This window comes from Ambystoma mexicanum (genome assembly GCF_040938575.1).
Source record: "Ambystoma mexicanum isolate Mex_15411 chromosome 12 unlocalized genomic scaffold, UKY_AmexF1_1 Mex_chr12_unloc.2, whole genome shotgun sequence".
Taxonomy (NCBI): Eukaryota; Metazoa; Chordata; class Amphibia; order Caudata; family Ambystomatidae; genus Ambystoma; species Ambystoma mexicanum.
The window spans coordinates 8,261,010-8,333,098 of NW_027182323.1; the positions used below are offsets into that span (position 1 = coordinate 8,261,010).

Here is a 72,089-nt window from a genome sequence, read left to right on the forward strand (position 1 = left end):
ATGCCATCTTAAAATCCTGGGCAGATCCCTGCATGTGTGCATGCTGCCGTCTTCAGCCTTAGGCATATAGGGCAAAAATGCCAGCACGTGCCTCACAATTGTTTATACAAACTAGAGGGGTGTTAATAGACTACATGGGAAGCTTGTTAAGATCCCTTATTTATTCAAATACCATGTCAGCTACAGCAGTTATGCAAACCATAAACTGAGAAGCTTGTTACACAGAAACAAAAGTGTCTACAACAGTATTTATGTGGGACAACCCCGTAACAAGACTAGAAGAGAGCTTGCATCTGTGAACACGGGTTATGTGATGCAGGCATGGTATCAAGAGAGATGACACAGACCACAAAATATAGTTCAAACGAACATTATTAATAATCAGGATGGTGTAACACCTTACTAACCCTATGCAATGGCGGGATTTCCCTGCCTAAAGAAATCTAAAGGAAGTCTATGTGCCTCATTACGACCCAGGCGGTCGTTTTTTCCCAGCACCTGGCAATGGGGAATTACTGAGGTATTACAGCCCCTGTGGTCCCGGTAATTCCCCATAGCCATGCGCCGGAAAAAATGACTCCCCATTCCCATTTGAGTCCCATAGGACAACAACAGTGCCGGTGCATCCGTCAAGGTCTGCGAACGGGTCCAGTTCCACCCGCCAGGTGACAACTGGCGGGCGGAAAGGCACCGCTCGCAGAACTCGGAATATGCCACTCTGGTAGCAACGGTGCCCTACCGGACCGGCATACTCATAATGAAGCCCAAGTTCAAAAGCAAAATGTCTGACTGTGTCAAAACCTATGCATGTCTTCACAACCACAACAAAACTAGTGGGGAAATGCTCTTAACCAAAAAGTCAGTGTTTGAAAACAAATGTTCAAAGAATGGCAATTGGAGTTCCTCTTAAGTTCTCTGGTTTAAGTTCAACACAGTTCCAATGTAACTTCCTTTCAGCAAGTACTGAGCAAGCTCTGAAGTTACCTTCTGTAGCTTTGCAAGTATCGCAGTTCACATCAGAGGGGTCTCCCTTCCCCCTTCCCCAAGTTCAAATGCAACACTCACAACACTGTGGTCTTGGTGCTCCCTTCCCCAAGACCAAGGCCAAGACCAAGGTTCTCCAATTTTAACTCTCAGGGTTCCCTTCCCCAAGGGTCACTCCCAACAGTTGAGATTCACAAATTCCCAGGCCATTAAATTCACGAGTTCATGAGAGAACACAGGGTCTGCTTGACCCCTCCCTTGGTTAACTTCACCAATGGTGCACACCTCTTAGTTGCTTGTCAACTCTTTCATGGCTTATGGTCTAGGCGCAGTTGTCAGACTACACAGTCCAGCCATCACATGCCACGCCAACAGCAACCACATATCTTGCTTGTGATTGGAGTCTTGATGTTAGCAAAGTTGACCCTAGGAAACTTAATGGTCTATGCGCAGTTGTCAGACCACATGGTCCACCCCTCAGAGGTCACACAACCAAAAGTTTCCCATAGCTGATATTCAATGGTTCACAGGTTGAAGTCTTTCACTTTACTCTGGAGGTGTAGCTTTAGCAATTATAGTCCTATACAATTTCTGCTGTGCAGGCTCAGGCAGCCACTCTTGCCAAAGTCTGCAACCTATACCAGTGTTCACTGTATGGGCTCAGTAGCCCCTTTCATCTCGTCTGCAATCAATATTAGCAAGCTGGTTGTACTGCAGGCTCATCAGCCCCTTTCATTATATTCAATCTTCAAAATATTTACACATCAGGATTTTCGTTATGTTCAGCATTCAAGATTGCAAGTGTCCATCTTTTCATTACGATCAGTATTCAATATTGCAAGCATCCAGCTTTTCAGTACGTTCGACATTCAAGATTGCGAGCATCAGGCTCAACAGCCCCTTCAAAAGTACCCTGGCGTCCGGAGTGTCCACTGACACTTAGCGGACTGCAACTCCACTTCGCCGGGTTCTTCCCTCTGCGCGTCCCAGTCTTTGTGCTGGGCTCCGCCTCCGCTCATCGTAGGGGTCGCTCTCTGCCTTCCTGACAAGGCCTCCAGTCCGGCACTGCACTCCCGGCGGGACTCCCAGGAACCCTGTCAGAATTTGGCGCTTCGGCTTCTCATCCCCTCTGCATTGCACTTTTCAGGTTCTCCAGTCCTCCTGCACCTTCTGCTGCACTCGTACTTCTCAAACCTCTTTCTCCTCCTCCTTTTGTACACCACCTTTTATATGTTCCAAGGCTGCCTGACTTTGTGTAAACCTATTAGTGTGACATGCCTAATCTTCATGGCTATATGAATCTAAACCTCTCTTCCTCGTCACAGTACCATAGTGGTTTTTACAATGGGAAATCTGTATTGCTCCTAGTTGCCTCTTCTTCTTCCCAGTACTCGGGGAATTTACAGGGGATGATGGAATGAGACTGGCAATAGCCCATAAAAACTATGTAAGGGTAGGGTAGGTCAATGTCCTGAATGGGGGATAGCATGTCTCGCCATCAGGTACCCTCTCTCCAATCCCAAGGACCCTCCACTCAGGTGATGCTCCCTCGCTTGTTCACACCCAGGGTCAGGATCCAACAGCGATGGCCCTTCCCTGGCCACATGAACAGAGGATCCTAGGGGAGTAGTTGTGAGACTGCCTTCAGGTTTCTCACAGTATGCCCTAACCGAACTACCCCAGCGATGTTGTGGTATCGGCCATAGTCACACAACTTGTAGTCATGCAGCAGTCCTCCACACATTTTGGAATAATCCTTTCTTATGACTCAGTTACCCAGCACATAACCTTATATGCTCAAACACAAATACAGATAGCGACCTTGAATTTAGAAACCTGTGGGCAGCAACAAATTCCACATTTAGCCTTGGTCACTGCGACCAATAGTAGAATGGTGTTGAAATGGAATTGCAAACTGATGGACACATTTAAAAGGATCTTGAAGGGCTTGCTTAAAGAAGGTTTGGAGTCCTGAGGCCATGCAGGGTTTACGATTTATGGATACGTGAATCTGATTAATCGATCCCTTGCATTAATTACAGTAAAGGGAAGAATAAATCCACATACTCATCCCAGACATACATTTAATCCGTGGATTGTTTCTGCCAAGAGAGCGAAGCGAGTACTAATAATATTGTTAGGTAAACAACACAACTTGATCTTAGAGGCCTTTTTCGGGGGAAAGAGGTTAATTTTACAGTCTTCCAAGAACTATATAAAGCGCATGAATCAGAGATGTATCATCTTGGACAGCCAAATGTTACAAGCTATTGGATGGATAGATAATCAAACGTTTTGGACCTGACTACCTCCGATCGCACTGCCCAGGTTGATCTAGTGAACGTGATACCGGAGGATACTTGGGTATTTTACTATTCTGAAATATTTAAACAACCGTCAATTAGGACACAAGAGTTCATTCATGGTAGGGTCCTCCCGCTTAACTGGAAAGAATTGCATTCTATTACTAACATTCAGAAGGCTATTTTAACGAAATCCCTCTATGGCTTCTGGACCAGACCACTTGGCTTTGCTTATCTTGAAATATAATCTCCCGTTTTGGGGACCTCTCTTATACAAACTGTTCATGGAGGTAGTTTCGAAGGAAATTATTCCCTTGACATGGCAAGAAGCATACATCAGTCCGATCTTTAAAAAATGATGTCTTACAGCTCCTGAAAATTACTGTCCGATAGTGATTTTGGAAGCTCCAAGTAAAGTCTTTACAGCCATTTTACTAAAAGAACTCAATGTATGGGTTAGTCAATTAAACATTCTATCTAAATTCTAAGTGGGAATGCGGAGGGCGTGGGAACCTCTATTAATGGTTTGATTCTCCCTTGTTTGAAAACTCAGGCCAAGAAAACAGATGCTTTGCCAATTTATATTGCTACTATTGATCTCTCAAGTGCCTTCGATAGAGTGGACAGGGACCGGTTCTGGAGGAAAAAGCTAAGTTAGAGTGTCCTAGAGAGTTTTGTTCCCTTGATAGTCTTTCTTCACTCTCACACCAAAATAAGGGTGCGCCTGACAGCGGAAACAGTGGAGGGACATGTTAAAAGAGAAACAGATACTTTTGTGGGAGTAAGACAGGGTTGTTTACTTGCCCCCCTTCTATTCAACATATATGTCTCTAATATGGAAACATTGTGGAATGACTCCTTAGCTCTCAGACTCAGGTGATATGAAATGAGGCTACACGGGCTAGCATACGCCAATGACATTCTTCTCTTTGACCCCACCCCGCTTGGCTTTCAAAGAAAACTGTCTCTCTTTTTTAACTACACCCACGATAATAATCTAGTAGGGAATGGTTTGAAAAATAAAGTCTTGGTTTATAACAACAAAAGATGATCTATATGCTTTTCTTGGACAGGAGATCATGGCTTGGAGTCGGTTAAATCTCTTAAATATTTGGGCTTTGAGTTGCATTTGTCAGCCGTAATTGATGATGTCAAAGCCATCGCTAGATCCACGGCCAGGGCATTGCTTCTCCAAATGAAGAGGATCCTGAGACTGTTTTGCAAGTTCACAATCATTCCACTAAGGACATTCTATACTATGAAGGTCATACCTAGCTTAACCTATGGGTTTGAGATACATTTATATGCCCTAGATAATTTTTTAAACAGTATTGAAGGTACTATGTGGAAGAGGGTTCTTGGCCTGCCTATGGGCGTACCCAATGTGATTGTGCACCATGATTTTGGCCTCTCATCTTTAGACAGTATAGTATTATGGAAGAAGCTGGGCCTTTTAGCTAAAATGTTGGATGCGGACAGTCAATCATTATACTTAGATATCAAACAATATTTGTGTACTGGTCATACTTCTTCCTCACTCCATGTGGAGATTGTAAATCTTTTAGAGGTGCAAGCACAAATTGGCAGTGATGTGGTGGAACTAGCTATGAACACACAGCAAGTGAAGTTAGAGCTCTAACAGCATGATTGGTGTAGGAAAGTGGATGCTCTCTATTGTTATCCTATATATAAGGATTATGCAAATATTCTTAGACAAAGGAGTTCATTACCAAAATATGTAATGCAATTTCCCAGCCAAGCTAGCCGGTACCTTTTTATTAACTTTAAACTCAATCTTCTTCCTACGTTGGAAATCATTGGAACAATGGCGGGTATGCCACGATCTAACGGATTGTGTAGAGAATGTAAGAATAAGACCAACCTAGAGTCTGGTAATGTACTGTCCTGCTTTTTATATGGTTCACATCGGGCACTTTAATGATATTATTATGAATATGAACTTCATAAATGGAGATGAAAGTCTTTGTGCTAGATTTTTAGAGGGGAATAATGTCTAAGTAATTGTAAAATTGTGTAGATTTTTAAATTAAATGTGTTCAGCATTAATTGACTGATGTAATTTTTAGGTCACCTTAGTTATAACTCTTTATTGATTTATTTTAACGCAATTGAGATTTATTCCTAAGCGTTTCCTTAAGGATTTGATAGCATTACCTGAATAGGGGTTTACAAAGTTTATATTTTTCTTTTTTTGTGTTCCTTTTGTTAAGTGTGATTTTAGATCATTAATCTGTTTAATACGATGGATTGATCTAGTGATTGTATGTGCTACAATTGTTGATGTCCATTGTGATAAAAAGATTTGTGAAAGGATTTTATAAACCAATACACAATAATCATTTAAAAAATATATATGGTCAAACGTTTGCACTCCTTATTCAAATACTAGTACTCTCAGTAAGAGCTCAAGCAGGGCTCTGCAACCCCCGGTTCTTCAGATGTTGTTTAGTAAGAACAGGTCATACCTACTTCTGTGTTGTAATTTCAATGTAAAGTGTTGTAATCCATACACCATAACAACAGTAATGCACACATACGGATAGAAAGGAAATATACATCGCTGTGAGAAACCTGAGAGTATCCTCACTCCTACTCCCCCGGATCCTTTTCTGAGGTGGCCAAGGAAAGGCCATCCCTCTTGGATTGTGACAATGAGTGTGGAGAAGCGAGGGAGGATCAACTGGGTGGAGGCTCCTTGGGGACTGGGAGTGGGGTACTGTGGCACTTCACTTATTGCAGCATAAATAAAACACTTAGGCAAATGAGTAGTTTGTATGAGTTTCAACGAGAACCCATTTCTTTTATTAACAGATGCTCTTTTCTTTCAAAATACTTGGAAAAAGGATATGGCCTTCTTGTAGTCTTCTCCGGTCTGTTCAGGGAGCGTTCCCTGAAGAAACTTTCAGGTAAGGACTTTCTTTATTTTTATTTATTTATTTTGCCCTCTGTTTCTTTCAGTTTCTTCTTCTTTTCCTTCTTTACGTTTCTCCTCATTCGTTCTTTTCCCTCTTGTACAGTTTCTTTAGTGGCATGCACTTTGACCAGCTTTACACTTCCTTGTGAGAAAGTTCTTCTAGGTAATAAGACTCTGGGTTTGTCTGTTATTTTCCTTCACCTCTTTTGCAGACAAGCCTTTCACTGTCCGTTCTTCTTTACAAATGTTTTTTTTTCCAGTAGCGACAGAAAAGTCAATGCGGCGGCACATTCATTCCCAGCAGCCCTCTGTACGACGCTCGCTTCTCATTGGGCAAGGTTTTTCCTTATATAGTGCATCGGCACCGGACACTTCCTATCAGTCCTCCACTATGCGGCGCCTGCTTAAATATGTTTTCACTGATACGTGCAACGATGCAAACTGCTAAACACCGCTGGTGATCAGGTTCACTAGTTTCATATAAAATAATGTTGCCTCGGATCGTAACGGTGCCTGACTTCACAGAGTTCGTGAGGCGACATGTTCGTGGCTTCTTTTCTTTTCGTTAGGACTCTGCCTTCAAACGTGAGCCCACAATCATTCCGTCATTCAGCATGAAGACGCTCGCTCCCTCTCTTAAATCTCGATTGCAATTTCAGTAGGGTACTCACTTTCATTACATCTTCGGGACAACGGTCCCCACGTAGCTGATATGTTCACCTCAATATGCGCAACGGTGCACTGTAACACGGACTTCACTTGGCGACAACGATCGCTTTGCTTAATAGATTAAGTTATCTTCTTGTCATGAATTAAACAGCCCAAAACTTCGGAAAACAGCTTCTCTTCAGCGTTGCGTAACACCGCCTCAGTAAGCCCAGCTGAAACTGTCATCTCCTCGCTCCTGCTCACGAGCCCCCGTCTCCTAGGCAACAAACAGCACAGCAAAACGCATTAGAGGAAAGTCCATACAGGCAGGACTTCCTGGATTATGCCTGTCTAATGATTATTACGATGATAAGATCTACCAGGTAGGATCCACAACGTCACACCCCCTCTACTAAACCCTTATGCTCGGGAAGGGTTTCTCTCTGGACAAATAATCAGCTTGTGATAGCAGCTTCCCAGGTCTATGAACAGTTTTAAATGAGAAGGGCTGGAGGGAAAGAAACCACCTGAGCACTCTCTGGTTCGAGTCTATGTTACGGGCTAACCAGACTAAGGGAGCATGGTCTGTTATTAGCGTAAACTCTCGGCGAAGTAGGTAATACCTAAGAGCATCAATGGCCCAATTGACGGCCAAACACTCCTTTTCGATGGTCGGGTAACTTAATTCATGAGGTAACAATTTTCGATTTATGAATAGTATTGGACTTTCACCTTCTCCCTGGTTCTGGAGGAGCACTGCTCCGAGTCAAGTTCCTGAGGCATCAGTCTGAAGAAAAAATGGAGACTTAAAGTCTGGACAGTGTAAAACAGCCCTATTGGTCAGGGCCTCTTTTAAAGCATTAAAGGCTTTTAGTGTTTCAACCGTTTGCCAAGCTTTCTTATGTAAAGTGGGCTTCTTCAGCAGATCTGTTAGGGGAGTGGCTAAAATAGAAAAATGTGGGATAAACCTTCTGTAGTACCCTACAAATCCTAGAAAGGCCCGTACCTGCTTTGGAGTTTCCGGGAACTTCAATTGCTTGATAGCCTTCACTTTCTCCTCTTGGGGTTTAATAATTCCCTGGCCCACATAATATCCCAAATATTTAGTGTGAAATGTTGCTACCTGGGTCTTCTTGGGATTTATGTGTAATCCAGCTCCTTTCAGAGTCACAAGTACCTTCCTTAGATGGACTAGATGTTCTTGCCAGGTGTGACTGTAAATAATGATGTCATCAAGATATGCTCCGACATAATTTTCATGACCTTTTATAAGGTAATTCATTAACCTTTGAAACGTTGCAGGAGCCCCATGTAAACCAAAGGGCAACACCATAAACTGATACAGCCTGGTAGGAGTAGCAAATGCTGTCTTTTCCTTATCCGCCGGTAACAATGGGATCTGCCAATAGCCCCTGGTTAAGTCAATAGTGGTCAGGAACATGGCCTTCCCTAGATTATTCAACAGATCCTCTATACGTGGCATAGGGTAAGCATCAAATTTAGAAATTTCATTCAACTTCCAGAAGTCCATGCAGAATCTCACACTGCCATCTGGCTTTGGAACTAAGACTACCGGTGAACTCCAGTCACTATGTGATGGTTCGATGATTCCCAAATACAACATTTCTTGCACCTCCTGTTTGATGGCCTGTATCTTTGACTCAGGTATTTGGTAAGGTCTGAGCCTTACTATAGACCCAGGTTTAGTAGCTATACGATGGCAAGTTAGTTTAGTTCTTCCTGGAAGTGAAGAGAATATCTCGGCAAAATCATGTAAGAGGTGAGACAGTTCGGATTTTTGCACAGCCGTCAACTCGGTGTTGATATTTAAACTCTTCAAACCTATTCTCTCCTTAATTTGTGGAAAGTGTTCTTCTGGCGGCCCCTCATTAGTGATCATAGCGATGGATTGTACTGGAGGTATCCACTTTTTAAGTAAATTGACATGATAGGTCTGAAAAGACAGCCTACTACCCGGTTGCTTTACTCTATATGTTAAAGGCCCCAGCACTTCTTGAATTTCAAAAGGTCCCTTCCAGGTGGCCAACATCGTATTGTCTGAGGTGAGCAGTAACACTAGTACCTGATCTCCTGTTTTGAAAGTACGTAACTGGGCCTTTTGGTTGTAATATCTTTCTTGGTTCATTTGAGCTTGAAGTAGACTGTCTCTAGCTATAGCCTGTAGTTTCTCGATTCGCTCCTGTAACTGTGAAGCGTATTCCGTTAGAGTCACCTCACGATCCGGTTGCTCCTCCCAATTCTCTTTCAGTACATCTAATAGAGTTCTTACCAGTCTTCCGAACAGTAACTCGAAAGACGAGAAACCTGTTGATGATTGAGGAGTGTTTCTTAGAGTCATTAATATCCATGGTAACACCCTGTCCCAGTCCCTGTTTCCTGGCGAGGTTGTCTTCCTCAACATTTGTTTTATAGTTTGATTGTAGCGTTCCACTAACCCATCAGTCTGTGGGTGGTAGACCGCTGTCTTTAGATGTTCAATTTTCAGGGTATCACAGACTTGCTTCAAGACATTGGATATAAAGTTTGAACCACGATCCATGACGATTTCCCTTGGAATTCCCACTCGTCCAATAAAGGCAATCAGTATGTCGCATATCTGTTGAGTATTTGTGGCTTTTAAGGGAAAAGCTTCCGGGTATCGAGTGGCATAGTCTACAACAACAAGGATGTATTTATGACCTCTTCTCGTGGGATCTATGGGTCCGACAATATCGATTCCTATTCGGCTAAAAGGCTCCAGGACAAGTGGCATAGGCTGTAACGGGGCCTTCTTTATATTGGCTCTATTCTTCTTTTGACACTCCTCGCAGGATTGACAAAACCTTACCACTTGTTGGCATACTCCTGGCCAGTAGAATCTATCGACATTTTTTTTAGATGTCTTCTCCGTTCCGAGATGTCCTTCCCCAACTTGCAAGTGGGCGACTTCTAGGACTGTCTTATAATATTTTCTTGGAACCAAGAGTTGCTTCAATTCGTCTCCACTCCGAGACTTACTCACTCGGTATAATAACCCATTCTCTTTTATGAAATGCTGACCTTGTCCCGTAGGATCTTCTAAAGCGCGCTCTCAGGCATATTGGAGTAACGGATCCAGCTCTTGAGCGGACCTAAAACTATCGCCATCCTCGTCTAACCTCCAGTCAACTGCTACCGGGAACACATTCTTGGTCTTCCATTCTTTTTTCAGGATTCTCTTTAATTTCTTACTCTTATGCAGTTTACAGGACGGGGCGGAGATTTCTTCTTCATGGAAAGGGGCCATTTCCCACCAGCTCTTCTCAATTTCATGGATTAATTTAGGAAATTCCGGTATATCGGAACCAATTAGTAAGGGCTTTGGTAAACTGGGTAGTACGGCTGCTTTCACACCCAATGTCTCCCCGCCCAACTTAATCTGTATTTTCTTTGAAGGATAAGCCTTTACATCCCCATGGACACACCGAACAGGAATTTCCCCTGAGGAATGATAACTTTCACCTACCAACTCCGATGTCACCGCGGTCTGTAGGCTTCCTGAATCGACTAGGGCAGTGGTAGGTTTTCCATCTACCTCAGCCTCGCAAGTATATAGGTACTGCGACTGCCTTCCTGGCACTTGTTCAGAGAATTCACTTTCCTTTATGGATTCGAAGACCCCCACATCCATTGTTCCGTTTTCGGTTTCTTTGGGAAAAATCTGGCGAGGTGGCCCCAGTCTCTGCAATCAAAACATTGTGGTCCTCGAACTGTTGTTGTAGATGGACGATAATTGATAGGGCCCTCACTGTTAGGTCTGGACCATAGGGTTTCTCCTTCAGGTTTTCTCAGCATTGAATGGGGCCATCTTGGTTGAGGCACAGCTTTATTCATAGGTGTATGTGATTTATATCCTGCTGAATACGACATCATCCTGCCCTGTCCCGCTTTCTGATAAGCTGAGGCTACATCTACTGCTTCCGGTAGTGACTGTCGATGATGTTGCTTGACCCATCTCTGTACGGGACCGGGAAGGGCCTCGATGAACTGCTCCAAGATCACTTTTTCTGTTATTTCATTTGGGGAAGACGCACTAGGTTGTAGCCACTTCTCTGCCAGTTCCTTTACCCTGTAGAGTAATTGTCTCGGAGTTTCCTGTCCAACCAATTTGACTTCTCTGAACTTGACTCGGTATGTTTCCTCATCGTGTCCCATTCTCTCCAGCACCACTTTCTTCATATCTCCATAGATGGTGTCTCCCGCTGGGTTTGCGGCTTGATAAGCTGACTGCATTTCACCGGTCATCAATGGCACGATGTATTGGCACCATCTCTCGGCTGGCCACTGAGCGTTTCGAGCTACCCTCTCGAAATTTACAAAAAAATGTGCGGGATCTCCACCGCCGAGTATTTTTGCAACACTGAAGCAGGGACTTGAGGGTTGTTCCTGATATTAGTAACTTCTAGTAATTGGGCCTGCTGCATTTGTAACGCTTGCTGAAATGCCAGTCTGTCTGCTTGGGCCTGTTGGCTCTGCATTTGTAAGGCTTGCTGTAGCAGTTGTTGTCTCTCACTTAGGGTCTTGATAAGATCCTGCATGACGTTCTCACAATCCCACTTCTGTCACCAACTGTGGCACTTCACTTATTGTAGCATAAATAAAACACTTAGGCAAATGAGTAGTTTGTATGAGTTTCAACGAGAACCCATTTCTTTTATTAACAAATGCTCTTTTCTTTCAGAATACTTGGAAAAAGGATATGGCCTTCTTGTAGTCTTCTCCGGTCTGTTCAGGGAGCGTTCCCTGAAGAAACTTTCAGGTAAGGACTTGATTTTTATTTATTTATTTTATTTTGCCCTCTGTTTCTTTCAGTTTCTTCTTCTTTTCCTTCTTTACGTTTCTCCTCACTTGTTCTTTTCCCTCTTGTACAGTTTCTTTAGTGGCATGCACTTTGACCAGCTTTACACTTCCTTGTGAGAAAGTTCTTCTAGGTAATAAGACTCTGGTTTTGTCTGTTATTTTCCTTCACCTCTTTTTCAGACAAGCCTTTCACTGTCCTTTCTTCTTTATAAATGTTTTTTTTCCAGTAGCGACAGAAAAGTCAATGCGGCGGCACATTCATTCCCAGCAGCCCTCTGTACGACGCTCGCTTCTCATTGGGCAAGGTTTTTCCTTATATAGTGCATCAGCACCGGACACTTCCTTTCAGTCCTCCACTACGCGGCGCCTGCTTAAATATGTTTTCACTGATACGCGCAACGATGCCAACTGCTGAACACCGCCGGTGATCAGGTTCACTAGTTTCATATGAAACAATGTCGCCTCGGATCGTAACGGTGCCTGACTTCACAGAGTTCGTGAGGCGACACGTTCGTGGCTTCTTTTATTTTCATTAGGACTCTGCCTTCAAACGTGAGCCCACAATCATTCCGTCATTCAGCATGAAGACGCTCGCTCCCTCTCTTAAATGTCTCTTGCAATTTCGGTAGGGTACTCACGTTCATTACATCTTCGGGACAACAGTCCCCACGTAACTGATATGTTCACCTCAATATGCGCAACGGCGCACTGTAACACGGACTTCACTTGGCGACAACGATCGCTTTGCTTAATAGATTAAATTATCTTCTTGTCATGAATTAAACAGCCCAAAACTTCGGAAAACAGCTTCTCTTCAGCGTTGCGTAACACCGCCTCAGTAAGCCCAGCTGAAACTGTCATCTCCTCGCACCTGCTCACGAGCCCCTGTCTCCTAGGCAACAAACAGCACAGCAAAACGCATTAGAGGAAATTCCATACAGGCAGGACTTCCTGGATTATGCCTGTCTAATGATTATTATGATGATGAGATCTACCTGGTAGGATCCACAACATCACAGGTACCCACAGGTGAGACATGGTATCCCCCTTTCCCTATTGAAGACCAACCTAATCCTCCTCTGGCTTTATGGTCTATTGTAGAACCTCTCCACTCATTTGCCCACATTTTACCTTTGATAGTACTGGGACAAGGGAGGGGCGACCCTGGTGGCGTGGGTGATTTCGGGGGATCTTGGGCAAAACCAGGACTTTCGGGAGAGGCTTAGAAATTCATCAGAGAATCCTGGGCTCCCAAAACCAAGAAGGCCTACAGAGGTGCTTGGGATAAGTGGAGTAAATGGTGCATGGAGAGGGAAATACATCCTGTTCAAACAGATGTAGTCGATGTGGTGAAATTCCTGGTCAATCAGGCAGCTCAGGGTAGAGTATACTGGACTATTTACACATATCGTTCAGCGATTTCGGTAGGGCATGAAAACGTAGAAAGTCACCCCTTGGGCGAACATCCACTGGCGTGTAGAGTACTCAAAGGAATAAAAAGTATGATACCACCGGCTCTGAGATATTACCGTCTTTGGGACGTTAGTGGGGTGTTGAGATTGTTTGAGTCCTGGCCGGATAATGGCGGTCTGTCCAGGAAGGCTCTGTGGGCTAATCTGACTACCCTGCTCTGCTTAATATCGTGCGAAAGGGTCTCGGACATCAGGGCTCAGGAAGTGGACTGGAAATTGTTTTCGCCGACAGGCGTTCCCTTTCATATAACAAAGAGAACTAACACAGGGATCAGGAAAGTCGATTATGCAGCATTTCCAGAAGGGCCCAAATTATGTCCAGTCAGTGGTTTGAAGCTGTATGAAAGTAACTCAACACAGTTCAGGTCCACAGTGGAATCACAATTGTGATAAGGAAACCCTTTATGGCAGTTTGGACAGCTACCTTGGCAAGATGGGTGAAGTGGTGCATGAGCCAAGCTGGCGTAGGTACAAGTCATTTCGGAGCACATTCGGTTAGGGGTGCCATGGCATCCACAGCATTCAGAATGGGGGCATGCCTAGCGGACATTTTGAAGGCAGGGGTTTGGTGCAACAAGTCGACTTTTAAGAACTTTTATTTTAGACCAATCGGCCAGGTGACTACGTTGGTAGTGAGTAAGCTTGGAACAAGCATAATCCGAGCCTACCCGTCTTGACATAGAATACTGATTTTCAATACATTTGTAATAGAAAGTCATGATTCTATTAAAGATACTGAGGCAAAGGATTATCCCACCCTATCAATTGCGTAAATAGACTGGAATGACTGTGATCGGAATTACTGATTATAAGGAAGTTTGGAATTTAATTTCTGACATGTTCTTTTGCGATTGCCCACCCAGTTTATAGTGGAGTTTTTCATTGGTGCTGTTTGTGAATTGGCAGGTACAGAACCCAAGACGTCAAGTACATGAGGAGTAAAAGAGACGTGGTGGAGGTTTCCAGCGTTAACTGGTTGGGACGCAGTTATGGATCAGCGAAAGAAAGAGGCCGAAGGAAGGCAGACGATGTTATACTGGACTTTAGTGTATGATTGGTTACAAGAAGTCACATAAAAGAAGAACCAATTAAATACAAACTCATATATCGCTAAAATTCATGGGATTTGTAGTTTTAGCTGTTTCTTTTTATGGTTGTGTTTTTTAAAGTTGTTGGCTGCTCGAGAAGTAAAGAGTTGAGCATAATCTTTCGCCTCCATGACTTTAATAGAATCATGTCTTTCTATTACGAATGCATTGAAAATCTGTATTTATTGTGTAATTTGTGCAGATTTCAAGCCATCCCGCAAAAAACATAGTGGTATTTCAGTCCTGCGTTTTCATAGTGTTTACAAGCCTGTCACTTACCTGCTATGACTCCACTATTACTCTATCCCCCCAACCCCCAATCCACCCATTACTCTCCAAACATTCACCTGTCGGTCTAACATTTGTAAACAATACAAGATAGAAAAGCATACTTATTCTGACATCAAGTGTTTAAAACAATGCACCTTCAAACACTGACTACATTTAATAAAAATTGCAAAAACATATTTGATATTAAGCTGTGGTGGATATATAGATGATCTGCTGTGTATTTCTGCGATTTTTTAAATACGAAAACTTTCACATTACAAAAAAAAAAGCCACTTAGAAATGCGGGGGGTTCAACCCGCGACCTCATTGCCACAAGTCATGCCCTCCACCTCCGAGCAAAATCCGCGAAGCACAATAGTGCCTTCCTGAATAAAGGATTAATGCATGATCCGTGGAACCAGGCTACGTAGCTCTCTGTGTTTAACCCATTCCTTTTTTTGCTCATTTCACCCACACTGGAATCGTGGCTTGTAAGTTATGTATTACAATACAACAAACATTGGGATTGCTTGGTTCTTTCTCAGTCGCTCTTTTCCCAGTACATAAATGCAGAATGCTAACTCTTTTACGCGGGACCGAGCCTCATCCTTTGAAACCCCAGGCAGCCTGCCTGCGCTGGGAACGTGTTCTTTCTGTTTAATCTGCGATGTTTTTCATGAAATAAGCATACAAAATAACGTGTTTGTATTTATAGGGGGTACTTCATTTCCAGAGAACAGGGTTTTTTTTATCAATAGGAGCCCAGCTGTATTTCTGCTCGAGTTACTGGCGACCTCCCTACACATAATACAAAATGGCTGCCACGTCCACAGGAAACACATCATGTCTCTTCTGATTCTCTCAGTACTTCTACTACCCCAGCACCCCTCCCTCCACGTAAAGCACCCTGTTCTGTTGGTATAAGAATTTGGTAATTCTTAAAATGCTACCAAAAAAAAAAAACGTCCTTCGAGCCGGATTTGAACCGGCGACCTAGGGATATCTGAATTTCCACTACAGTCAGCTCTACCAACTGAGCTATCGAAGGCTCCTGGCTTTGTAAGCTATGAATAGCATATTTTTGTATCTCATCACAGAATGTTGTTCCTTCTGTTTTATAAATCTATTTCTCAAAGCAATATACAGTAAAATGTACCTCTAAACAAATCCCTGGCCCTTTCTATATTTGGTAAGTGAAAAAGGGAAACATTTTAAGAGAAAATTGAGAGTGAAAGTGACTAAGATACATCCTGCAAATATAGCTGTATACTGCTGTCTTCGGATTTCTTGTATTGCCTATGTTTCTATTAAAATGGCATAATGAAGTAACAGTTGATACAGATGGGGCTTAATAGCCGCCGATTAACAGACTCGCCAGCCAGCAAGCTGCTGAAACACTAAATGCCCACTGCAAAGCTATACAATGTTGAATGTAAATCTTACGTAATTTGAGTTCATAATATATTCTGAACCATTGTACCTGCGTAGTACAAAAAGGACGCACAGTCGGAGAGGAGATTGCAACAACTATCTTTTTAACTGCTAACATTGAACTGGCTTCCTTTCGCCAGTCCTCCTCTCACTAACCCAATGTCACACTTAACACGCCCCCAACAGGGAGCCTTGGGCTTAAAAGCACAGGGGATCGTAACACCACCCCTGGACAAATGTTCAAAACTCTGAATCAGCACTCTTCGACCCAGCGGCTTCCTTGTTACTTGTTGGGGTCTGGTGCCCATTTCACTGGTGCCACTACCTCCTAGCGGGTTACCCAACAGTCCACCTCGAGCTGCACCTCCACTGGGCGGGACCCAAAGGTTGTCCCGAGGCTCCCGGTGCTGCAGATCTGGTTCTAGTTCCGGCGGAGGTGATTCACAGTCCTCTCTCTCGACCAGGTGTTTGAACAAAGAGCTGTTTCTCGTGATCTCCTTCTCTTCGACCAACCTAATCCTCCTCTGGCTTTATGGTCTATTGTAGAACCTCTCCACTCATTTGCCCACATTTTACCTTTGATAGTACTGGGACAAGGAAGGGGCGACCCTGGTGGCGTGGGCGATTTCGGGGGATCTTGGGCAAAACCAGGACTTTCGGGAGAGGCTTAGAAATTCATCAGAGAATCCTGGGCTCCCAAAACCAAGAAGGCCTACAGAGGTGCTTGGGATAAGTGGAGTAAATGGTGCATGGAGAGGGAAATACATCCTGTTCAAACAGATGTAGTCGATGTGGTGAAATTCCTGGTCAATCAGGCAGCTCAGGGCAGAGTATACTGGACTATTTACACATATCGTTCAGCGATTTCGGTAGGGCATGAAAACGTAGAAAGTCACCCCTTGGGCGAACATCCACTGGCGTGTAGAGTACTCAAAGGAATAAAAAGTATGATACCACCGGCTCTGAGATATCACCGTCTTTGGGACGTTAGTGGGGTGTTGAGATTGTTTGAGTCCTGGCCTGATAATGGCAGTCATTCCAGGAAGGCTCTGTGGGCTAATCTGATTACCCTGCTCTGCTTAATATCGTGCAAAAGGGTCTCGGACATCAGGGCTCAGGAAGTGGACTGGAAATTGTTTTCGCCGACAGGCGTTCCCTTTCATATAACAAAGAGAACTAACACAGGGATCAGGACAGTCGGTTATGCAGCATTTCCAGAAGGGCCCGAATTATGTCCAGTCAGTGGTTTGAAGCTGTATGAAAGTAACTCAACACAGTTCGGGTCCACAGTGGAATCACAATTGTGATAAGGAAACCCTTTATGGCAGTTTGGACAGCTACCTTGGCAAGATGGGTGAAGTGGTGCATGAGCCAAGCTGGCGTAGGTACAAGTCATTTCGGAGCACATTCGGTTAGGGGTGCCATGGCATCCACAGCATTCAGAATGGAGGCATGCCTAGCGGACATTTTGAAGGCAGGGGTTTGGTCCAACAAGTCGAATTTTAAGAACTTTTATTTTAGACCAATCGGCCAGGTGACTACGTTGGTAGTGAGTAAGCTTGGAACAAGCATAATCCGAGCCTACCCGTCTTGACATAGAATACTGATTTTCAATACATTTGTAATAGAAAGTCATGATTCTATTAAAGATACTGAGGCAAAGGATTATCCCACCCTATCAATTGCGTAAATAGACTGGAATGACTGTGATCGGAATTACTGATTATAAGGAAGTTTGGAATTTAATTTCTGACATGTTCTTTTGCGATTGCCCACCCAGTTTATAGTGGAGTTTTTCATTGGTGCTGTTTGTGAATTGGCAGGTACAGAACCCAAGACGTCAAGTACATGAGGAGTAAAAGAGACGTGGTGGAGGTTTCCAGCGTTAACTGGTTGGGACGCATTTATGGATCAGCGAAAGAAAGAGGCCGAAGGAAGGCAGACGATGTTATACTGGACTTTAGTGTATGATTGGTTACAAGAAGTCACATAAAAGAAGAACCAATTAAATACAAACTCATATATCGCTAAAAGTCATGGGATTTGTAGTTTTAGCTGTTTCTTTTTATGGTTGTGTTTTTTAAAGTTGTTGCTGCTCGAGAAGTAAAGAGTTGAGCATAATCTTTCGCCTCCATGACTTTAATAGAATCATGTCTTTCTATTACGAATGCATTGAAAATCTGTATTTATTGTGTAATTTGTGCAGATTTCAAGCCATCCCGCAAAAAACATAGTGGTATTTCAGTCCTGCGTTTTCATAGTGTTTACAAGCCTGTCACTTACCTGCCATGACTCCACTATTACTCTATCCCCCCAACCCCCAATCCACCCATTACTCTCCAAACATTCACCTGTCGGTCTAACATTTGTAAACAATACAAGATAGAAAAGCATACTTATTCTGACATCAAGTGTTTAAAACAATGCACCTTCAAACACTGACTACATTTAATAAAAATTGCAATAACATATTTGATATTAAGCTGTGGTGGATATATAGATGATCTGCTGTGTATTTCTGCGATTTTTTAAATACGAAAACTTTCACATTACAAAAAAAAAAGCCACTTAGAAATGCGGGGAGTTCAACCCGCGACCTCATTGCCACAAGTCATGCCCTCCACCTCCGAGCAACATCCGCGAAGCACAATAGTGCCTTCCTGAATAAAGGATTAATGCATGATCCGTGGAACCAGGCTACGTAGCTCTCTGTGTTTAGCCCATTCCTTTTTTGCTCATTTCACCCACACTGGAATCGTGGCTTGTAAGGTATGTATTACAATACAACAAACATTGGGATTGCTTGGTTCTTTCTCAGTCGCTCTTTTCCCAGTACATAAATGCAGAATGCTAACTCTTTTACGCGGGACCGAGCCTCATCCTTTGAAACCCCAGGCAGCCTGCCTGCGCTGGGAACGTGTTCTTTCTGTTTAATCTGCGATGTTTTTCATGAAATAAGCATACAAAATAACGTGTTTGTATTTATAGGGGGTACTTCATTTCCAGAGAACAGGGTTTTTTTTATCAATAGGAGCCCAGCTGTATTTCTGCACGAGTTACTGGCGACCTCCCTACACATAATACAAAATGGCTGCCACGTCCACAGGAAACACATCATGTCTCTTCTGATTCTCTCGGTACTTCTACTACCCCAGCACCCCTCCCTCCACGTAAAGCACCCTGTTCTGTTGGTATAAGAATTTGGTAATTCTTAAAATGCTACCAAAAAAAAAAATGTCCTTCGAGCCGGATTTGAACCAGCGACCTAAGGATATCTGAATTTCCACTACAGTCCTCCGCTATACCAACTGAGCTATCGAAGGCTCCTGGCTTTGTACGCTATGAATAGCATATTTTTGTATCTCATCACAGAATGTTGTTCCTTCTGTTTTATAAATCTATTTCTCAAAGCAATATACAGTAAAATGTACCTCTAAACAAATCCCTGGCCCTTTCTATATTTGGTAAGTGAAAAAGGGAAACATTTTAAGAGAAAATTGAGAGTGAAAGTGACTAAGATACATCCTGCAAATATAGCTGTATACTGCTGTCTTCGGATTTCTTGTATTGCCTATGTTTCTATTAAAATGGCATAATGAAGTAACAGTTGATACAGATGGGGCTTAATAGCCGCCGATTAACAGACTCGCCAGCCAGCAAGCTGCTGAAACACTAAATGCCCACTGCAAAGCTATACAATGTTGAATGTAAATCTTACGTAATTTGAGTTCATAATATATTCTGAACCATTGTACCTGCGTAGTACAAAAAGGACGCACAGTCGGAGAGGAGATTGCAACAACTATCTTTTTAACTGCTAACATTGAACTGGCTTCCTTTCGCCAGTCCTCCTCTCACTAACCCAATGTCACACTTAACACGCCCCCAACAGGGGGCCTTGGGCTTAAAAGCACAGGGGATCGTAACACCACCCCTGGACAAATGTTCAAAACTCTGAATCAGCACTCTTCGACCCGGCGGCTTCCTTGTTACTTGTTGGGGTCTGGTGCCCATTTCACTGGTGCCACTACCTCCTAGCGGGTTACCCAACAGTCCACCTCGAGCTGCACCTCCACTGGGCGGGACCCAAAGGTTGTCCCGAGGCTCCCGGTGCTGCAGATCTGGTTCTAGTTCCGGCGGAGGTGATTCACAGTCCTCTCTCTCGACCAGGTGTTTGAACAAAGAGCTGTTTCTCGTGATCTCCTTGTCTTCGACCAACCTAATCCTCCTCTGGCTTTATGGTCTATTGTAGAACCTCTCCACTCATTTGCCCACATTTTACCTTTGATAGTACTGGGACAAGGAAGGGGCGACCCTGGTGGCGTGGGCGATTTCGGGGGATCTTGGGCAAAACCAGGACTTTCGGGAGAGGCTTAGAAATTCATCAGAGAATCCTGGGCTCCCAAAACCAAGAAGGCCTACAGAGGTGCTTGGGATAAGTGGAGTAAATGGTGCATGGAGAGGGAAATACATCCTGTTCAAACAGATGTAGTCGATGTGGTGAAATTCCTGGTCAATCAGGCAGCTCAGGGTAGAGTATACTGGACTATTTACACATATCGTTCAGCGATTTCGGTAGGGCATGAAAACGTAGAAAGTCACCCCTTGGGCGAACATCCACTGGCGTGTAGAGTACTCAAAGGAATAAAAAGTATGATACCACCGGCTCTGAGATATCACCGTCTTTGGGACGTTAGTGGGGTGTTGAGATTGTTTGAGTCCTGGCCGGATAATGGCGGTCTGTCCAGGAAGGCTCTGTGGGCTAATCTGACTACCCTGCTCTGCTTAATATCGTGCAAAAGGGTCTCGGACATCAGGGCTCAGGAAGTGGACTGGAAATTGTTTTCGCCGACAGGCGTTCCCTTTCATATAACAAAGAGAACTAACACAGGGATCAGGACAGTCGATTATGCAGCATTTCCAGAAGGGCCCAAATTATGTCCAGTCAGTGGTTTGAAGCTGTATGAAAGTAACTCAACACAGTTCAGGTCCACAGTGGAATCACAATTGTGATAAGGAAACCCTTTATGGCAGTTTGGACAGCTACCTTGGCAAGATGGGTGAAGTGGTGCATGAGCCAAGCTGGCGTAGGTACAAGTCATTTCGGAGCACATTCGGTTAGGGGTGCCATGGCATCCACAGCATTCAGAATGGGGGCATGCCTAGCGGACATTTTGAAGGCAGGGGTTTGGTCCAACAAGTCGACTTTTAAGAACTTTTATTTTAGACCAATCGGCCAGGTGACTACGTTGGTAGTGAGTAAGCTTGGAACAAGCATAATCCGAGCCTACCCGTCTTGACATAGAATACTGATTTTCAATACATTTGTAATAGAAAGTCATGATTCTATTAAAGATACTGAGGCAAAGGATTATCCCACCCTATCAATTGCGTAAATAGACTGGAATGACTGTGATCGGAATTACTGATTATAAGGAAGTTTGGAATTTAATTTCTGACATGTTCTTTTGCGATTGCCCACCCAGTTTATAGTGGAGTTTTTCATTGGTGCTGTTTGTGAATTGGCAGGTACAGAACCCAAGACGTCAAGTACATGAGGAGTAAAAGAGACGTGGTGGAGGTTTCCAGCGTTAACTGGTTGGGACGCAGTTATGGATCAGCGAAAGAAAGAGGCCGAAGGAAGGCAGACGATGTTATACTGGACTTTAGTGTATGATTGGTTACAAGAAGTCACATAAAAGAAGAACCAATTAAATACAAACTCATATATCGCTAAAATTCATGGGATTTGTAGTTTTAGCTGTTTCTTTTTATAGTTGTGTTTTTTAAAGTTGTTGGCTGCTCGAGAAGTAAAGAGTTGAGCATAATCTTTCGCCTCCATGACTTTAATAGAATCATGTCTTTCTATTACGAATGCATTGAAAATCTGTATTTATTGTGTAATTTGTGCAGATTTCAAGCCATCCCGCAAAAAACATAGTGGTATTTCAGTCCTGCGTTTTCATAGTGTTTACAAGCCTGTCACTTACCTGCCATGACTCCACTATTACTCTATCCCCCCAACCCCCAATCCACCCATTACTCTCCAAACATTCACCTGTCGGTCTAACGTTTGTAAACAATACAAGATAGAAAAGCATACTTATTCTGACATCAAGTGTTTAAAACAATGCACCTTCAAACAATGACTACATTTAATAAAAATTGCAATAACATATTTGATATTAAGCTGTGGTGGATATATAGATGACCTGCTGTGTATTTCTGCGATTTTTTAAATACGAAAACTTTCACATTACAAAAAAAAAGCCACTTAGAAATGCGGGGGGTTCAACCCGCGACCTCATTGCCACAAGTCATGCCCTCCACCTCTGAGCAACATCCGCGAAGCACAATAGTGCCTTCCTGAATAAAGGATTAATGCATGATCCGTGGAACCAGGCTACGTAGCTCTCTGTGTTTAACCCATTCCTTTTTTGCTCATTTCACCCACACTGGAATCGTGGCTTGACAGGTATGTATTACAATACAACAAACATTGGGATTGCTTGGTTCTTTCTCAGTCGCTCTTTTCCCAGTACATAAACGCAGAATGCTAACTCTTTTACGCGGGACCGAGCCTCATCCTTTGAAACCCCAGGCAGCCTGCCTGCGCTGGGAACGTGTTCTTTCTGTTTAATCTGCGATGTTTTTCATGAAATAAGCATACAAAATAACGTGTTTGTATTTATAGGGGGTACTTCATTTCCAGAGAACAGGGTTTTTTTTATCAATAGGAGCCCAGCTGTATTTCTGCACGAGTTACTGGCGACCTCCCTACACATAATACAAAATGGCTGCCACGTCCACAGGAAACACATCATGTCTCTTCTGATTCTCTCGGTACTTCTACTACCCCAGCACCCCTCCCTCCACGTAAAGCACCCTGTTCTGTTGGTATAAGAATTTGGTAATTCTTAAAATGCTACCAAAAAAAAAAATGTCCTTCGAGCTGGATTTGAACCAGCGACCTAAGGATATTTGAGCTCTACCAACTGAGCCATCGAAGGCTCCTGGCTTTGTACGCTATGAATAGCATATTTTTGTATCTCATCACAGAATGTTGTTCCTTCTGTTTTATAAATCTATTTCTCAAAGCAATATACAGTAAAATGTACCTCTAAACAAATCCCTGGCCCTTTCTAAATTTGGTAAGTGAAAAAGGGAAACATTTTAAGAGAAAATTGAGAGTGAAAGTGACTAAGATACATCCTGCAAATATAGCTGTATACTGCTGTCTTCGGATTTCTTGTATTGCCTATGTTTCTATTAAAATGGCATAATGAAGTAACAGTTGATACAGATGGGGCTTAATAGCCGCCGATTAACAGACTCGCCAGCCAGCAAGCTGCTGAAACACTAAATGCCCACTGCAAAGCTATACAATGTTGAATGTAAATCTTACGTAATTTGAGTTCATAATATATTCTGAACCATTGTACCTGCGTAGTACAAAAAGGACGCACAGTCGGAGAGGAGATTGCAACAACTATCTTTTTAACTGCTAACATTGAACTGGCTTCCTTTCGCCAGTCCTCCTCTCACTAACCCAATGTCACACTTAACACGCCCCCAACAGGGGGCCTTGGGCTTAAAAGCACAGGGGATCGTAACACCACCCCTGGACAAATGTTCAAAACTCTGAATCAGCACTCTTCGACCCAGCGGCTTCCTTGTTACTTGTTGGGGTCTGGTGCCCATTTCACTGGTGCCACTACCTCCTAGCGGGTTACCCAACAGTCCACCTCGAGCTGCACCTCCACTGGGCGGGACCCAAAGGTTGTCCCGAGGCTCCCGGTGCTGCAGATCTGGTTCTAGTTCCGGCGGAGGTGATTCACAGTCCTCTCTCTCGACCAGGTGTTTGAACAAAGAGCTGTTTCTCGTGATCTCCTTGTCTTCGACCAACCTAATCCTCCTCTGGCTTTATGGTCTATTGTAGAACCTCTCCACTCATTTGCCCACATTTTACCTTTGATAGTACTGGGACAAGGAAGGGGCGACCCTGGTGGCGTGGGCGATTTCGGGGGATCTTGGGCAAAACCAGGACTTTCGGGAGAGGCTTAGAAATTCATCAGAGAATCCTGGGCTCCCAAAACCAAGAAGGCCTACAGAGGTGCTTGGGATAAGTGGAGTAAATGGTGCATGGAGAGGGAAATACATCCTGTTCAAACAGATGTAGTCGATGTGGTGAAATTCCTGGTCAATCAGGCAGCTCAGGGTAGAGTATACTGGACTATTTACACATATCGTTCAGCGATTTCGGTAGGGCATGAAAACGTAGAAAGTCACCCCTTGGGCGAACATCCACTGGCGTGTAGAGTACTCAAAGGAATAAAAAGTATGATACCACCGGCTCTGAGATATCACCGTCTTTGGGACGTTAGTGGGGTGTTGAGATTGTTTGAGTCCTGGCCGGATAATGGCGGTCTGTCCAGGAAGGCTCTGTGGGCTAATCTGACTACCCTGCTCTGCTTAATATCGTGCAAAAGGGTCTCGGACATCAGGGCTCAGGAAGTGGACTGGAAATTGTTTTCGCCGACAGGCGTTCCCTTTCATATAACAAAGAGAACTAACACAGGGATCAGGACAGTCGATTATGCAGCATTTCCAGAAGGGCCCGAATTATGTCCAGTCAGTGGTTTGAAGCTGTATGAAAGTAACTCAACACAGTTCAGGTCCACAGTGGAATCACAATTGTGATAAGGAAACCCTTTATGGCAGTTTGGACAGCTACCTTGGCAAGATGGGTGAAGTGGTGCATGAGCCAAGCTGGCGTAGGTACAAGTCATTTCGGAGCACATTCGGTTAGGGGTGCCATGGCATCCACAGCATTCAGAATGGGGGCATGCCTAGCGGACATTTTGAAGGCAGGGGTTTGGTCCAACAAGTCGACTTTTAAGAACTTTTATTTTAGACCAATCGGCCAGGTGACTACGTTGGTAGTGAGTAAGCTTGGAACAAGCATAATCCGAGCCTACCCGTCTTGACATAGAATACTGATTTTCAATACATTTGTAATAGAAAGTCATGATTCTATTAAAGATACTGAGGCAAAGGATTATCCCACCCTATCAATTGCGTAAATAGACTGGAATGACTGTGATCGGAATTACTGATTATAAGGAAGTTTGGAATTTAATTTCTGACATGTTCTTTTGCGATTGCCCACCCAGTTTATAGTGGAGTTTTTCATTGGTGCTGTTTGTGAATTGGCAGGTACAGAACCCAAGACGTCAAGTACATGAGGAGTAAAAGAGACGTGGTGGAGGTTTCCAGCGTTAACTGGTTGGGACGCAGTTATGGATCAGCGAAAGAAAGAGGCCGAAGGAAGGCAGACGATATTATACTGGACTTTAGTGTATGATTGGTTACAAGAAGTCACATAAAAGAAGAACCAATTAAATACAAACTCATATATCGCTAAAATTCATGGGATTTGTAGTTTTAGCTGTTTCTTTTTATGGTTGTGTTTTTTAAAGTTGTTGGCTGCTCGAGAAGTAAAGAGTTGAGCATAATCTTTCGCCTCCATGACTTTAATAGAATCATGTCTTTCTATTACGAATGCATTGAAAATCTGTATTTATTGTGTAATTCGTGCAGATTTCAAGCCATCCCGCAAAAAACATAGTGGTATTTCAGTCCTGCGTTTTCATAGTGTTTACAAGCCTGTCACTTACCTGCCATGACTCCACTATTACTCTATCCCCCCGACCCCCAATCCACCCATTACTCTCCAAACATTCACCTCTCGGTCTAACATTTGTAAACAATACAAGATAGAAAAGCATACTTATTCTGACATCAAGTGTTTAAAACAATGCACCTTCAAACACTGACTACATTTAATAAAAATTGCAATAACATATTTGATATTAAGCTGTGGTGGATATATAGATGATCTGCTGTGTATTTCTGCGATTTTTTAAATACGAAAACTTTCACATTACAAAAAAAAAAGCCACTTAGAAATGCGGGGAGTTCAACCCGCGACCTCATTGCCACAAGTCATGCCCTCCACCTCCGAGCAACATCCGCGAAGCACAATAGTGCCTTCCTGAATAAAGGATTAATGCATGATCCGTGGAACCAGGCTACGTAGCTCTCTGTGTTTAGCCCATTCCTTTTTTGCTCATTTCACCCACACTGGAATCGTGGCTTGTAAGGTATGTATTACAATACAACAAACATTGGGATTGCTTGGTTCTTTCTCAGTCGCTCTTTTCCCAGTACATAAATGCAGAATGCTAACTCTTTTACGCGGGACCGAGCCTCATCCTTTGAAACCCCAGGCAGCCTGCCTGCGCTGGGAACGTGTTCTTTCTGTTTAATCTGCGATGTTTTTCATGAAATAAGCATACAAAATAACGTGTTTGTATTTATAGGGGGTACTTCATTTCCAGAGAACAGGGTTTTTTTTATCAATAGGAGCCCAGCTGTATTTCTGCACGAGTTACTGGCGACCTCCCTACACATAATACAAAATGGCTGCCACGTCCACAGGAAACACATCATGTCTCTTCTGATTCTCTCGGTACTTCTACTACCCCAGCACCCCTCCCTCCACGTAAAGCACCCTGTTCTGTTGGTATAAGAATTTGGTAATTCTTAAAATGCTACCAAAAAAAAAAATGTCCTTCGAGCCGGATTTGAACCAGCGACCTAAGGATATCTGAATTTCCACTACAGTCCTCCGCTCTACCAACTGAGCTATCGAAGGCTCCTGGCTTTGTACGCTATGAATAGCATATTTTTGTATCTCATCACAGAATGTTGTTCCTTCTGTTTTATAAATCTATTTCTCAAAGCAATATACAGTAAAATGTACCTCTAAACAAATCCCTGGCCCTTTCTATATTTGGTAAGTGAAAAAGGGAAACATTTTAAGAGAAAATTGAGAGTGAAAGTGACTAAGATACATCCTGCAAATATAGCTGTATACTGCTGTCTTCGGATTTCTTGTATTGCCTATGTTTCTATTAAAATGGCATAATGAAGTAACAGTTGATACAGATGGGGCTTAATAGCCGCCGATTAACAGACTCGCCAGCCAGCAAGCTGCTGAAACACTAAATGCCCACTGCAAAGCTATACAATGTTGAATGTAAATCTTACGTAATTTGAGTTCATAATATATTCTGAACCATTGTACCTGCGTAGTACAAAAAGGACGCACAGTCGGAGAGGAGATTGCAACAACTATCTTTTTAACTGCTAACATTGAACTGGCTTCCTTTCGCCAGTCCTCCTCTCACTAACCCAATGTCACACTTAACACGCCCCCAACAGGGGGCCTTGGGCTTAAAAGCACAGGGGATCGTAACACCACCCCTGGACAAATGTTCAAAACTCTGAATCAGCACTCTTCGACCCGGCGGCTTCCTTGTTACTTGTTGGGGTCTGGTGCCCATTTCACTGGTGCCACTACCTCCTAGCGGGTTACCCAACAGTCCACCTCGAGCTGCACCTCCACTGGGCGGGACCCAAAGGTTGTCCCGAGGCTCCCGGTGCTGCAGATCTGGTTCTAGTTCCGGCGGAGGTGATTCACAGTCCTCTCTCTCGACCAGGTGTTTGAACAAAGAGCTGTTTCTCGTGATCTCCTTGTCTTCGACCAACCTAATCCTCCTCTGGCTTTATGGTCTATTGTAGAACCTCTCCACTCATTTGCCCACATTTTACCTTTGATAGTACTGGGACAAGGAAGGGGCGACCCTGGTGGCGTGGGCGATTTCGGGGGATCTTGGGCAAAACCAGGACTTTCGGGAGAGGCTTAGAAATTCATCAGAGAATCCTGGGCTCCCAAAACCAAGAAGGCCTACAGAGGTGCTTGGGATAAGTGGAGTAAATGGTGCATGGAGAGGGAAATACATCCTGTTCAAACAGATGTAGTCGATGTGGTGAAATTCCTGGTCAATCAGGCAGCTCAGGGTAGAGTATACTGGACTATTTACACATATCGTTCAGCGATTTCGGTAGGGCATGAAAACGTAGAAAGTCACCCCTTGGGCGAACATCCACTGGCGTGTAGAGTACTCAAAGGAATAAAAAGTATGATACCACCGGCTCTGAGATATCACCGTCTTTGGGACGTTAGTGGGGTGTTGAGATTGTTTGAGTCCTGGCCGGATAATGGCGGTCTGTCCAGGAAGGCTCTGTGGGCTAATCTGACTACCCTGCTCTGCTTAATATCGTGCAAAAGGGTCTCGGACATCAGGGCTCAGGAAGTGGACTAGAAATTGTTTTCGCCGACAGGCGTTCCCTTTCATATAACAAAGAGAACTAACACAGGGATCAGGACAGTCGATTATGCAGCATTTCCAGAAGGGCCCAAATTATGTCCAGTCAGTGGTTTGAAGCTGTATGAAAGTAACTCAACACAGTTCAGGTCCACAGTGGAATCACAATTGTGATAAGGAAACCCTTTATGGCAGTTTGGACAGCTACCTTGGCAAGATGGGTGAAGTGGTGCATGAGCCAAGCTGGCGTAGGTACAAGTCATTTCGGAGCACATTCGGTTAGGGGTGCCATGGCATCCACAGCATTCAGAATGGGGGCATGCCTAGCGGACATTTTGAAGGCAGGGGTTTGGTCCAACAAGTCGACTTTTAAGAACTTTTATTTTAGACCAATCGGCCAGGTGACTACGTTGGTAGTGAGTAAGCTTGGAACAAGCATAATCCGAGCCTACCCGTCTTGACATAGAATACTGATTTTCAATACATTTGTAATAGAAAGTCATGATTCTATTAAAGATACTGAGGCAAAGGATTATCCCACCCTATCAATTGCGTAAATAGACTGGAATGACTGTGATCGGAATTACTGATTATAAGGAAGTTTGGAATTTAATTTCTGACATGTTCTTTTGCGATTGCCCACCCAGTTTATAGTGGAGTTTTTCATTGGTGCTGTTTGTGAATTGGCAGGTACAGAACCCAAGACGTCAAGTACATGAGGAGTAAAAGAGACGTGGTGGAGGTTTCCAGCGTTAACTGGTTGGGACGCAGTTATGGATCAGCGAAAGAAAGAGGCCGAAGGAAGGCAGACGATGTTATACTGGACTTTAGTGTATGATTGGTTACAAGAAGTCACATAAAAGAAGAACCAATTAAATACAAACTCATATATCGCTAAAATTCATGGGATTTGTAGTTTTAGCTGTTTCTTTTTATGGTTGTGTTTTTTAAAGTTGTTGCTGCTCGAGACGTAAAGAGTTGAGCATAATCTTTCGCCTCCATGACTTTAATAGAATCATGTCTTTCTATTACGAATGCATTGAAAATCTGTATTTATTGTGTAATTTGTGCAGATTTCAAGCCATCCCGCAAAAAACATAGTGGTATTTCAGTCCTGCGTTTTCATAGTGTTTACAAGCCTGTCACTTACCTGCCATGACTCCACTATTACTCTGTCCCCCCAACCCCCAATCCACCCATTACTCTCCAAACATTCACCTGTCGGTCTAACGTTTGTAAACAATACAAGATAGAAAAGCATACTTATTCTGACATCAAGTGTTTAAAACAATGCACCTTCAAACAATGACTACATTTAATAAAAATTGCAATAACATATTTGATATTAAGCTGTGGTGGATATATAGATGATCTGCTGTGTATTTCTGCGATTTTTTAAATACGAAAACTTTCACATTACAAAAAAAAAAGCCACTTAGAAATGCGGGGGGTTCAACCCGCGACCTCATTGCCACAAGTCATGCCCTCCACCTCTGAGCAACATCCGCGAAGCACAATAGTGCCTTCCTGAATAAAGGATTAATGCATGATCCGTGGAACCAGGCTACGTAGCTCTCTGTGTTTAACCCATTCCTTTTTTGCTCATTTCACCCACACTGGAATCGTGGCTTGACAGGTATGTATTACAATACAACAAACATTGGGATTGCTTGGTTCTTTCTCAGTCGCTCTTTTCCCAGTACATAAATGCAGAATGCTAACTCTTTTACGCGGGACCGAGCCTCATCCTTTGAAACCCCAGGCAGCCTGCCTGCGCTGGGAACGTGTTCTTTCTGTTTAATCTGCGATGTTTTTCATGAAATAAGCATACAAAATAACGTGTTTGTATTAATAGGGGGTACTTCATTTCCAGAGAACAGGGTTTTTTTTATCAATAGGAGCCCAGCTGTATTTCTGCACGAGTTACTGGCGACCTCCCTACACATAATACAAAATGGCTGCCACGTCCACAGGAAACACATCATGTCTCTTCTGATTCTCTCGGTACTTCTACTACCCCAGCACCCCTCCCTCCACGTAAAGCACCCTGTTCTGTTGGTATAAGAATTTGGTAATTCTTAAAATGCTACCAAAAAAAAAAATATCCTTCGAGCCGGATTTGAACCAGCGACCTAAGGATATCTGAATTTCCACTACAGTCCTCCGCTCTACCAACTGAGCTATCGAAGGCTCCTGGCTTTGTACGCTATGAATAGCATATTTTTGTATCTCATCACAGAATGTTGTTTCTTCTGTTTTATAAATCTATTTCTCAAAGCAATATACAGTAAAATGTACCTCTAAACAAATCCCTGGCCCTTTCTATATTTGGTAAGTGAAAAAGGGAAACATTTTAAGAGAAAATTGAGAGTGAAAGTGACTAAGATACATCCTGCAAATATAGCTGTATACTGCTGTCTTCGGATTTCTTGTATTGCCTATGTTTCTATTAAAATGGCATAATGAAGTAACAGTTGATACAGATGGGGCTTAATAGCCGCCGATTAACAGACTCGCCAGCCAGCAAGCTGCTGAAACACTAAATGCCCACTGCAAAGCTATACAATGTTGAATGTAAATCTTACGTAATTTGAGTTCATAATATATTCTGAACCATTGTACCTGCGTAGTACAAAAAGGACGCACAGTCGGAGAGGAGATTGCAACAACTATCTTTTTAACTGCTAACATTGAACTGGCTTCCTTTCGCCAGTCCTCCTCTCACTAACCCAATGTCACACTTAACACGCCCCCAACAGGGGGCCTTGGGCTTAAAAGCACAGGGGATCGTAACACCACCCCTGGACAAATGTTCAAAACTCTGAATCAGCACTCTTCGACCCAGCGGCTTACTTGTTACTTGTTGGGGTCTGGTGCCCATTTCACTGGTGCCACTACCTCCTAGCGGGTTACCCAACAGTCCACCTCGAGCTGCACCTCCACTGGGCGGGACCCAAAGGTTGTCCCGAGGCTCCCGGTGCTGCAGATCTGGTTCTAGTTCCGGCGGAGGTGATTCACAGTCCTCTCTCTCGACCAGGTGTTTGAACAAAGAGCTGTTTCTCGTGATCTCCTTGTCTTCGACCAACCTAATCCTCCTCTGGCTTTATGGTCTATTGTAGAACCTCTCCACTCATTTGCCCACATTTTACCTTTGATAGTACTGGGACAAGGAAGGGGCGACCCTGGTGGCGTGGGCGATTTCGGGGGATCTTGGGCAAAACCAGGACTTTCGGGAGAGGCTTAGAAATTCATCAGAGAATCCTGGGCTCCCAAAACCAAGAAGGCCTACAGAGGTGCTTGGGATAAGTGGAGTAAATGGTGCATGGAGAGGGAAATACATCCTGTTCAAACAGATGTAGTCGATGTGGTGAAATTCCTGGTCAATCAGGCAGCTCAGGGTAGAGTATACTGGACTATTTACACATATCGTTCAGCGATTTCGGTAGGGCATGAAAACGTAGAAAGTCACCCCTTGGGCGAACATCCACTGGCGTGTAGAGTACTCAAAGGAATAAAAAGTATGATACCACCGGCTCTGAGATATCACCGTCTTTGGGACGTTAGTGGGGTGTTGAGATTGTTTGAGTCCTGGCCGGATAATGGCGGTCTGTCCAGGAAGGCTCTGTGGGCTAATCTGACTACCCTGCTCTGCTTAATATCGTGCAAAAGGGTCTCGGACATCAGGGCTCAGGAAGTGGACTGGAAATTGTTTTCGCCGACAGGCGTTCCCTTTCATATAACAAAGAGAACTAACACAGGGATCAGGACAGTCGATTATGCAGCATTTCCAGAAGGGCCCGAATTATGTCCAGTCAGTGGTTTGAAGCTGTATGAAAGTAACTCAACACAGTTCAGGTCCACAGTGGAATCACAATTGTGATAAGGAAACCCTTTATGGCAGTTTGGACAGCTACCTTGGCAAGATGGGTGAAGTGGTGCATGAGCCAAGCTGGCGTAGGTACAAGTCATTTCGGAGCACATTCGGTTAGGGGTGCCATGGCATCCACAGCATTCAGAATGGGGGCATGCCTAGCGGACATTTTGAAGGCAGGGGTTTGGTCCAACAAGTCGACTTTTAAGAACTTTTATTTTAGACCAATCGGCCAGGTGACTACGTTGGTAGTGAGTAAGCTTGGAACAAGCATAATCCGAGCCTACCCGTCTTGACATAGAATACTGATTTTCAATACATTTGTAATAGAAAGTCATGATTCTATTAAAGATACTGAGGCAAAGGATTATCCCACCCTATCAATTGCGTAAATAGACTGGAATGACTGTGATCGGAATTACTGATTATAAGGAAGTTTGGAATTTAATTTCTGACATGTTCTTTTGCGATTGCCCACCCAGTTTATAGTGGAGTTTTTCATTGGTGCTGTTTGTGAATTGGCAGGTACAGAACCCAAGACGTCAAGTACATGAGGAGTAAAAGAGACGTGGTGGAGGTTTCCAGCGTTAACTGGTTGGGACGCAGTTATGGATCAGCGAAAGAAAGAGGCCGAAGGAAGGCAGACGATGTTATACTGGACTTTAGTGTATGATTGGTTACAAGAAGTCACATAAAAGAAGAACCAATTAAATACAAACTCATATATCGCTAAAATTCATGGGATTTGTAGTTTTAGCTGTTTCTTTTTATGGTTGTGTTTTTTAAAGTTGTTGGCTGCTCGAGAAGTAAAGAGTTGAGCATAATCTTTCGCCTCCATGACTTTAATAGAATCATGTCTTTCTATTACGAATGCATTGAAAATCTGTATTTATTGTGTAATTCGTGCAGATTTCAAGCCATCCCGCAAAAAACATAGTGGTATTTCAGTCCTGCGTTTTCATAGTGTTTACAAGCCTGTCACTTACCTGCCATGACTCCACTATTACTCTATCCCCCCAACCCCCAATCCACCCATTACTCTCCAAACATTCACCTCTCGGTCTAACATTTGTAAACAATACAAGATAGAAAAGCATACTTATTCTGACATCAAGTGTTTAAAACAATGCACCTTCAAACACTGACTACATTTAATAAAAATTGCAATAACATATTTGATATTAAGCTGTGGTGGATATATAGATGATCTGCTGTGTATTTCTGCGATTTTTTAAATACGAAAACTTTCACATTACAAAAAAAAAAAGCCACTTAGAAATGCGGGGGGTTCAACCCGCGACCTCATTGCCACAAGTCATGCCCTCCACCTCCGAGCAACATCCGCGAAGCACAATAGTGCCTTCCTGAATAAAGGATTAATGCATGATCCGTGGAACCAGGCTACGTAGCTCTCTGTGTTTAACCCATTCCTTTTTTGCTCATTTCACCCACACTGGAATCGTGGCTTGTAAGGTATGTATTACAATACAACAAACATTGGGATTGCTTGGTTCTTTCTCAGTTGCTCTTTTCCCAGTACATAAATGCAGAATGCTAACTCTTTTACGCGGGACCGAGCCTCATCCTTTGAGACCGCAGGCAGCTTGCCTGCGCTGGGAACGTGTTTTTTCTGTTTAACCTGCGATGTTTTTCATGAAATAAGCATACAAAATAACGTGTTCGTATTTATAGGGGGTACTTCATTTCCAGAGAACAGGGTTTTTTTTATCAATAGGAGCCCAGCTGTATTTCTGCACGAGTTACTGGCGACCTCCCTACACATAATACAAAATGGCTGCCACGTCCACAGGAAACACATCATGTCTCTTCTGATTCTCTCGGTACTTCTACTACCCCAGCACCCCTCCCTCCACGTAAAGCACCCTGTTCTGTTGGTATAAGAATTTGGTAATTCTTAAAATGCTACCAAAAAAAAAAATGTCCTTCGAGCCGGATTTGAACCAGCGACCTAAGGATATCTGAATTTCCACTACAGTCCTCTGCTCTACCAACTGAGCTATCGAAGGCTCCTGGCTTTGTACGCTATCAATAGCATATTTTTGTATCTCATCACAGAATGTTGTTTCTTCTGTTTTATAAATCTATTTCTCAAAGCAATATACAGTAAAATGTACCTCTAAACAAATCACTGGCCCTTTCTATATTTGGTAAGTGAAAAAGGGAAACATTTTAAGAGAAAATTGAGAGTGAAAGTGACTAAGATACATCCTGCAAATATAGCTGTATACTGCTGTCTTCGGATTTCTTGTATTGCCTATGTTTCTATTTAAATGGCATAATGAAGTAACAGTTGATACAGATGGGGCTTAATAGCCGCCGATTAACAGACTCGCCAGCCAGCAAGCTGCTGAAACACTAAATGCCCACTGCAAAGCTATACAATGTTGAATGTAAATTTTACGTAATTTGAGTTCATAATATATTCTGAACCATTGTACCTGCGTAGTACAAAAAGGACGCACAGTCGGAGAGGAGATTGCAACAACTATCTTTTTAACTGCTAACATTGAACTGGCTTCCTTTCGCCAGTCCTCCTCTCACTAACCCAATGTCACACTTAACACGCCCCCAACAGGGGGCCTTGGGCTTAAAAGCACAGGGGATCGTAACACCACCCCTGGACAAATGTTCAAAACTCTGAATCAGCACTCTTCGACCCAGCGGCTTCCTTGTTACTTGTTGGGGTCTGGTGCCCATTTCACTGGTGCCACTACCTCCTAGCGGGTTACCCAACAGTCCACCTCGAGCTGCACCTCCACTGGGCGGGACCCAAAGGTTGTCCCGAGGCTCCCGGTGCTGCAGATCTGGTTCTAGTTCCGGCGGAGGTGATTCACAGTCCTCTCTCTCGACCAGGTGTTTGAACAAAGAGCTGTTTCTCGTGATCTCCTTGTCTTCGACCAACCTAATCCTCCTCTGGCTTTATGGTCTATTGTAGAACCTCTCCACTCATTTGCCCACATTTTACCTTTGATAGTACTGGGACAAGGAAGGGGCGACCCTGGTGGCGTGGGCGATTTCGGGGGATCTTGGGCAAAACCAGGACTTTCGGGAGAGGCTTAGAAATTCATCAGAGAATCCTGGGCTCCCAAAACCAAGAAGGCCTACAGAGGTGCTTGGGATAAGTGGAGTAAATGGTGCATGGAGAGGGAAATACATCCTGTTCAAACAGATGTAGTCGATGTGGTGAAATTCCTGGTCAATCAGGCAGCTCAGGGTAGAGTATACTGGACTATTTACACATATCGTTCAGCGATTTCGGTAGGGCATGAAAACGTAGAAAGTCACCCCTTGGGCGAACATCCACTGGCGTGTAGAGTACTCAAAGGAATAAAAAGTATGATACCACCGGCTCTGAGATATCACCGTCTTTGGGACGTTAGTGGGGTGTTGAGATTGTTTGAGTCCTGGCCGGATAATGGCGGTCTGTCCAGGAAGGCTCTGTGGGCTAATCTGACTACCCTGCTCTGCTTAATATCGTGCAAAAGGGTCTCGGACATCAGGGCTCAGGAAGTGGACTAGAAATTGTTTTCGCCGACAGGCGTTCCCTTTCATATAACAAAGAGAACTAACACAGGGATCAGGACAGTCGATTATGCAGCATTTCCAGAAGGGCCCAAATTATGTCCAGTCAGTGGTTTGAAGCTGTATGAAAGTAACTCAACACAGTTCAGGTCCACAGTGGAATCACAATTGTGATAAGGAAACCCTTTATGGCAGTTTGGACAGCTACCTTGGCAAGATGGGTGAAGTGGTGCATGAGCCAAGCTGGCGTAGGTACAAGTCATTTCGGAGCACATTCGGTTAGGGGTGCCATGGCATCCACAGCATTCAGAATGGGGGCATGCCTAGCGGACATTTTGAAGGCAGGGGTTTGGTCCAACAAGTCGACTTTTAAGAACTTTTATTTTAGACCAATCGGCCAGGTGACTACGTTGGTAGTGAGTAAGCTTGGAACAAGCATAATCCGAGCCTACCCGTCTTGACATAGAATACTGATTTTCAATACATTTGTAATAGAAAGTCATGATTCTATTAAAGATACTGAGGCAAAGGATTATCCCACCCTATCAATTGCGTAAATAGACTGGAATGACTGTGATCGGAATTACTGATTATAAGGAAGTTCGGAATTTAATTTCTGACATGTTCTTTTGCGATTGCCCACCCAGTTTATAGTGGAGTTTTTCATTGGTGCTGTTTGTGAATTGGCAGGTACAGAACCCAAGACGTCAAGTACATGAGGAGTAAAAGAGACGTGGTGGAGGTTTCCAGCGTTAACTGGTTGGGACGCAGTTATGGATCAGCGAAAGAAAGAGGCCGAAGGAAGGCAGACGATGTTATACTGGACTTTAGTGTATGATTGGTTACAAGAAGTCACATAAAAGAAGAACCAATTAAATACAAACTCATATATCGCTAAAATTCATGGGATTTGTAGTTTTAGCTGTTTCTTTTTATGGTTGTGTTTTTTAAAGTTGTTGCTGCTCGAGACGTAAAGAGTTGAGCATAATCTTTCGCCTCCATGACTTTAATAGAATCATGTCTTTCTATTACGAATGCATTGAAAATCTGTATTTATTGTGTAATTTGTGCAGATTTCAAGCCATCCCGCAAAAAACATAGTGGTATTTCAGTCCTGCGTTTTCATAGTGTTTACAAGCCTGTCACTTACCTGCCATGACTCCACTATTACTCTGTCCCCCCAACCCCCAATCCACCCATTACTCTCCAAACATTCACCTGTCGGTCTAACGTTTGTAAACAATACAAGATAGAAAAGCATACTTATTCTGACATCAAGTGTTTAAAACAATGCACCTTCAAACAATGACTACATTTAATAAAAATTGCAATAACATATTTGATATTAAGCTGTGGTGGATATATAGATGATCTGCTGTGTATTTCTGCGATTTTTTAAATACGAAAACTTTCACATTACAAAAAAAAAAGCCACTTAGAAATGCGGGGGGTTCAACCCGCGACCTCATTGCCACAAGTCATGCCCTCCACCTCTGAGCAACATCCGCGAAGCACAATAGTGCCTTCCTGAATAAAGGATTAATGCATGATCCGTGGAACCAGGCTACGTAGCTCTCTGTGTTTAACCCATTCCTTTTTTGCTCATTTCACCCACACTGGAATCGTGGCTTGACAGGTATGTATTACAATACAACAAACATTGGGATTGCTTGGTTCTTTCTCAGTCGCTCTTTTCCCAGTACATAAATGCAGAATGCTAACTCTTTTACGCGGGACCGAGCCTCATCCTTTGAAACCCCAGGCAGCCTGCCTGCGCTGGGAACGTGTTCTTTCTGTTTAATCTGCGATGTTTTTCATGAAATAAGCATACAAAATAACGTGTTTGTATTTATAGGGGGTACTTCATTTCCAGAGAACAGGGTTTTTTTTATCAATAGGAGCCCAGCTGTATTTCTGCACGAGTTACTGGCGACCTCCCTACACATAATACAAAATGGCTGCCACGTCCACAGGAAACACATCATGTCTCTTCTGATTCTCTCGGTACTTCTACTACCCCAGCACCCCTCCCTCCACGTAAAGCACCCTGTTCTGTTGGTATAAGAATTTGGTAATTCTTAAAATGCTACCAAAAAAAAAAATATCCTTCGAGCCGGATTTGAACCAGCGACCTAAGGATATCTGAATTTCCACTACAGTCCTCCGCTCTACCAACTGAGCTATCGAAGGCTCCTGGCTTTGTACGCTATGAATAGCATATTTTTGTATCTCATCACAGAATGTTGTTCCTTCTGTTTTATAAATCTATTTCTCAAAGCAATATACAGTAAAATGTACCTCTAAACAAATCCCTGGCCCTTTCTATATTTGGTAAGTGAAAAAGGGAAACATTTTAAGAGAAAATTGAGAGTGAAAGTGACTAAGATACATCCTGCAAATATAGCTGTATACTGCTGTCTTCGGATTTCTTGTATTGCCTATGTTTCTATTAAAATGGCATAATGAAGTAACAGTTGATACAGATGGGGCTTAATAGCCGCCGATTAACAGACTCGCCAGCCAGCAAGCTGCTGAAACACTAAATGCCCACTGCAAAGCTATACAATGTTGAATGTAAATCTTACGTAATTTGAGTTCATAATATATTCTGAACCATTGTACCTGCGTAGTACAAAAAGGACGCACAGTCGGAGAGGAGATTGCAACAACTATCTTTTTAACTGCTAACATTGAACTGGCTTCCTTTCGCCAGTCCTCCTCTCACTAACCCAATGTCACACTTAACACGCCCCCAACAGGGGGCCTTGGGCTTAAAAGCACAGGGGATCGTAACACCACCCCTGGACAAATGTTCAAAACTCTGAATCAGCACTCTTCGACCCAGCGGCTTCCTTGTTACTTGTTGGGGTCTGGTGCCCATTTCACTGGTGCCACTACCTCCTAGCGGGTTACCCAACAGTCCACCTCGAGCTGCACCTCCACTGGGCGGGACCCAAAGGTTGTCCCGAGGCTCCCGGTGCTGCAGATCTGGTTCTAGTTCCGGCGGAGGTGATTCACAGTCCTCTCTCTCGACCAGGTGTTTGAACAAAGAGCTGTTTCTCGTGATCTCCTTGTCTTCGACCAACCTAATCCTCCTCTGGCTTTATGGTCTATTGTAGAACCTCTCCACTCATTTGCCCACATTTTACCTTTGATAGTACTGGGACAAGGAAGGGGCGACCCTGGTGGCGTGGGCGATTTCGGGGGATCTTGGGCAAAACCAGGACTTTCGGGAGAGGCTTAGAAATTCATCAGAGAATCCTGGGCTCCCAAAACCAAGAAGGCCTACAGAAGTGCTTGGGATAAGTGGAGTAAATGGTGCATGGAGAGGGAAATACATCCTGTTCAAACAGATGTAGTCGATGTGGTGAAATTCCTGGTCAATCAGGCAGCTCAGGGTAGAGTATACTGGACTATTTACACATATCGTTCAGCGATTTCGGTAGGGCATGCAAACGTAGAAAGTCACCCCTTGGGCGAACATCCACTGGCGTGTAGAGTACTCAAAGGAATAAAAAGTATGATACCACCGGCTCTGAGATATCACCGTCTTTGGGACGTTAGTGGGGTGTTGAGATTGTTTGAGTCCTGGCCGGATAATGGCGGTCTGTCCAGGAAGGCTCTGTGGGCTAATCTGACTACCCTGCTCTGCTTAATATCGTGCAAAAGGGTCTCGGACATCAGGGCTCAGGAAGTGGACTGGAAATTGTTTTCGCCGACAGGCGTTCCCTTTCATATAACAAAGAGAACTAACACAGGGATCAGGACAGTCGATTATGCAGCATTTCCAGAAGGGCCTGAATTATGTCCAGTCAGTGGTTTGAAGCTGTATGAAAGTAACTCAACACAGTTCAGGTCCACAGTGGAATCACAATTGTGATAAGGAAACCCTTTATGGCAGTTTGGATAGCTACCTTGGCAAGATGGGTGAAGTGGTGCATGAGCCAAGCTGGCGTAGGTACAAGTCATTTCGGAGCACATTCGGTTAGGGGTGCCATGGCATCCACAGCATTCAGAATGGGGGCATGCCTAGCGGACATTTTGAAGGCAGGGGTTTGGTCCAACAAGTCGACTTTTAAGAACTTTTATTTTAGACCAATCGGCCAGGTGACTACGTTGGTAGTGAGTAAGCTTGGAACAAGCATAATCCGAGCCTACCCGTCTTGACATAGAATACTGATTTTCAATACATTTGTAATAGAAAGTCATGATTCTATTAAAGATACTGAGGCAAAGGATTATCCCACCCTATCAATTGCGTAAATAGACTGGAATGACTGTGATCGGAATTACTGATTATAAGGAAGTTTGGAATTTAATTTCTGACATGTTCTTTTGCGATTGCCCACCCAGTTTATAGTGGAGTTTTTCATTGGTGCTGTTTGTGAATTGGCAGGTACAGAACCCAAGACGTCAAGTACATGAGGAGTAAAAGAGACGTGGTGGAGGTTTCCAGCGTTAACTGGTTGGGACGCAGTTATGGATCAGCGAAAGAAAGAGGCCGAAGGAAGGCAGACGATGTTATACTGGACTTTAGTGTATGATTGGTTACAAGAAGTCACATAAAAGAAGAACCAATTAAATACAAACTCATATATCGCTAAAATTCATGGGATTTGTAGTTTTAGCTGTTTCTTTTTATGGTTGTGTTTTTTAAAGTTGTTGGCTGCTCGAGAAGTAAAGAGTTGAGCATAATCTTTCGCCTCCATGACTTTAATAGAATCATGTCTTTCTATTACGAATGCATTGAAAATCTGTATTTATTGTGTAATTCGTGCAGATTTCAAGCCATCCCGCAAAAAACATAGTGGTATTTCAGTCCTGCGTTTTCATAGTGTTTACAAGCCTGTCACTTACCTGCCATGACTCCACTATTACTCTATCCCCCCAACCCCCAATCCACCCATTACTCTCCAAACATTCACCTCTCGGTCTAACATTTGTAAACAATACAAGATAGAAAAGCATACTTATTCTGACATCAAGTGTTTAAAACAATGCACCTTCAAACACTGACTACATTTAATAAAAATTGCAATAACATATTTGATATTAAGCTGTGGTGGATATATAGATGATCTGCTGTGTATTTCTGCGATTTTTTAAATACGAAAACTTTCACATTACAAAAAAAAAAAGCCACTTAGAAATGCGGGGGGTTCAACCCGCGACCTCATTGCCACAAGTCATGCCCTCCACCTCCGAGCAACATCCGCGAAGCACAATAGTGCCTTCCTGAATAAAGGATTAATGCATGATCCGTGGAACCAGGCTACGTAGCTCTCTGTGTTTAACCCATTCCTTTTTTGCTCATTTCACCCACACTGGAATCGTGGCTTATAAGGTATGTATTACAATACAACAAACATTGGGATTGCTTGGTTCTTTCTCAGTTGCTCTTTTCCCAGTACATAAATGCAGAATGCTAACTCTTTTACGCGGGACCGAGCCTCATCCTTTGAGACCGCAGGCAGCTTGCCTGCGCTGGGAACGTGTTTTTTCTGTTTAATCTGCGATGTTTTTCATGAAATAAGCATACAAAATAACGTGTTCGTATTTATAGGGGGTACTTCATTTCCAGAGAACAGGGTTTTTTTTATCAATAGGAGCCCAGCTGTATTTCTGCACGAGTTACTGGCGACCTCCCTACACATAATACAAAATGGCTGCCACGTCCACAGGAAACACATCATGTCTCTTCTGATTCTCTCGGTACTTCTACTACCCCAGCACCCCTCCCTCCACGTAAAGCACCCTGTTCTGTTGGTATAAGAATTTGGTAATTCTTAAAATGCTACCAAAAAAAAAAATGTCCTTCGAGCCGGATTTGAACCAGCGACCTAAGGATATCTGAATTTCCACTACAGTCCTCCGCTCTACCAACTGAGCTATCGAAGGCTCCTGGCGTTGTACGCTATCAATAGCATATTTTTATATCTCATCACAGAATGTTGTTTCTTCTGTTTTATAAATCTATTTCTCAAAGCAATATACAGTAAAATGTACCTCTAAACAAATCACTGGCCCTTTCTATATTTGGTAAGTGAAAAAGGGAAACATTTTAAGAGAAAATTGAGAGTGAAAGTGACTAAGATACATCCTGCAAATATAGCTGTATACTGCTGTCTTCGGATTTCTTGTATTGCCTATGTTTCTATTAAAATGGCATAATGAAGTAACAGTTGATACAGATGGGGCTTAATAGCCGCCGATTAACAGACTCGCCAGCCAGCAAGCTGCTGAAACACTAAATGCCCACTGCAAAGCTATACAATGTTGAATGTAAATCTTACGTAATTTGAGTTCATAATATATTCTGAACCATTGTACCTGCGTAGTACAAAAAGGACGCACAGTCGGAGAGGAGATTGCAACAACTATCTTTTTAACTGCTAACATTGAACTGGCTTCCTTTCGCCAGTCCTCCTCTCACTAACCCAATGTCACACTTAACACGCCCCCAACAGGGGGCCTTGGGCTTAAAAGCACAGGGGATCGTAACACCACCCCTGGACAAATGTTCAAAACTCTGAATCAGCACTCTTCGACCCAGCGGCTTCCTTGTTACTTGTTGGGGTCTGGTGCCCATTTCACTGGTGCCACTACCTCCTAGCGGGTTACCCAACAGTCCACCTCGAGCTGCACCTCCACTGGGCGGGACCCAAAGGTTGTCCCGAGGCTCCCGGTGCTGCAGATCTGGTTCTAGTTCCGGCGGAGGTGATTCACAGTCCTCTCTCTCGACCAGGTGTTTGAACAAAGAGCTGTTTCTCGTGATCTCCTTGTCTTCGACCAACCTAATCCTCCTCTGGCTTTATGGTCTATTGTAGAACCTCTCCACTCATTTGCCCACATTTTACCTTTGATAGTACTGGGACAAGGAAGGGGCGACCCTGGTGGCGTGGGCGATTTCGGGGGATCTTGGGCAAAACCAGGACTTTCGGGAGAGGCTTAGAAATTCATCAGAGAATCCTGGGCTCCCAAAACCAAGAAGGCCTACAGAGGTGCTTGGGATAAGTGGAGTAAATGGTGCATGGAGAGGGAAATACATACTGTTCAAACAGATGTAGTCGATGTGGTGAAATTCCTGGTCAATCAGGCAGCTCAGGGTAGAGTATACTGGACTATTTACACATATCGTTCAGCGATTTCGGTAGGGCATGAAAACGTAGAAAGTCACCCCTTGGGCGAACATCCACTGGCGTGTAGAGTACTCAAAGGAATAAAAAGTATGATACCACCGGCTCTGAGATATCACCGTCTTTGGGACGTTAGTGGGGTGTTGAGATTGTTTGAGTCCTGGCCGGATAATGGCGGTCTGTCCAGGAAGGCTCTGTGGGCTAATCTGACTACCCTGCTCTGCTTAATATCGTGCAAAAGGGTCTCGGACATCAGGGCTCAGGAAGTGGACTGGAAATTGTTTTCGCCGACAGGCGTTCCCTTTCATATAACAAAGAGAACTAACACAGGGATCAGGACAGTCGATTATGCAGCATTTCCAGAAGGGCCCAAATTATGTCCAGTCAGTGGTTTGAAGCTGTATGAAAGTAACTCAACACAGTTCAGGTCCACAGTGGAATCACAATTGTGATAAGGAAACCCTTTATGGCAGTTTGGACAGCTACCTTGGCAAGATGGGTGAAGTGGTGCATGAGCCAAGCTGGCGTAGGTACAAGTCATTTCGGAGCACATTCGGTTAGGGGTGCCATGGCATCCACAGCATTCAGAATGGGGGCATGCCTAGCGGACATTTTGAAGGCAGGGGTTTGGTCCAACAAGTCGACTTTTAAGAACTTTTATTTTAGACCAATCGGCCAGGTGACTACGTTGGTAGTGAGTAAGCTTGGAACAAGCATAATCCGAGCCTACCCGTCTTGACATAGAATACTGATTTTCAATACATTTGTAATAGAAAGTCATGATTCTATTAAAGATACTGAGGCAAAGGATTATCCCACCCTATCAATTGCGTAAATAGACTGGAATGACTGTGATCGGAATTACTGATTATAAGGAAGTTTGGAATTTAATTTCTGACATGTTCTTTTGCGATTGCCCACCCAGTTTATAGTGGAGTTTTTCATTGGTGCTGTTTGTGAATTGGCAGGTACAGAACCCAAGACGTCAAGTACATGAGGAGTAAAAGAGACGTGGTGGAGGTTTCCAGCGTTAACTGGTTGGGACGCAGTTATGGATCAGCGAAAGAAAGAGGCCGAAGGAAGGCAGACGATGTTATACTGGACTTTAGTGTATGATTGGTTACAAGAAGTCACATAAAAGAAGAACCAATTAAATACAAACTCATATATCGCTAAAATTCATGGGATTTGTAGTTTTAGCTGTTTCTTTTTATGGTTGTGTTTTTTAAAGTTGTTGGCTGCTCGAGAAGTAAAGAGTTGAGCATAATCTTTCGCCTCCATGACTTTAATAGAATCATGTCTTTCTATTACGAATGCATTGAAAATCTGTATTTATTGTGTAATTCGTGCAGATTTCAAGCCATCCCGCAAAAAACATAGTGGTATTTCAGTCCTGCGTTTTCATAGTGTTTACAAGCCTGTCACTTACCTGCCATGACTCCACTATTACTCTATCCCCCCAACCCCCAATCCACCCATTACTCTCCAAACATTCACCTGTCGGTCTAACGTTTGTAAACAATACAAGATAGAAAAGCATACTTATTCTGACATCAAGTGTTTAAAACAATGCACCTTCAAACAATGACTACATTTAATAAAAATTGCAATAACATATTTGATATTAAGCTGTGGTGGATATATAGATGATCTGCTGTGTATTTCTGCGATTTTTTAAATACGAAAACTTTCACATTACAAAAAAAAAAGCCACTTAGAAATGCGGGGGGTTCAACCCGCGACCTCATTGCCACAAGTCATGCCCTCCACCTCTGAGCAACATCCGCGAAGCACAATAGTGCCTTCCTGAATAAAGGATTAATGCATGATCCGTGGAACCAGGCTACGTAGCTCTCTGTGTTTAACCCATTCCTTTTTTGCTCATTTCACCCACACTGGAATCGTGGCTTGACAGGTATGTATTACAATACAACAAACATTGGGATTGCTTGGTTCTTTCTCAGTCGCTCTTTTCCCAGTACATAAATGCAGAATGCTAACTCTTTTACGCGGGACCGAGCCTCATCCTTTGAAACCCCAGGCAGCCTGCCTGCGCTGGGAACGTGTTCTTTCTGTTTAATCTGCGATGTTTTTCATGAAATAAGCATACAAAATAACGTGTTTGTATTTATAGGGGGTACTTCATTTCCAGAGAACAGGGTTTTTTTTATCAATAGGAGCCCAGCTGTATTTCTGCACGAGTTACTGGCGACCTCCCTACACATAATACAAAATGGCTGCCACGTCCACAGGAAACACATCATGTCTCTTCTGATTCTCTCGGTACTTCTACTACCCCAGCACCCCTCCCTCCACGTAAAGCACCCTGTTCTGTTGGTATAAGAATTTGGTAATTCTTAAAATGCTACCAAAAAAAAAAATGTCCTTCGAGCCGGATTTGAACCAGCAACCTAAGGATATCTGAATTTCCACTACAGTCCTCCGCTCTACCAACTGAGCTATCGAAGGCTCCTGGCTTTGTACGCTATGAATAGCATATTTTTGTATCTCATCACAGAATGTTGTTCCTTCTGTTTTATAAATCTATTTCTCAAAGCAATATACAGTAAAATGTACCTCTAAACAAATCCCTGGCCCTTTCTATATTTGGTAAGTGAAAAAGGGAAACATTTTAAGAGAAAATTGAGAGTGAAAGTGACTAAGATACATCCTGCAAATATAGCTGTATACTGCTGTCTTCGGATTTCTTGTATTGCCTATGTTTCTATTAAAATGGCATAATGAAGTAACAGTTGATACAGATGGGGCTTAATAGCCGCCGATTAACAGACTCGCCAGCCAGCAAGCTGCTGAAACACTAAATGCCCACTGCAAAGCTATACAATGTTGAATGTAAATCTTACGTAATTTGAGTTCATAATATATTCTGAACCATTGTACCTGCGTAGTACAAAAAGGACGCACAGTCGGAGAGGAGATTGCAACAACTATCTTTTTAACTGCTAACATTGAACTGGCTTCCTTTCGCCAGTCCTCCTCTCACTAACCCAATGTCACACTTAACACGCCCCCAACAGGGGGCCTTGGGCTTAAAAGCACAGGGGATCGTAACACCACCCCTGGACAAATGTTCAAAACTCTGAATCAGCACTCTTCGACCCAGCGGCTTCCTTGTTACTTGTTGGGGTCTGGTGCCCATTTCACTGGTGCCACTACCTCCTAGCGGGTTACCCAACAGTCCACCTCGAGCTGCACCTCCACTGGGCGGGACCCAAAGGTTGTCCCGAGGCTCCCGGTGCTGCAGATCTGGTTCTAGTTCCGGCGGAGGTGATTCACAGTCCTCTCTCTCGACCAGGTGTTTGAACAAAGAGCTGTTTCTCGTGATCTCCTTGTCTTCGACCAACCTAATCCTCCTCTGGCTTTATGGTCTATTGTAGAACCTCTCCACTCATTTGCCCACATTTTACCTTTGATAGTACTGGGACAAGGAAGGGGCGACCCTGGTGGCGTGGGCGATTTCGGGGGATCTTGGGCAAAACCAGGACTTTCGGGAGAGGCTTAGAAATTCATCAGAGAATCCTGGGCTCCCAAAACCAAGAAGGCCTACAGAGGTGCTTGGGATAAGTGGAGTAAATGGTGCATGGAGAGGGAAATACATCCTGTTCAAACAGATGTAGTCGATGTGGTGAAATTCCTGGTCAATCAGGCAGCTCAGGGTAGAGTATACTGGACTATTTACACATATCGTTCAGCGATTTCGGTAGGGCATGAAAACGTAGAAAGTCACCCCTTGGGCGAACATCCACTGGCGTATAGAGTACTCAAAGGAATAAAAAGTATGATACCACTGGCTCTGAGATATCACCGTCTTTGGGACGTTAGTGGGGTGTTGAGATTGTTTGAGTCCTGGCCGGATAATGGCGGTCTGTCCAGGAAGGCTCTGTGGGCTAATCTGACTACCCTGCTCTGCTTAATATCGTGCAAAAGGGTCTCGGACATCAGGGCTCAGGAAGTGGACTGGAAATTGTTTTCGCCGACAGGCGTTCCCTTTCATATAACAAAGAGAACTAACACAGGGATCAGGACAGTCGATTATGCAGCATTTCCAGAAGGGCCCGAATTATGTCCAGTCAGTGGTTTGAAGCTGTATGAAAGTAACTCAACACAGTTCAGGTCCACAGTGGAATCACAATTGTGATAAGGAAACCCTTTATGGCAGTTTGGACAGCTACCTTGGCAAGATGGGTGAAGTGGTGCATGAGCCAAGCTGGCGTAGGTACAAGTCATTTCGGAGCACATTCGGTTAGGGGTGCCATGGCATCCACAGCATTCAGAATGGGGGCATGCCTAGCGGACATTTTGAAGGCAGGGGTTTGGTCCAACAAGTCGACTTTTAAGAACTTTTATTTTAGACCAATCGGCCAGGTGACTACGTTGGTAGTGAGTAAGCTTGGAACAAGCATAATCCGAGCCTACCCGTCTTGACATAGAATACTGATTTTCAATACATTTGTAATAGAAAGTCATGATTCTATTAAAGATACTGAGGCAAAGGATTATCCCACCCTATCAATTGCGTAAATAGACTGGAATGACTGTGATCGGAATTACTGATTATAAGGAAGTTTGGAATTTAATTTCTGACATGTTCTTTTGCGATTGCCCACCCAGTTTATAGTGGAGTTTTTCATTGGTGCTGTTTGTGAATTGGCAGGTACAGAACCCAAGACGTCAAGTACATGAGGAGTAAAAGAGACGTGGTGGAGGTTTCCAGCGTTAACTGGTTGGGACGCAGTTATGGATCAGCGAAAGAAAGAGGCCGAAGGAAGGCAGACGATGTTATACTGGACTTTAGTGTATGATTGGTTACAAGAAGTCACATAAAAGAAGAACCAATTAAATACAAACTCATATATCGCTAAAATTCATGGGATTTGTAGTTTTAGCTGTTTCTTTTTATGGTTGTGTTTTTTAAAGTTGTTGGCTGCTCGAGAAGTAAAGAGTTGAGCATAATCTTTCGCCTCCATGACTTTAATAGAATCATGTCTTTCTATTACGAATGCATTGAAAATCTGTATTTATTGTGTAATTCGTGCAGATTTCAAGCCATCCCGCAAAAAACATAGTGGTATTTCAGTCCTGCGTTTTCATAGTGTTTACAAGCCTGTCACTTACCTGCCATGACTCCACTATTACTCTATCCCCCCAACCCCCAATCCACCCATTACTCTCCAAACATTCACCTCTCGGTCTAACATTTGTAAACAATACAAGATAGAAAAGCATACTTATTCTGACATCAAGTGTTTAAAACAATGCACCTTCAAACACTGACTACATTTAATAAAAATTGCAATAACATATTTGATATTAAGCTGTGGTGGATATATAGATGATCTGCTGTGTATTTCTGCGATTTTTTAAATACGAAAACTTTCACATTACAAAAAAAAAAAGCCACTTAGAAATGCGGGAGGTTCAACCCGCGACCTCATTGCCACAAGTCATGCCCTCCACCTCCGAGCAACATCCGCGAAGCACAATAGTGCCTTCCTGAATAAAGGATTAATGCATGATCCGTGGAACCAGGCTACGTAGCTCTCTGTGTTTAACCCATTCCTTTTTTGCTCATTTCACCCACACTGGAATCGTGGCTTGTAAGGTATGTATTACAATACAACAAACATTGGGATTGCTTGGTTCTTTCTCAGTCGCTCTTTTCCCAGTACATAAATGCAGAATGCTAACTCTTTTACGCGGGACCGAGCCTCATCCTTTGAAACCCCAGGCAGCCTGCCTGCGCTGGGAACGTGTTCTTTCTGTTTAATCTGCGATGTTTTTCATGAAATAAGCATACAAAATAACGTGTTTGTATTTATAGGGGGTACTTCATTTCCAGAGAACAGGGTTTTTTTTATCAATAGGAGCCCAGCTGTATTTCTGCACGAGTTACTGGCGACCTCCCTACACATAATACAAAATGGCTGCCACGTCCACAGGAAACACATCATGTCTCTTCTGATTCTCTCGGTACTTCTACTACCCCAGAACCCCTCCCTCCACGTAAAGCACCCTGTTCTGTTGGTATAAGAATTTGGTAATTCTTAAAATGCTACCAAAAAAAAAAAATGTCCTTCGAGCCGGATTTGAACCAGCGACCTAAGGATATCTGAATTTCCACTACAGTCCTCCCTCTACCAACTGAGCTATCGAAGGCTCCTGGCTTTGTACGCTATGAATAGCATATTTTTGTATCTCATCACAGTATGTTGTTCCTTCTGTTTTATAAATCTATTTCTCAAAGCAATATACAGTAAAATGTACCTCTAAACAAATCACTGGCCCTTTCTATATTTGGTAAGTGAAAAAGGGAAACATTTTAAGAGAAAATTGAGAGTGAAAGTGACTAAGATACATCCTGCAAATATAGCTGTATACTGCTGTCTTCGGATTTCTTGTATTGCCTATGTTTCTATTAAAATGGCATAATGAAGTAACAGTTGATACAGATGGGGCTTAATAGCCGCCGATTAACAGACTCGCCAGCCAGCAAGCTGCTGAAACACTAAATGCCCACTGCAAAGCTATACAATGTTGAATGTAAATCTTACGTAATTTGAGTTCATAATATATTCTGAACCATTGTACCTGCGTAGTACAAAAAGGACGCACAGTCGGAGAGGAGATTGCAACAACTATCTTTTTAACTGCTAACATTGAACTGGCTTCCTTTCACCAGTCCTCCTCTCACTAACCCAATGTCACACTTAACACGCCCCCAACAGGGGGCCTTGGGCTTAAAAGCACAGGGGATCGTAACACCACCCCTGGACAAATGTTCAAAACTCTGAATCAGCACTCTTCGACCCAGCGGCTTCCTTGTTACTTGTTGGGGTCTGGTGCCCATTTCACTGGTGCCACTACCTCCTAGCGGGTTACCCAACAGTCCACCTCGAGCTGCACCTCCACTGGGCGGGACCCAAAGGTTGTCCCGAGGCTCCCGGTGCTGCAGATCTGGTTCTAGTTCCGGCGGAGGTGATTCACAGTCCTCTCTCTCGACCAGGTGTTTGAACAAAGAGCTGTTTCTCGTGATCTCCTTGTCTTCGACCAACCTAATCCTCCTCTGGCTTTATGGTCTATTGTAGAACCTCTCCACTCATTTGCCCACATTTTACCTTTGATAGTACTGGGACAAGGAAGGGGCGACCCTGGTGGCGTGGGCGATTTCGGGGGATCTTGGGCAAAACCAGGACTTTCGGGAGAGGCTTAGAAATTCATCAGAGAATCCTGGGCTCCCAAAACCAAGAAGGCCTACAGAGGTGCTTGGGATAAGTGGAGTAAATGGTGCATGGAGAGGGAAATACATCCTGTTCAAACAGATGTAGTCGATGTGGTGAAATTCCTGGTCAATCAGGCAGCTCAGGGTAGAGTATACTGGACTATTTACACATATCGTTCAGCGATTTCGGTAGGGCATGAAAACGTAGAAAGTCACCCCTTGGGCGAACATCCACTGGCGTGTAGAGTACTCAAAGGAATAAAAAGTATGATACCACCGGCTCTGAGATATCACCGTCTTTGGGACGTTAGTGGGGTGTTGAGATTGTTTGAGTCCTGGCCGGATAATGGCGGTCTGTCCAGGAAGGCTCTGTGGGCTAATCTGACTACCCTGCTCTGCTTAATATCGTGCAAAAGGGTCTCGGACATCAGGGCTCAGGAAGTGGACTGGAAATTGTTTTCGCCGACAGGCGTTCCCTTTCATATAACAAAGAGAACTAACACAGGGATCAGGACAGTCGATTATGCAGCATTTCCAGAAGGGCCCAAATTATGTCCAGTCAGTGGTTTGAAGCTGTATGAAAGTAACTCAACACAGTTCAGGTCCACAGTGGAATCACAATTGTGATAAGGAAACCCTTTATGGCAGTTTGGACAGCTACCTTGGCAAGATGGGTGAAGTGGTGCATGAGCCAAGCTGGCGTAGGTACAAGTCATTTCGGAGCACATTCGGTTAGGGGTGCCATGGCATCCACAGCATTCAGAATGGGGGCATGCCTAGCGGACATTTTGAAGGCAGGGGTTTGGTCCAACAAGTCGACTTTTAAGAACTTTTATTTTAGACCAATCGGCCAGGTGACTACGTTGGTAGTGAGTAAGCTTGGAACAAGCATAATCCGAGCCTACCCGTCTTGACATAGAATACTGATTTTCAATACATTTGTAATAGAAAGTCATGATTCTATTAAAGATACTGAGGCAAAGGATTATCCCACCCTATCAATTGCGTAAATAGACTGGAATGACTGTGATCGGAATTACTGATTATAAGGAAGTTTGGAATTTAATTTCTGACATGTTCTTTTGCGATTGCCCACCCAGTTTATAGTGGAGTTTTTCATTGGTGCTGTTTGTGAATTGGCAGGTACAGAACCCAAGACGTCAAGTACATGAGGAGTAAAAGAGACGTGGTGGAGGTTTCCAGCGTTAACTGGTTGGGACGCAGTTATGGATCAGCGAAAGAAAGAGGCCGAAGGAAGGCAGACGATGTTATACTGGACTTTAGTGTATGATTGGTTACAAGAAGTCACATAAAAGAAGAACCAATTAAATACAAACTCATATATCGCTAAAATTCATGGGATTTGTAGTTTTAGCTGTTTCTTTTTATGGTTGTGTTTTTTAAAGTTGTTGGCTGCTCGAGAAGTAAAGAGTTGAGCATAATCTTTCGCCTCCATGACTTTAATAGAATCATGTCTTTCTATTACGAATGCATTGAAAATCTGTATTTATTGTGTAATTCGTGCAGATTTCAAGCCATCCCGCAAAAAACATAGTGGTATTTCAGTCCTGCGTTTTCATAGTGTTTACAAGCCTGTCACTTACCTGCCATGACTCCACTATTACTCTATCCCCCCAACCCCCAATCCACCCATTACTCTCCAAACATTCACCTCTCGGTCTAACATTTGTAAACAATACAAGATAGAAAAGCATACTTATTCTGACATCAAGTGTTTAAAACAATGCACCTTCAAACACTGACTACATTTAATAAAAATTGCAATAACATATTTGATATTAAGCTGTGGTGGATATATAGATGATCTGCTGTGTATTTCTGCGATTTTTTAAATACGAAAACTTTCACATTACAAAAAAAAAAAGCCACTTAGAAATGCGGGGGGTTCAACCCGCGACCTCATTGCCACAAGTCATGCCCTCCACCTCCGAGCAACATCCGCGAAGCACAATAGTGCCTTCCTGAATAAAGGATTAATGCATGATCCGTGGAACCAGGCTACGTAGCTCTCTGTGTTTAACCCATTCCTTTTTTGCTCATTTCACCCACACTGGAATCGTGGCTTGTAAGGTATGTATTACAATACAACAAACATTGGGATTGCTTGGTTCTTTCTCAGTTGCTCTTTTCCCAGTACATAAATGCAGAATGCTAACTCTTTTACGCGGGACCGAGCCTCATCCATTGAGACCGCAGGCAGCTTGCCTGCGCTGGGAACGTGTTTTTTCTGTTTAATCTGCGATGTTTTTCATGAAATAAGCATACAAAATAACGTGTTCGTATTTATAGGGGGTACTTCATTTCCAGAGAACAGGGTTTTTTTTATCAATAGGAGCCCAGCTGTATTTCTGCACGAGTTACTGGCGACCTCCCTACACATAATACAAAATGGCTGCCACGTCCACAGGAAACACATCATGTCTCTTCTGATTCTCTCGGTACTTCTACTACCCCAGCACCCCTCCCTCCACGTAAAGCACCCTGTTCTGTTGGTATAAGAATTTGGTAATTCTTAAAATGCTACCAAAAAAAAAAATGTCCTTCGAGCCGGATTTGAACCAGCGACCTAAGGATATCTGAATTTCCACTACAGTCCTCCGCTCTACCAACTGAGCTATCGAAGGCTCCTGGCTTTGTATGCTATCAATAGCATATTTTTGTATCTCATCACAGAATGTTGTTTCTTCTGTTTTATAAATCTATTTCTCAAAGCAATATACAGTAAAATGTACCTCTAAACAAATCACTGGCCCTTTCTATATTTGGTAAGTGAAAAAGGGAAACATTTTAAGAGAAAATTGAGAGTGAAAGTGACTAAGATACATCCTGCAAATATAGCTGTATACTGCTGTCTTCAGATTTCTTGTATTGCCTATGTTTCTATTAAATTGGCATAATGAAGTAACAGTTGATACAGATGGGGCTTAATAGCCGCCGATTAACAGACTCGCCAGCCAGCAAGCTGCTGAAACACTAAAGGCCCACTGCAAAGCTATACAATGTTGAATGTAAATCTTACGTAATTTGAGTTCATAATATATTCTGAACCATTGTACCTGCGTAGTACAAAAAGGACGCACAGTCGGAGAGGAGATTGCAACAACTATCTTTTTAACTGCTAACATTGAACTGGCTTCCTTTCGCCAGTCCTCCTCTCACTAACCCAATGTCACACTTAACACGCCCCCAACAGGGGGCCTTGGGCTTAAAAGCACAGGGGATCGTAACACCACCCCTGGACAAATGTTCAAAACTCTGAATCAGCATTCTTCGACCCAGCGGCTTCCTTGTTACTTGTTGGGGTCTGGTGCCCATTTCACTGGTGCCACTACCTCCTAGCGGGTTACCCAACAGTCCACCTCGAGCTGCACCTCCACTGGGCGGGACCCAAAGGTTGTCCCGAGGCTCCCGGTGCTGCAGATCTGGTTCTAGTTCCGGCGGAGGTGATTCACAGTCCTCTCTCTCGACCAGGTGTTTGAACAAAGAGCTGTTTCTCGTGATCTCCTTGTCTTCGACCAACCTAATCCTCCTCTGGCTTTATGGTCTATTGTAGAACCTCTCCACTCATTTGCCCACATTTTACCTTTGATAGTACTGGGACAAGGAAGGGGCGACCCTGGTGGCGTGGGCGATTTCGGGGGATCTTGGGCAAAACCAGGACTTTCGGGAGAGGCTTAGAAATTCATCAGAGAATCCTGGGCTCCCAAAACCAAGAAGGCCTACAGAGGTGCTTGGGATAAGTGGAGTAAATGGTGCATGGAGAGGGAAATACATCCTGTTCAAACAGATGTAGTCGATGTGGTGAAATTCCTGGTCAATCAGGCAGCTCAGGGTAGAGTATACTGGACTATTTACACATATCGTTCAGCGATTTCGGTAGGGCATGAAAACGTAGAAAGTCACCCCTTGGGCGAACATCCACTGGCGTGTAGAGTACTCAAAGGAATAAAAAGTATGATACCACCGGCTCTGAGATATCACCGTCTTTGGGACGTTAGTGGGGTGTTGAGATTGTTTGAGTCCTGGCCGGATAATGGCGGTCTGTCCAGGAAGGCTCTGTGGGCTAATCTGACTACCCTGCTCTGCTTAATATCGTGCAAAAGGGTCTCGGACATCAGGGCTCAGGAAGTGGACTGGAAATTGTTTTCGCCGACAGGCGTTCCCTTTCATATAACAAAGAGAACTAACACAGGGATCAGGACAGTCTATTATGCAGCATTTCCAGAAGGGCCCAAATTATGTCCAGTCAGTGGTTTGAAGATGTATGAAAGTAACTCAACACAGTTCAGGTCCACAGTGGAATCACAATTGTGATAAGGAAACCCTTTATGGCAGTTTGGACAGCTACCTTGGCAAGATGGGTGAAGTGGTGCATGAGCCAAGCTGGCGTAGGTACAAGTCATTTCGGAGCACATTCGGTTAGGGGTGCCATGGCATCCACAGCATTCAGAATGGGGGCATGCCTAGCGGACATTTTGAAGGCAGGGGTTTGGTCCAACAAGTCGACTTTTAAGAACTTTTATTTTAGACCAATCGGCCAGGTGACTACGTTGGTAGTGAGTAAGCTTGGAACAAGCATAATCCGAGCCTACCCGTCTTGACATAGAATACTGATTTTCAATACATTTGTAATAGAAAGTCATGATTCTATTAAAGATACTGAGACAAAGGATTATCCCACCCTATCAATTGCGTAAATAGACTGGAATGACTGTGATCGGAATTACTGATTATAAGGAAGTTTGGAATTTAATTTCTGACATGTTCTTTTGCGATTGCCCACCCAGTTTATAGTGGAGTTTTTCATCGGTGCTGTTTGTGAATTGGCAGGTACAGAACCCAAGACGTCAAGTACATGAGGAGTAAAAGAGACGTGGTGGAGGTTTCCAGCGTTAACTGGTTGGGACGCAGTTATGGATCAGCGAAAGAAAGAGGCCGAAGGAAGGCAGACGATGTTATACTGGACTTTAGTGTATGATTGGTTACAAGAAGTCACATAAAAGAAGAACCAATTAAATACAAACTCATATATCGCTAAAATTCATGGGATTTGTAGTTTTAGCTGTTTCTTTTTATGGTTGTGTTTTTTAAAGTTGTTGCTGCTCGAGAAGTAAAGAGTTGAGCATAATCTTTCGCCTCCATGACTTTAATAGAATCATGTCTTTCTATTATGAATGCATTGAAAATCTGTATTTATTGTGTAATTTGTGCAGATTTCAAGCCATCCCGCAAAAAACATAGTGGTATTTCAGTCCTGCGTTTTCATAGTGTTTACAAGCCTGTCACTTACCTGCCATGACTCCACTATTACTCTATCCCCCCAACCCCCAATCCACCCATTACTCTCCAAACATTCACCTGTCGGTCTAACATTTGTAAACAATACAAGATAGAAAAGCATACTTATTCTGACATCAAGTGTTTAAAACAATGCACCTTCAAACACTGACTACATTTAATAAAAATTGCAATAACATATTTGATATTAAGCTGTGGTGGATATATAGATGATCTGCTGTGTATTTCTGCGATTTTTTAAATACGAAAACTTTCACATTACAAAAAAAAAAGCCACTTAGAAATGCGGGGGGTTCAACCCGCGACCTCATTGCCACAAGTCATGCCCTCCACCTCCGAGCAACATCCGCGAAGCACAATAGTGCCTTCCTGAATAAAGGATTAATGCATGATCCGTGGAACCAGGCTACGTAGCTCTCTGTGTTTAACCCATTCCTTTTTTGCTCATTTCACCCACACTGGAATCGTGGCTTGTAAGGTATGTATTACAATACAACAAACATTGGGATTGCTTGGTTCTTTCTCAGTCGCTCTTTTCCCAGTACATAAATGCAGAATGCTAACTCTTTTACGCGGGACCGAGCCTCATCCTTTGAAACCCCAGGCAGCCTGCCTGCGCTGGGAACGTGTTCTTTCTGTTTAATCTGCGATGTTTTTCATGAAATAAGCATACAAAATAACGTGTTTGTATTTATAGGGGGTACTTCATTTCCAGAGAACAGGGTTTTTTTTATCAATAGGAGCCCAGCTGTATTTCTGCACGAGTTACTGGCGACCTCCCTACACATAATACAAAATGGCTGCCACGTCCACAGGAAACACATCATGTCTCTTCTGATTCTCTCGGTACTTCTACTACCCCAGCACCCCTCCCTCCACGTAAAGCACCCTGTTCTGTTGGTATAAGAATTTGGTAATTCTTAAAATGCTACCAAAAAAAAAAATGTCCTTCGAGCCGGATTTGAACCAGCGACCTAAGGATATCTGAATTTCCACTACAGTCCTCCCTCTACCAACTGAGCTATCGAAGGCTCCTGGCTTTGTACGCTATGAATAGCATATTTTTGTATCTCATCACAGAATGTTGTTCCTTCTGTTTTATAAATCTATTTCTCAAAGCAATATACAGTAAAATGTACCTCTAAACAAATCCCTGGCCCTTTCTATATTTGGTAAGTGAAAAAGGGAAACATTTTAAGAGAAAATTGAGAGTGAAAGTGACTAAGATACATCCTGCAAATATAGCTGTATACTGCTGTCTTCGGATTTCTTGTATTGCCTATGTTTCTATTAAAATGGCATAATGAAGTAACAGTTGATACAGATGGGGCTTAATAGCCGCCGATTAACAGACTCGCCAGCCAGCAAGCTGCTGAAACACTAAATGCCCACTGCAAAGCTATACAATGTTGAATGTAAATCTTACGTAATTTGAGTTCATAATATATTCTGAACCATTGTACCTGCGTAGTACAAAAAGGTCGCACAGTCGGAGAGGAGATTGCAACAACTATCTTTTTAACTGCTAACATTGAACTGGCTTCCTTTCGCCAGTCCTCCTCTCACTAACCCAATGTCACACTTAACACGCCCCCAACAGGGGGCCTTGGGCTTAAAAGCACAGGGGATCGTAACACCACCCCTGGACAAATGTTCAAAACTCTGAATCAGCACTCTTCGACCCAGCGGCTTCCTTGTTACTTGTTGGGGTCTGGTGCCCATTTCACTGGTGCCACTACCTCCTAGCGGGTTACCCAACAGTCCACCTCGAGCTGCACCTCCACTGGGCGGGACCCAAAGGTTGTCCCGAGGCTCCCGGTGCTGCAGATCTGGTTCCAGTTCCGGCGGAGGTGATTCACAGTCCTCTCTCTCGACCAGGTGTTTGAACAAAGAGCTGTTTCTCGTGATCTCCTTGTCTTCGACCAACCTAATCCTCCTCTGGCTTTATGGTCTATTGTAGAACCTCTCCACTCATTTGCCCACATTTTACCTTTGATAGTACTGGGACAAGGAAGGGGCGACCCTGGTGGCGTGGGCGATTTCGGGGGATCTTGGGCAAAACCAGGACTTTCGGGAGAGGCTTAGAAATTCATCAGAGAATCCTGGGCTCCCAAAACCAAGAAGGCCTACAGAGGTGCTTGGGATAAGTGGAGTAAATGGTGCATGGAGAGGGAAATACATCCTGTTCAAACAGATGTAGTCGATGTGGTGAAATTCCTGGTCAATCAGGCAGCTCAGGGTAGAGTATACTGGACTATTTACACATATCGTTCAGCGATTTCGGTAGGGCATGAAAACGTAGAAAGTCACCCCTTGGGCGAACATCCACTGGCGTGTAGAGTACTCAAAGGAATAAAAAATTATGATACCACCGGCTCTGAGATATCACCGTCTTTGGGACGTTAGTGGGGTGTTGAGATTGTTTGAGTCCTGGCCGGATAATGGCGGTCTGTCCAGGAAGGCTCTGTGGGCTAATCTGACTACCCTGCTCTGCTTAATATCGTGCAAAAGGGTCTCGGACATCAGGGCTCAGGAAGTGGACTGGAAATTGTTTTCGCCGACAGGCGTTCCCTTTCATATAACAAAGAGAACTAACACAGGGATCAGGACAGTCGATTATGCAGCATTTCCAGAAGGGCCCGAATTATGTCCAGTCAGTGGTTTGAAGCTGTATGAAAGTAACTCAACACAGTTCAGGTCCACAGTGGAATCACAATTGTGATAAGGAAACCCTTTATGGCAGTTTGGACAGCTACCTTGGCAAGATGGGTGAAGTGGTGCATGAGCCAAGCTGGCGTAGGTACAAGTCATTTCGGAGCACATTCGGTTAGGGGTGCCATGGCATCCACAGCATTCAGAATGGAGGCATGCCTAGCGGACATTTTGAAGGCAGGGGTTTGGTCCAACAAGTCGACTTTTAAGAACTTTTATTTTAGACCAATCGGCCAGGTGACTACGTTGGTAGTGAGTAAGCTTGGAACAAGCATAATCCGAGCCTACCCGTCTTGACATAGAATACTGATTTTCAATACATTTGTAATAGAAAGTCATGATTCTATTAAAGATACTGAGGCAAAGGATTATCCCACCCTATCAATTGCGTAAATAGACTGGAATGACTGTGATCGGAATTACTGATTATAAGGAAGTTTGGAATTTAATTTCTGACATGTTCTTTTGCGATTGCCCACCCAGTTTATAGTGGAGTTTTTCATTGGTGCTGTTTGTGAATTGGCAGGTACAGAACCCAAGACGTCAAGTACATGAGGAGTAAAAGAGACGTGGTGGAGGTTTCCAGCGTTAACTGGTTGGGACGCAGTTATGGATCAGCGAAAGAAAGAGGCCGAAGGAAGGCAGACGATGTTATACTGGACTTTAGTGTATGATTGGTTACAAGAAGTCACATAAAAGAAGAACCAATTAAATACAAACTCATATATCGCTAAAATTCATGGGATTTGTAGTTTTAGCTGTTTCTTTTTATGGTTGTGTTTTTTAAAGTTGTTGCTGCTCGAGAAGTAAAGAGTTGAGCATAATCTTTCGCCTCCATGACTTTAATAGAATCATGTCTTTCTATTACGAATGCATTGAAAATCTGTATTTATTGTGTAATTTGTGCAGATTTCAAGCCATCCCGCAAAAAACATAGTGGTATTTCAGTCCTGCGTTTTCATAGTGTTTACAAGCCTGTCACTTACCTGCCATGACTCCACTATTACTCTATCCCCGCAACCCCCAATCCACCCATTACTCTCCAAACATTCACCTGTCGGTCTAACATTTGTAAACAATACAAGATAGAAAAGCATACTTATTCTGACATCAAGTGTTTAAAACAATGCACCTTCAAACACTGACTACATTTAATAAAAATTGCAATAACATATTTGATATTAAGCTGTGGTGGATATATAGATGATCTGCTGTGTATTTCTGCGATTTTTTAAATACGAAAACTTTCACATTACAAAAAAAAAAGCCACTTAGAAATGCGGGGGGTTCAACCCGCGACCTCATTGCCACAAGTCATGCCCTCCACCTCCGAGCAACATCCGCGAAGCACAATAGTGCCTTCCTGAATAAAGGATTAATGCATGATCCGTGGAACCAGGCTACGTAGCTCTCTGTGTTTAACCCATTCCTTTTTTGCTCATTTCACCCACACTGGAATCGTGGCTTGTAAGGTATGTATTACAATACAACAAACATTGGGATTGCTTGGTTCTTTCTCAGTCGCTCTTTTCCCAGTACATAAATGCAGAATGCTAACTCTTTTACGCGGGACCGAGCCTCATCCTTTGAAACCCCAGGCAGCCTGCCTGCGCTGGGAACGTGTTCTTTCTGTTTAATCTGCGATGTTTTTCATGAAATAAGCATACAAAATAACGTGTTTGTATTTATAGGGGGTACTTCATTTCCAGAGAACAGGGTTTTTTTTATCAATAGGAGCCCAGCTGTATTTCTGCACGAGTTACTGGCGACCTCCCTACACATAATACAAAATGGCTGCCACGTCCACAGGAAACACATCATGTCTCTTCTGATTCTCTCGGTACTTCTACTACCCCAGCACCCCTCCCTCCACGTAAAGCACCCTGTTCTGTTGGTATAAGAATTTGGTAATTCTTAAAATGCTACCAAAAAAAAAAATGTCCTTCGAGCCGGATTTGAACCAGCGACCTAAGGATATCTGAATTTCCACTACAGTCCTCCCTCTACCAACTGAGCTATCGAAGGCTCCTGGCTTTGTACGCTATGAATAGCATATTTTTGTATCTCATCACAGAATGTTGTTCCTTCTGTTTTATAAATCTATTTCTCAAAGCAATATACAGTAAAATGTACCTCTAAACAAATCCCTGGCCCTTTCTATATTTGGTAAGTGAAAAAGGGAAACATTTTAAGAGAAAATTGAGAGTGAAAGTGACTAAGATACATCCTGCAAATATAGCTGTATACTGCTGTCTTCGGATTTCTTGTATTGCCTATGTTTCTATTAAAATGGCATAATGAAGTAACAGTTGATACAGATGGGGCTTAATAGCCGCCGATTAACAGACTCGCCAGCCAGCAAGCTGCTGAAACACTAAATGCCCACTGCAAAGCTATACAATGTTGAATGTAAATCTTACGTAATTTGAGTTCATAATATATTCTGAACCATTGTACCTGCGTAGTACAAAAAGGACGCACAGTCGGAGAGGAGATTGCAACAACTATCTTTTTAACTGCTAACATTGAACTGGCTTCCTTTCGCCAGTCCTCCTCTCACTAACCCAATGTCACACTTAACACGCCCCCAACAGGGGGCCTTGGGCTTAAAAGCACAGGGGATCGTAACACCACCCCTGGACAAATGTTCAAAACTCTGAATCAGCACTCTTCGACCCAGCGGCTTCCTTGTTACTTGTTGGGGTCTGGTGCCCATTTCACTGGTGCCACTACCTCCTAGCGGGTTACCCAACAGTCCACCTCGAGCTGCACCTCCACTGGGCGGGACCCAAAGGTTGTCCCGAGGCTCCCGGTGCTGCAGATCTGGTTCTAGTTCCGGCAGAGGTGATTCACAGTCCTCTCTCTCTCGACCAGGTGTTTGAACAAAGAGCTGTTTCTCGTGATCTCCTTGTCTTCGACCAACCTAATCCTCCTCTGGCTTTATGGTCTATTGTAGAACCTCTCCACTCATTTGCCCACATTTTACCTTTGATAGTACTGGGACAAGGAAGGGGCGACCCTGGTGGCGTGGGCGATTTCGGGGGATCTTGGGCAAAACCAGGACTTTCGGGAGAGGCTTAGAAATTCATCAGAGAATCCTGGGCTCCCAAAACCAAGAAGGCCTACAGAGGTGCTTGGGATAAGTGGAGTAAATGGTGCATGGAGAGGGAAATACATCCTGTTCAAACAGATGTAGTCGATGTGGTGAAATTCCTGGTCAATCAGGCAGCTCAGGGTAGAGTATACTGGACTATTTACACATATCGTTCAGCGATTTCGGTAGGGCATGAAAACGTAGAAAGTCACCCCTTGGGCGAACATCCACTGGCGTGTAGAGTACTCAAAGGAATAAAAAGTATGATACCACCGGTTCTGAGATATCACCGTCTTTGGGACGTTAGTGGGGTGTTGAGATTGTTTGAGTCCTGGCCGGATAATGGCGGTCTGTCCAGGAAGGCTCTGTGGGCTAATCTGACTACCCTGCTCTGCTTAATATCGTGCAAAAGGGTCTCGGACATCAGGGCTCAGGAAGTGGACTGGAAATTGTTTTCGCCGACAGGCGTTCCCTTTCATATAACAAAGAGAACTAACACAGGGATCAGGACAGTCGATTATGCAGCATTTCCAGAAGGGCCCAAATTATGTCCAGTCAGTGGTTTGAAGCTGTATGAAAGTAACTCAACACAGTTCAGGTCCACAGTGGAATCACAATTGTGATAAGGAAACCCTTTATGGCAGTTTGGACAGCTACCTTGGCAAGATGGGTGAAGTGGTGCATGAGCCAAGCTGGCGTAGGTAGAAGTCATTTCGGAGCACATTTGGTTAGGGGTGCCATGGCATCCACAGCATTCAGAATGGGGGCATGCCTAGCGGACATTTTGAAGGCAGGGGTTTGGTCCAACAAGTCGACTTTTAAGAACTTTTATTTTAGACCAATCGGCCAGGTGACTACGTTGGTAGTGAGTAAGCTTGGAACAAGCATAATCCGAGCCTACCCGTCTTGACATAGAATACTGATTTTCAATACATTTGTAATAGAAAGTCATGATTCTATTAAAGATACTGAGGCAAAGGATTATCCCACCCTATCAATTGCGTAAATAGACTGGAATGACTGTGATCGGAATTACTGATTATAAGGAAGTTTGGAATTTAATTTCTGACATGTTCTTTTGCGATTGCCCACCCAGTTTATAGTGGAGTTTTTCATCGGTGCTGTTTGTGAATTGGCAGGTACAGAACCCAAGACGTCAAGTACATGAGGAGTAAAAGAGACGTGGTGGAGGTTTCCAGCGTTAACTGGTTGAGACGCAGTTATGGATCAGCGAAAGAAAGAGGCCGAAGGAAGGCAGACGATGTTATACTGGACTTTAGTGTATGATTGGTTACAAGAAGTCACATAAAAGAAGAACCAATTAAATACAAACTCATATATCGCTAAAATTCATGGGATTTGTAGTTTTAGCTGTTTCTTTTTATGGTTGTGTTTTTTAAAGTTGTTGCTGCTCGAGAAGTAAAGAGTTGAGCATAATCTTTCGCCTCCATGACTTTAATAGAATCATGTCTTTCTATTACGAATGCATTGAAAATCTGTATTTATTGTGTAATTTGTGCAGATTTCAAGCCATCCCGCAAAAAACATAGTGGTATTTCAGTCCTGCGTTTTCATAGTGTTTACAAGCCTGTCACTTACCTGCCATGACTCCACTATTACTCTATCCCCCCAACCCCCAATCCACCCATTACTCTCCAAACATTCACCTGTCGGTCTAACATTTGTAAACAATACAAGATAGAAAAGCATACTTATTCTGACATCAAGTGTTTAAAACAATGCACCTTCAAACACTGACTACATTTAATAAAAATTGCAATAACATATTTGATATTAAGCTGTGGTGGATATATAGATGATCTGCTGTGTATTTCTGCGATTTTTTAAATACGAAAACTTTCACATTACAAAAAAAAAAGCCACTTAGAAATGCGGGGGGTTCAACCCGCGACCTCATTGCCACAAGTCATGCCCTCCACCTCCGAGCAACATCCGCGAAGCACAATAGTGCCTTCCTGAATAAAGGATTAATGCATGATCCGTGGAACCAGGCTACGTAGCTCTCTGTGTTTAACCCATTCCTTTTTTGCTCATTTCACCCACACTGGAATCGTGGCTTGTAAGGTATGTATTACAATACAACAAACATTGGGATTGCTTGGTTCTTTCTCAGTCGCTCTTTTCCCAGTACATAAATGCAGAATGCTAACTCTTTTACGCGGGACCGAGCCTCATCCTTTGAAACCCCAGGCAGCCTGCCTGCGCTGGGAACGTGTTCTTTCTGTTTAATCTGCGATGTTTTTCATGAAATAAGCATACAAAATAACGTGTTTGTATTTATAGGGGGTACTTCATTTCCAGAGAACAGGGTTTTTTTTATCAATAGGAGCCCAGCTGTATTTCTGCATGAGTTACTGGCGACCTCCCTACACATAATACAAAATGGCTGCCACGTCCACAGGAAACACATCATGTCTCTTCTGATTCTCTCGGTACTTCTACTACCCCAGCACCCCTCCCTCGACGTAAAGCACCCTGTTCTGTTGGTATAAGAATTTGGTAATTCTTAAAATGCTACCAAAAAAAAAAATGTCCTTCGAGCCGGATTTGAACCAGCGACCTAAGGATATCTGAATTTCCACTACAGTCCTCCCTCTACCAACTGAGCTATCGAAGGCTCCTGGCTTTGTACGCTATGAATAGCATATTTTTGTATCTCATCACAGAATGTTGTTCCTTCTGTTTTGTAAATCTATTTCTCAAAGCAATATACAGTAAAATGTACCTCTAAACAAATCCCTGGCCCTTTCTATATTTGGTAAGTGAAAAAGGGAAACATTTTAAGAGAAAATTGAGAGTGAAAGTGACTAAGATACATCCTGCAAATATAGCTGTATACTGCTGTCTTCGGATTTCTTGTATTGCCTATGTTTCTATTAAAATGGCATAATGAAGTAACAGTTGATACAGATGGGGCTTAATAGCCGCCGATTAACAGACTCGCCAGCCAGCAAGCTGCTGAAACACTAAATGCCCACTGCAAAGCTATACAATGTTGAATGTAAATCTTACGTAATTTGAGTTCATAATATATTCTGAACCATTGTACCTGCGTAGTACAAAAAGGTCGCACAGTCGGAGAGGAGATTGCAACAACTATCTTTTTAACTGCTAACATTGAACTGGCTTCCTTTCGCCAGTCCTCCTCTCACTAACCCAATGTCACACTTAACACGCCCCCAACAGGGGGCCTTGGGCTTAAAAGCACAGGGGATCGTAACACCACCCCTGGACAAATGTTCAAAACTCTGAATCAGCACTCTTCGGCCCAGCGGCTTCCTTGTTACTTGTTGGGGTCTGGTGCCCATTTCACTGGTGCCACTACCTCCTAGCGGGTTACCCAACAGTCCACCTCGAGCTGCACCTCCACTGGGCGGGACCCAAAGGTTGTCCCGAGGCTCCCGGTGCTGCAGATCTGGTTCTAGTTCCGGCGGAGGTGATTCACAGTCCTCTCTCTCGACCAGGTGTTTGAACAAAGAGCTGTTTCTCGTGATCTCCTTGTCTTCGACCAACCTAATCCTCCTCTGGCTTTATGGTCTATTGTAGAACCTCTCCACTCATTTGCCCACATTTTACCTTTGATAGTACTGGGACAAGGAAGGGGCGACCCTGGTGGCGTGGGCGATTTCGGGGGATCTTGGGCAAAACCAGGACTTTCGGGAGAGGCTTAGAAATTCATCAGAGAATCCTGGGCTCCCAAAACCAAGAAGGCCTACAGAGGTGCTTGGGATAAGTGGAGTAAATGGTGCATGGAGAGGGAAATACATCCTGTTCAAACAGATGTAGTCGATGTGGTGAAATTCCTGGTCAATCAGGCAGCTCAGGGTAGAGTATACTGGACTATTTACACATATCGTTCAGCGATTTCGGTAGGGCATGAAAACGTAGAAAGTCACCCCTTGGGCGAACATCCACTGGCGTGTAGAGTACTCAAAGGAATAAAAAATTATGATACCACCGGCTCTGAGATATCACCGTCTTTGGGACGTTAGTGGGGTGTTGAGATTGTTTGAGTCCTGGCCGGATAATGGCGGTCTGTCCAGGAAGGCTCTGTGGGCTAATCTGACTACCCTGCTCTGCTTAATATCGTGCAAAAGGGTCTCGGACATCAGGGCTCAGGAAGTGGACTGGAAATTGTTTTCGCCGACAGGCGTTCCCTTTCATATAACAAAGAGAACTAACACAGGGATCAGGACAGTCGATTATGCAGCATTTCCAGAAGGGCCCGAATTATGTCCAGTCAGTGGTTTGAAGCTGTATGAAAGTAACTCAACACAGTTCAGGTCCACAGTGGAATCACAATTGTGATAAGGAAACCCTTTATGGCAGTTTGGACAGCTACCTTGGCAAGATGGGTGAAGTGGTGCATGAGCCAAGCTGGCGTAGGTACAAGTCATTTCGGAGCACATTCGGTTAGGGGTGCCATGGCATCCACAGCATTCAGAATGGAGGCATGCCTAGCGGACATTTTGAAGGCAGGGGTTTGGTCCAACAAGTCGACTTTTAAGAACTTTTATTTTAGACCAATCGGCCAGGTGACTACGTTGGTAGTGAGTAAGCTTGGAACAAGCATAATCCGAGCCTACCCGTCTTGACATAGAATACTGATTTTCAATACATTTGTAATAGAAAGTCATGATTCTATTAAAGATACTGAGGCAAAGGATTATCCCACCCTATCAATTGCGTAAATAGACTGGAATGACTGTGATCGGAATTACTGATTATAAGGAAGTTTGGAATTTAATTTCTGACATGTTCTTTTGCGATTGCCCACCCAGTTTATAGTGGAGTTTTTCATTGGTGCTGTTTGTGAATTGGCAGGTACAGAACCCAAGACGTCAAGTACATGAGGAGTAAAAGAGACGTGGTGGAGGTTTCCAGCGTTAACTGGTTGGGACGCAGTTATGGATCAGCGAAAGAAAGAGGCCGAAGGAAGGCAGACGATGTTATACTGGACTTTAGTGTATGATTGGTTACAAGAAGTCACATAAAAGAAGAACCAATTAAATACAAACTCATATATCGCTAAAATTCATGGGATTTGTAGTTTTAGCTGTTTCTTTTTATGGTTGTGTTTTTTAAAGTTGTTGCTGCTCGAGAAGTAAAGAGTTGAGCATAATCTTTCGCCTCCATGACTTTAATAGAATCATGTCTTTCTATTACGAATGCATTGAAAATCTGTATTTATTGTGTAATTTGTGCAGATTTCAAGCCATCCCGCAAAAAACATAGTGGTATTTCAGTCCTGCGTTTTCATAGTGTTTACAAGCCTGTCACTTACCTGCCATGACTCCACTATTACTCTATCCCCCCAACCCCCAATCCACCCATTACTCTCCAAACATTCACCTGTCGGTCTAACATTTGTAAACAATACAAGATAGAAAAGCATACTTATTCTGACATCAAGTGTTTAAAACAATGCACCTTCAAACACTGACTACATTTAATAAAAATTGCAATAACATATTTGATATTAAGCTGTGGTGGATATATAGATGATCTGCTGTGTATTTCTGCGATTTTTTAAATACGAAAACTTTCACATTACAAAAAAAAAAAAAGCCACTTAGAAATGCGGGGGGTTCAACCCGCGACCTCATTGCCACAAGTCATGCCCTCCACCTCCGAGCAACATCCGCGAAGCACAATAGTGCCTTCCTGAATAAAGGATTAATGCATGATCCGTGGAACCAGGCTACGTAGCTCTCTGTGTTTAACCCATTCCTTTTTTGCTCATTTCACCCACACTGGAATCGTGGCTTGTAAGGTATGTATTACAATACAACAAACATTGGGATTGCTTGGTTCTTTCTCAGTCGCTCTTTTCCCAGTACATAAATGCAGAATGCTAACTCTTTTACGCGGGACCGAGCCTCATCCTTTGAAACCCCAGGCAGCCTGCCTGCGCTGGGAACGTGTTCTTTCTGTTTAATCTGCGATGTTTTTCATGAAATAAGCATACAAAATAACGTGTTTGTATTTATAGGGGGTACTTCATTTCCAGAGAACAGGGTTTTTTTTATCAATAGGAGCCCAGCTGTATTTCTGCACGAGTTACTGGCGACCTCCCTACACATAATACAAAATGGCTGCCACGTCCACAGGAAACACATCATGTCTCTTCTGATTCTCTCGGTACTTCTACTACCCCAGCACCCCTCCCTCCACCTAAAGCACCCTGTTCTGTTGGTATAAGAATTTGGTAATTCTTAAAATGCTACCAAAAAAAAAAATGTCCTTCGAGCCGGATTTGAACCAGCGACCTAAGGATATCTGAATTTCCACTACAGTCCTCCCTCTACCAACTGAGCTATCGAAGGCTCCTGGCTTTGTACGCTATGAATAGCATATTTTTGTATCTCATCACAGAATGTTGTTCCTTCTGTTTTATAAATCTATTTCTCAAAGCAATATACAGTAAAATGTACCTCTAAACAAATCCCTGGCCCTTTCTATATTTGGTAAGTGAAAAAGGGAAACATTTTAAGAGAAAATTGAGAGTGAAAGTGACTAAGATACATCCTGCAAATATAGCTGTATACTGCTGTCTTCGGATTTCTTGTATTGCCTATGTTTCTATTAAAATGGCATAATGAAGTAACAGTTGATACAGATGGGGCTTAATAGCCGCCGATTAACAGACTCGCCAGCCAGCAAGCTGCTGAAACACTAAATGCCCACTGCAAAGCTATACAATGTTGAATGTAAATCTTACGTAATTTGAGTTCATAATATATTCTGAACCATTGTACCTGCGTAGTACAAAAAGGACGCACAGTCGGAGAGGAGATTGCAACAACTATCTTTTTAACTGCTAACATTGAACTGGCTTCCTTTCGCCAGTCCTCCTCTCACTAACCCAATGTCACACTTAACACGCCCCCAACAGGGGGCCTTGGGCTTAAAAGCACAGGGGATCGTAACACCACCCCTGGACAAATGTTCAAAACTCTGAATCAGCACTCTTCGACCCAGCGGCTTCCTTGTTACTTGTTGGGGTCTGGTGCCCATTTCACTGGTGCCACTACCTCCTAGCGGGTTACCCAACAGTCCACCTCGAGCTGCACCTCCACTGGGCGGGACCCAAAGGTTGTCCCGAGGCTCCCGGTGCTGCAGATCTGGTTCTAGTTCCGGCGGAGGTGATTCACAGTCCTCTCTCTCGACCAGGTGTTTGAACAAAGAGCTGTTTCTCGTGATCTCCTTGTCTTCGACCAACCTAATCCTCCTCTGGCTTTATGGTCTATTGTAGAACCTCTCCACTCATTTGCCCACATTTTACCTTTGATAGTACGGGGACAAGGAAGGGGCGACCCTGGTGGCGTGGGCGATTTCGGGGGATCTTGGGCAAAACCAGGACTTTCGGGAGAGGCTTAGAAATTCATCAGAGAATCCTGGGCTCCCAAAACCAAGAAGGCCTACAGAGGTGCTTGGGATAAGTGGAGTAAATGGTGCATGGAGAGGGAAATACATCCTGTTCAAACAGATGTAGTCGATGTGGTGAAATTCCTGGTCAATCAGGCAGCTCAGGGTAGAGTATACTGGACTATTTACACATATCGTTCAGCGATTTCGGTAGGGCATGAAAACGTAGAAAGTCACCCCTTGGGCGAACATCCACTGGCGTGTAGAGTACTCAAAGGAATAAAAAGTATGATACCACCGGCTCTGAGATATCACCGTCTTTGGGACGTTAGTGGGGTGTTGAGATTGTTTGAGTCCTGGCCGGATAATGGCGGTCTGTCCAGGAAGGCTCTGTGGGCTAATCTGACTACCCTGCTCTGCTTAATATCGTGCAAAAGGGTCTCGGACATCAGGGCTCAGGAAGTGGACTGGAAATTGTTTTCGCCGACAGGCGTTCCCTTTCATATAACAAAGAGAACTAACACAGGGATCAGGACAGTCGATTATGCAGCATTTCCAGAAGGGCCCAAATTATGTCCAGTCAGTGGTTTGAAGCTGTATGAAAGTAACTCAACACAGTTCAGGTCCACAGTGGAATCACAATTGTGATAAGGAAACCCTTTATGGCAGTTTGGACAGCTACCTTGGCAAGATGGGTGAAGTGGTGCATGAGCCAAGCTGGCATAGGTACAAGTCATTTCGGAGCACATTCGGTTAGGGGTGCCATGGCATCCACAGCATTCAGAATGGGGGCATGCCTAGCGGACATTTTGAAGGCAGGGGTTTGGTCCAACAAGTCGACTTTTAAGAACTTTTATTTTAGACCAATCGGCCAGGTGACTACGTTGGTAGTGAGTAAGCTTGGAACAAGCATAATCCGAGCCTACCCGTCTTGACATAGAATACTGATTTTCAATACATTTGTAATAGAAAGTCATGATTCTATTAAAGATACTGAGGCAAAGGATTATCCCACCCTATCAATTGCGTAAATAGACTGGAATGACTGTGATCGGAATTACTGATTATAAGGAAGTTTGGAATTTAATTTCTGACATGTTCTTTTGCGATTGCCCACCCAGTTTATAGTGGAGTTTTTCATTGGTGCTGTTTGTGAATTGGCAGGTACAGAACCCAAGACGTCAAGTACATGAGGAGTAAAAGAGACGTGGTGGAGGTTTCCAGCGTTAACTGGTTGGGACGCAGTTATGGATCAGCGAAAGAAAGAGGCCGAAGGAAGGCAGACGATGTTATACTGGACTTTAGTGTATGATTGGTTACAAGAAGTCACATAAAAGAAGAACCAATTAAATACAAACTCATATATCGCTAAAATTCATGGGATTTGTAGTTTTAGCTGTTTCTTTTTATGGTTGTGTTTTTTAAAGTTGTTGGCTGCTCGAGAAGTAAAGAGTTGAGCATAATCTTTCGCCTCCATGACTTTAATAGAATCATGTCTTTCTATTACGAATGCATTGAAAATCTGTATTTATTGTGTAATTCGTGCAGATTTCAAGCCATCCCGCAAAAAACATAGTGGTATTTCAGTCCTGCGTTTTCATAGTGTTTACAAGCCTGTCACTTACCTGCCATGACTCCACTATTACTCTATCCCCCCAACCCCCAATCCACCCATTACTCTCCAAACATTCACCTCTCGGTCTAACATTTGTAAACAATACAAGATAGAAAAGCATACTTATTCTGACATCAAGTGTTTAAAACAATGCACCTTCAAACACTGACTACATTTAATAAAAATTGCAATAACATATTTGATATTAAGCTGTGGTGGATATATAGATGATCTGCTGTGTATTTCTGCGATTTTTTAAATACGAAAACTTTCACATTACAAAAAAAAAAGCCACTTAGAAATGCGGGGGGTTCAACCCGCGACCTCATTGCCACAAGTCATGCCCTCCACCTCCGAGCAACATCCGCGAAGCACAATAGTGCCTTCCTGAATAAAGGATTAATGCATGATCCGTGGAACCAGGCTACGTAGCTCTCTGTGTTTAACCCATTCCTTTTTTGCTCATTTCACCCACACTGGAATCGTGGCTTGTAAGGTATGTATTACAATACAACAAACATTGGGATTGCTTGGTTCTTTCTCAGTCGCTCTTTTCCCAGTACATAAATGCAGAATGCTAACTCTTTTACGCGGGACCGAGCCTCATCCTTTGAAACCCCAGGCAGCCTGCCTGCGCTGGGAACGTGTTCTTTCTGTTTAATCTGTGATGTTTTTCATGAAATAAGCATACAAAATAACGTGTTTGTATTTATAGGGGGTACTTCATTTCCAGAGAACAGGGTTTTTTTTATCAATAGGAGCCCAGCTGTATTTCTGCACGAGTTACTGGCGACCTCCCTACACATAATACAAAATGGCTGCCACGTCCACAGGAAACACATCATGTCTCTTCTGATTCTCTCGGTACTTCTACTACCCCAGCACCCCTCTCTCCACGTAAAGCACCCTGTTCTGTTGGTATAAGAATTTGGTAATTCTTAAAATGCTACCAAAAAAAAAAATGTCCTTCGAGCCGGATTTGAACCAGCGACCTAAGGATATCTGAATTTCCACTACAGTCCTCCCTCTACCAACTGAGCTATCGAAGGCTCCTGGCTTTGTACGCTATGAATAGCATATTTTTGTATCTCATCACAGAATGTTGTTCCTTCTGTTTTATAAATCTATTTCTCAAAGCAATATACAGTAAAATGTACCTCTAAACAAATCCCTGGCCCTTTCTATATTTGGTAAGTGAAAAAGGGAAACATTTTAAGAGAAAATTGAGAGTGAAAGTGACTAAGATACATCCTGCAAATATAGCTGTATACTGCTGTCTTCGGATTTCTTGTATTGCCTATGTTTCTATTAAAATGGCATAATGAAGTAACAGTTGATACAGATGGGGCTTAATAGCCACCGATTAACAGACTCGCCAGCCAGCAAGCTGCTGAAACACTAAATGCCCACTGCAAAGCTATACAATGTTGAATGTAAATCTTACGTAATTTGAGTTCATAATATATTCTGAACCATTGTACCTGCGTAGTACAAAAAGGACGCACAGTCGGAGAGGAGATTGCAACAACTATCTTTTTAACTGCTAACATTGAACTGGCTTCCTTTCGCCAGTCCTCCTCTCACTAACCCAATGTCACACTTAACACGCCCCCAACAGGGGGCCTTGGGCTTAAAAGCACAGGGGATCGTAACACCACCCCTGGACAAATGTTCAAAACTCTGAATCAGCATTCTTCGACCCAGCGGCTTCCTTGTTACTTGTTGGGGTCTGGTGCCCATTTCACTGGTGCCACTACCTCCTAGCGGGTTACCCAACAGTCCACCTCGAGCTGCACCTCCACTGGGCGGGACCCAAAGGTTGTCCCGAGGCTCCCGGTGCTGCAGATCTGGTTCTAGTTCCGGCGGAGGTGATTCACAGTCCTCTCTCTCGACCAGGTGTTTGAACAAAGAGCTGTTTCTCGTGATCTCCTTGTCTTCGACCAACCTAATCCTCCTCTGGCTTTATG

At 43.5% G+C, this 72,089-nt stretch overlaps 7 non-coding genes across 7 annotated transcripts; all 7 read right to left on the reverse strand.

Moving 5' to 3' along the window:
- Positions 1-26,601: 26,601 nt before the first annotated feature.
- TRNAY-GUA (transfer RNA tyrosine (anticodon GUA)) lies at positions 26,602-26,687 on the reverse strand. The gene is given in 2 exon segments: positions 26,602-26,637; positions 26,651-26,687. It is a non-coding gene; the product is annotated as a tRNA-Tyr (tRNA).
- A 3,620-nt stretch (positions 26,688-30,307) lies between these two features.
- On the reverse strand, positions 30,308-30,393 carry TRNAY-GUA (transfer RNA tyrosine (anticodon GUA)). Its single transcript is given in 2 exon segments — positions 30,308-30,343; positions 30,357-30,393. It is a non-coding gene; the product is annotated as a tRNA-Tyr (tRNA).
- Positions 30,394-34,015: 3,622 nt separating this feature from the next.
- Positions 34,016-34,101, reverse strand: TRNAY-GUA (transfer RNA tyrosine (anticodon GUA)). Its single transcript is given in 2 exon segments — positions 34,016-34,051; positions 34,065-34,101. It is a non-coding gene; the product is annotated as a tRNA-Tyr (tRNA).
- Positions 34,102-37,721: 3,620 nt separating this feature from the next.
- On the reverse strand, positions 37,722-37,807 carry TRNAY-GUA (transfer RNA tyrosine (anticodon GUA)). Its single transcript is given in 2 exon segments — positions 37,722-37,757; positions 37,771-37,807. It is a non-coding gene; the product is annotated as a tRNA-Tyr (tRNA).
- Positions 37,808-41,429: 3,622 nt separating this feature from the next.
- TRNAY-GUA (transfer RNA tyrosine (anticodon GUA)) lies at positions 41,430-41,515 on the reverse strand. Its single transcript is given in 2 exon segments — positions 41,430-41,465; positions 41,479-41,515. It is a non-coding gene; the product is annotated as a tRNA-Tyr (tRNA).
- Positions 41,516-45,136: 3,621 nt separating this feature from the next.
- Positions 45,137-45,222, reverse strand: TRNAY-GUA (transfer RNA tyrosine (anticodon GUA)). The gene is given in 2 exon segments: positions 45,137-45,172; positions 45,186-45,222. It is a non-coding gene; the product is annotated as a tRNA-Tyr (tRNA).
- Positions 45,223-52,552: 7,330 nt separating this feature from the next.
- On the reverse strand, positions 52,553-52,638 carry TRNAY-GUA (transfer RNA tyrosine (anticodon GUA)). The gene is given in 2 exon segments: positions 52,553-52,588; positions 52,602-52,638. It is a non-coding gene; the product is annotated as a tRNA-Tyr (tRNA).
- Positions 52,639-72,089: the final 19,451 nt, after the last annotated feature.